This window comes from Lepisma saccharinum, chromosome 3, assembly GCF_977018435.1.
Source record: "Lepisma saccharinum chromosome 3, izLepSacc3.1, whole genome shotgun sequence".
Classification (NCBI taxonomy): Eukaryota; Metazoa; Arthropoda; class Insecta; order Zygentoma; family Lepismatidae; genus Lepisma; species Lepisma saccharinum.
The window spans coordinates 136,605,253-136,659,099 of NC_139231.1; the positions used below are offsets into that span (position 1 = coordinate 136,605,253).

At 38.0% G+C, this 53,847-nt stretch overlaps 2 protein-coding genes across 2 annotated transcripts; one reads left to right on the forward strand and one right to left on the reverse strand.

Annotated features, from left to right (window-relative positions):
• The first annotated feature begins 763 nt into the window (after positions 1–763).
• On the forward strand, positions 764–35,787 carry LOC145986022 (thioredoxin-2-like). The gene is made up of 4 exons (XM_083120194.1): positions 764–816; positions 2,143–2,247; positions 21,056–21,181; positions 35,643–35,787. The coding sequence occupies exons 1-4, from the start codon at positions 793–795 to the stop codon at positions 35,742–35,744; spliced, it is 357 nt and encodes a 118-aa protein (XP_082976320.1). The 5' UTR covers positions 764–792; the 3' UTR covers positions 35,745–35,787.
• A 6,022-nt stretch (positions 35,788–41,809) lies between these two features.
• On the reverse strand, positions 41,810–53,273 carry LOC145985687 (glycerophosphocholine cholinephosphodiesterase ENPP6-like). The gene is made up of 10 exons (XM_083119755.1): positions 53,175–53,273; positions 52,315–52,445; positions 51,318–51,454; positions 50,420–50,600; positions 49,037–49,181; positions 48,064–48,201; positions 46,761–46,928; positions 45,442–45,562; positions 43,979–44,110; positions 41,810–42,036 (listed from the first exon to the last, which is right to left on the reverse strand). The coding sequence occupies exons 1-10, from the start codon at positions 53,265–53,267 to the stop codon at positions 41,810–41,812; spliced, it is 1,473 nt and encodes a 490-aa protein (XP_082975881.1). The 5' UTR covers positions 53,268–53,273.
• Between the last annotated feature and the right edge of the window lie 574 nt (positions 53,274–53,847).

Genomic DNA, 53,847 nt, shown 5'->3' on the forward strand with positions numbered 1-53,847 from the left:
CGGATCCCACTCTAAACCTTAGGTCCAGTCCCGATTAGCCTTAATGTGCATAAAGTGGACTTAAAACATCAACTCAAACTCAAACATGCATTTTAGAAACAATATACAGCCCCCACACACAAAAGGCTATCGAACTAAACTTGACCAAATTTCTATTGCCAAGTTCAAACTTAGCCATCTAACCTACAAGTTTCTTATGAACATTTAATACATGTACAATATCAGCACTATACCATGAAAACTTGAGTGGAATACAGCCTGCTGTTGTCTCGGCTAGGTGAGGTTGATCAGTTGCAAAATGGAGCCCTTCTTTAATACACAAGGCTGCATACTTTTCCACAGGAAATTTTAGACGACTGGGCGAGGATGATTTTTAATTGTGTGTGTTCCATAGTTAAGAAATGGTATTCCATATGTTTTCAATTACTTTAAGGGGGATAGAAACATCCCTGGCAGGGATAAAAATAATTTTGTTATGCCGAGGATAAAATGTTTTGTGAGGGGGAAATCCAAGGCATGCGCCCCCTCGTTAATCCGCACACTGAGTATAAACGTATAAAAGCTACGTATTCCTTTAAAATTTTTGCTATTCATCTATGCTAGAATGGTGTTTTTATGTAAGCCAATGAAAGCAGAAGTCAATCTTTACTAAATAAATCTTAATGTTGCTGCTAATAGAACATGAAATTATGTATGCTGGGCATAAACAGCCACCTGTAAAGCTGTAAGTCCAATAAAATATTGTTGAGTTGTTGTTAACATGAAATTATCATCGTCCAATGATGCAGTAGGATGCAGTACATTATAGAAAGTGTGGTAAGTAAATTGTCATAAATTATTAATAGAAAACTTTTCAAATTGAATTCCTGTATTATTATGTTAAAAAATCAGTTGAGATTGGAGGACAATTAAACTATGATTTTCAAAAGTCTGCTATTGTAGAAGGCAGCCTTCATGTATATAGATGTAAACATAAACATATACTGTAATATATTAATATTAATAGCACAATCGTATTAAAATTAAAATATATTACAAGTAGACTTATTTTAGAATATTAATGTTCCTTCTCTTTTCATGAACTTATATCCTCTCCTTTAATATCAAAGAATCTAAATGTTAAAATATAGAAAACAATAATTATGCATAGTTTTATATGGATGCGAAACGAGCCGACTTCCGTGCCGGAGTGGTTAGCACATCGCACTAACAACACAAGGGGTCCCGGATTCGGATTATGGCCTTGTCATAGGTGCTCTTTGTGTGTGTGGCAGCATCAATTTCATCCCATCATCACTCATCCTCATCTTCGCGATCAGAAGTGTCACAAAGACGGAGTAAAATAAAGTAAATTAATATGTCAATAAATCAATATGAAACGTAGCCCCTTGCACTGAAAGGGACAGAAATTAAGATGTTCTGAATATAAAAATGTTTAAGAAAATATTTATACGTAAAGAGATAAATGAAGAGGTGAGGGGAAATGGTTACATAATACTGACATGCCTAACCTATATTCATCCCCTGGTATTATTAGAATAATTACATCACGAAGACTTGGGTTGCAGACCATGGATAGAAACGTTTAGAGGGTCCTTGATGGCAGGATGTTGAAGACTGGTGGAGGTGGAGATCTTAATTCACACACACACACACACCCCCACACACACACACACACACACACACACACACACACACACACACACGTGTATATATTTACATATTAATTATTATATGATATACATATATGTTATTGCATACAGAAGTAAATTACTATATATATATTAAATATATGAACAAAGGAATCCATTTGTTACTTGTAGCTATGTATTAATATATCAGATATCTATAAAGTGGCAAAGCTAATTCCATTACCAACTGGTAAAAAATGTCAAAAAATTGCAAAATAGTTGAGATTGTTTTACTATGTTTTCGTTTAATTTTGCTTTTTATTAATATAAATAAATTAGATATCATATTTGAAGTTAAAGCTAATTGTTTATCTTCGTTCTTACAATAAAGACTCCCCATCCTGGCGAGAGTGTTTGTTTGACTGTTTGGCGCTGGTTTTTATTTACTATCTAAGAGCCATGCACTGTAGTTAAAAAAAATGAAATATTTGTTGTATTTCTTTGTTTGAAGGCTGACATGGAGAGAAGGTTGAAAGAAGCGAGAGATAGACTTGTGGTCGTTGAGTTCTATGCTCCTGAGTGCAGTCCGTGCAAAATTATAGGACCAGAAGTGGTTGTAAGTGTGTTACTTTAAATAAAACGATTACTCCAAATTAATGGTTGCAACCGAAACGTTATATCTGAAACAGTACCATTCTGGAATTCTCCCCAAATGATCAATAATTATTATGTATGTAGCAGTGTGTGCGAAAATGGAGAAATTTGAAATCGAGGGGTCAATTGCAGCTCTGTGAAAACTAAACTAATCCCATCTTGAGTATCCTTTTGACCTGCTACTCTTAGATTCTGCTAGTCTTTACTTCCATGTTTGCCCCCTAAAATTGATTTCTGTCCAAGGATGGGGGCCAATGCCCCCTGTTGTTGCGCCACTGCACCCTCTTTCCCGTAGTTGCTTTGAATTCTCATTGGCTTGAAAATACTTCATTTAGAGAAACCCAAGTAAATGCATCCTCCAGGCATCTAGGCAATTCAATGTGCCTCCAACAACAATGCATGGAGTTCTGCACAAGCGGCTTCGGTTGTATCCGTATTAAGTGCAGATTGTGCAACAATTGAAGTCAGATGATAAGCCGCGTCGCAAAGAATTTGGTATGGAAACCCCGCTCGAATTTATTTCACCTTTTCCTCCGACACACGACGGCGAGCTCCACCAGATTGTTTTAGCACACTGCCGGTTGTTAGAAACTTACTAAACCGCAGCCTAATTGATTTAGCATCAGGTGCAACTCCTCCGTACACTCCAGGGGGTTCTCGTTCGGCGGCGCAGATCGTATGCGCAGTTGTCCGTGAATGCATGACGTCATCATCGAAACACTCGGCACAGAAAAGGCTGGTTCCTTATGCAAATATTGAGATATTTGACAACGAATATCTTCAAAAATATAGTAGCAGTGGAAAAGTTACAACTTTTACTGTTAAGATTCATCCTTTCTAATCGATTTATCACAAAGTTGATTCAAATGTGTAAAATGGTTTTCAAGAAATCGTGTTACGAAGGAACCCCTGTTTTGCTCTCTCCAGGCTTCCAATGTAAGGGAGTGTTAACTTAAGCGCGTTGAATTTATTTTTGCTCTATGTTTTGTTCTTGTCAACTGAAATCATGCCTAAATGCTATGGGATGCTGTGAAAACTATTATCAGAAAACTAACGGAATAAATCTAAAATATCACAGCTTGACTGAAAAAAAATGCGGGATTGCCCATTTTTGTGAAAAAGGCATTGTGCGAGATCTAAAAGCAGAACTTTTTAATATTGTATATAAATGTAATGGTGTAATAAACGTGACTGCTTCGCAGGCACGTTTCCAAGGAGGGGCTTAGGGGGCTCGAGCCCCCCAAAAGTTTTCGGTTTTCACTAGATAAAATGAGATTTTTTGTTTCTTGTGGTGTCAAATAAAATAATGTGACGTTAATTTAAGGAGTAATTATCGAGGCAAGACTGAGAATATTCCATAACCCTGTTATTGGTAACAGCTCGTATCCAAGGTGGGAATCAGGGGGCTCAAACCCCCCTTTAGAAAATTTTCAGTTTACGCTAGATTAAATTAGGTTTTTGGTTTCTTGAATAATACGTATGGTGATAATTTGAGAGATAATTATCTAGGCAAGACGGAGAATGTTCTATAAGCCTGTTATTGTTAATAGCGCGTATCCAAGGTAAAGATCAGGTGGCTCGAGGCCCCCTCCCCCGCTCCCCAAGGAAATTTTTCAGTTTACACTGATGAAATTAGGTTTTTGACTTCTTCAATAGTGACGATAATTTAAGGAGATAAATCATTATTGAGGCAAGACGGAGAATGTTCTATAACCCCGTTATTGTTTATACGGCGTATCCAAGGTGGGGATCATAACTCGTGCCCCCCCCCCACCAGGAATTTTTTCAGTTTACACTAGATAAAATTAGGTTGTTGTCTTCTTGAATAATGTGAGGATAATTTTAGGAGAGAAATACTTATCAAGGCTAGACGGAGAATGTTCTATAATCCTGCTGTTGATAATATTGCACGTAAACTTTTCTTACGCTTTCGGTGTTGTCGTAGCGAACTTGAACTCTATGTAGAGACCTGTCAGCATTTCCAAGCTGCACAACAAAGGTAGCGCCACACGTAGGGCGATTCGGATTCATTGTAATTTTTTAATCTCTGGAAAGCGCGAGAGGGAACGTTCTTGAACAAGAGAAGGAGTCGAACTACTGGCAATATTTACGAACCGTTTTATCTGCGGAACGTTCTAGAATATAATGAGGATATTAATACGCGGCTTCAATTTCACGGTTGATCTGTACAACAGAATAGGTTGAGACTTCAGAGGTAAGTGTGACAATTCATACAGTCGATTAGTGATCAGTCAGTGTCCATTGGTTGCTTTATAAGTTCTAGTGATTCGAAAATGAAATGGACTAAATACCGTAAAGTAACGAAGTCTACTACTAGTTCCAGTTCGGTCCCAAAGATAAAGACATTGACGACAGCTGAACTTCGAGTAGTGCTACGAGTAGTTCGGGTCGAAAGACGAAGAGATCGAAGGTCTCTCTCTCTAAAGTGAATATTTCGGCAGTATCTGGCTGGGCATTGGAGCTACACAGATCAACGAAAATCAAAGTTTTGAGTGATGATTTGGTTGTGCCAGGACCAAATTTTGAGTATGTAGTCCGATAATTTCATGGCATAAAAAAAATACTTTTGTTTAAGGCTACTGGGTTCGACACACACTCAACAGACAATTTTGAACACTTGCGAGTGCTTAGGCCTGAATATGAACAATTTGGTGGGTTTCGGCTTTTATAAGAGCTGCAAACATGGGAGGACAAGACACATTAGTGGTGTTCAGGCTCGAATGAGAGAGAAATATTCGTGAACTGTCTGCGTCCAGTTCCCAGCACACAGTTTGAATCTCGCGTTGTCGAGTGGATTGTGCATTCCGTGCATGTGTAACACCTTGGTAAAAATACTTCTGGTACATAGATGTTTTGATGCCTGATGAGAAGAAATGGACAAACACACATACTGAGATGGTTCCGACACACAATGTTAATGCATGGAAACAGAGGAGTTGAGTGGTAGAAAATGTCCCGATTTCACGTTCTGATTAAAATGACAGCCTTAAACAGTGGCGACGATTTAGGAGATAGTTGCTCCCCATTCTTTTGCCTCCACACTATCACACTATGTCCTCTTAATGCTTGTCTCCTTGTCCACCCCCCCCCCCACACATTTTGGAACCCAATTGCCACCACTGGCCTTAAACATACAATTGTGATACCCCTTATAAAAATGGTGATCAGCCTCCCCCCCGAAAGGAATCCCTGGATACGTGCCTGCTGCTTCCCGTAAAATATCACTGCACTCTCCACGTTTCTCTTCTGTCTTTTCTTTGGCGCCGTCAATAGCTTCAACACGTTGTTATATATATATATATATATATATATATATATATATATATATATATATATATATATATATATATATATATATATATATATATATATATATATATATATATATATTTGTCACATATTTGTTTTAATTAGTATTCTGCTCGTTCCGCCACCTGAACATAGCAGCTAGGGCTCAAAGGGCAGTGCAGTTACACCGGAAGAAGGCTCGGAAATGTCAGGCTTCAGAAGTTAACTCATCCAAATTAAATGTGCTCTCTCTAAATTTAAATCATAGTTCACAAATAATTTTATTAAATGTTTTAAAAGTATCTGTTTTATTTAATAGTGTATTAATTGGTGCATTCTTCTCCAGCATAGCAATAGGCAGTGCCCACACTACAGGGGGGAGGCAGTAACGCCCCCTATTCTCGTTCGACAATTTCTCTCTCTCTCTCTCTCTTATCGCTCCCAGTAAAACGACAAAAATAAGTAAATGAATGAATGCTCTTTTAGACAAAATATGCATTTTTGTGTCGTATGTAACGGAATAATAAACATGATTGCCCCGGGAAAATATGATTTACCCCTCCATCTTTACTATTGCGCCGTCACTAGCTACAACATATTTTGATTCCTATTGTTCCCACATATTTATTTTAATTTTAGTATTGTGAATCATATTCCACTGTGTTACCTCACGTAGCCACCCCCCCCCACACACACACACACACGCGCGCGTACGATGTCAGTTGTAAGTTTTAGACTAAGCTTGTCAAATGTCCACTTATATCTTTGTATTCTTGAGCTATTTTTAAAAAAAATATTTCGCCCCTTCTTCTGGACTATTTCATAGCAATGTTTTCCCACTGGAAGCCCCTTTGCAGATCGAGATCCGGGGCTATAGCCTTCCCCTACCACCGTCCCCTCCAAATACTCTCTTGGCCTCATGAAAGAAAAATATATGCATTTATACGAAATATTAATTTGACTTGGCAGTTCTTTTTTCGAACAGGAATAAGTTTTAAATTTTAATAACTTATAAATTTACACTACCAATTTTGAGTAAAGGTTTTGCGTAACCCTAAAAGTACATTTAGAGACTGCAAGGTCAACTCTCGACATTTCAGATATATTAATAATTTTAATCACAACATCTTGTATAATTATTTTTTACTTCAATAACCTCCTCGCAAATGTTTATCGCATATTAAAACATATATGCCATTTTCTGTTTATTTCCTTGTAATGCTGACCTCCGTGGCGAAGTGGTTAGCACAACGCTTTACGATGCCAAGGGCCCCCAGGTTCGAATCCCCGCCCGGGCATGGGTCTACTTTCCTTTCTTCAATTTCATCATATCATCACGCATCCTCATCTTTGCGATTAGGTGACAGATAAGCGAAGTAAAATAAACTAAGTCTATTAATCAATTATTTTTAAAACTCTTTCATTCTTCTTTAGCATGCAACGTTTTTGTTAAAATTATATTACAATTTGTAAAATGACGAAATTCTTAAGGAGAACACGCAACTTTCTTTGTACCGCATCGGTCAGAAAGTTTCAGGAATATGGACTTTCAAAATACATTTTTAAACATGTACTTTGCCCCCTTTTAAAAGTAGCGCGTTTTCAATTATGTTACTAATCATTAAAAGGATGCCTCCATACCATCTTGGAGGATGACAATTAATATTTCCCCTATCCTAAAAGTAATAATATACTTTCGCTCTCTGAATCTCCCATATAAATGCTAGGTGCCGCCTGCTTCAGCCGAGCTCACTGCTTCTCCGGTGACGTCACGCGTTCGTGCAAGATCGGCAATCTTCGGATGGCTTTACCTAATCTCTATGTACCTTGCGTACACTCGTCTGAAATTTCGTTGCGTTGCAATCACAGATTTTGTCTCAGCATACCACACCACTGCCTGCGCGCGTTGTTGAACAGTCGCCATTTCTATTTATGCGACCGTGGCGCTGCGTAGTGAGCAAACGGACAACTTCAAGTCATGAAAACAAAACTTGAAGATCTGGCCTTTCATTTGGTGTTACAGTTATTTCACAATTCATCGTACTTCGTTCACAGTAATTTATTGAAATTAGGGAGATTTGAACGGAACACCCGGTAGTTTAATAACTCCGATAAGATTCCTCTATCCTAAATTTCTAGGTGAAAATCTAATAATATAAGGGCATGGACGTCTGGAAGGGGGGGCAAGGATGGCCACATCTCCCCTTAGAAACCGAATGTCAACCTAAAAGTACATTTTCACAAGTATAATTTGATTTCAGTCATAATAATTAACATTAATTATTATAATGGGGATGCAGGCATCCGATAATTTCAAATTCAAGAAGTGTTTTTTAAGCGGGAAACACTATCCTCGTGGTAGTATGCCCCATGGAGAAATACTTTGCTTGTCCCTCAGTGGAAAAAATCTGCGGACGCCCATGGTTAGGGGGGGCATTGACCCCCCCCCCCTCTCGTGCGAACGCCTATGCCACCCATGCATGGTCACACTCCTGGATTTACGTATTTATTATCAGGAAATATCATGTTGCAAGTTCTTAGTTAATATCCGATTGCCACTTCTAGTTTACCCCTAAATTTACTGCAAGTAATAGTTATATGCTTCACAGATCTCATCAGTGACGTGGGATATCAATATTGCATATAGTATTTTATGTGTAATATCTTATAGACATTCACCTTAATCGATACTTCTATTGATTGATTGTTTTAGTATATTTTACTTCGCGTTTTGTGCCTCTTGGCTAATTTGCGAAGATGGGGATGAGTGATGAAATGATGAAATTGATGAATGGACATTCACAAACAACCAAGCCCGACCGGGATTCGAACCCGGGACCCTTGGCTTCGCAGCGCGATGTGTTAACTACTCGGCCACAGGGTCCGGCACGATACTTCTAGTCACGATATCGAGTCTGAGTTTCAGTTTTTGTTTTAAGTCCACTTTATGCACAGGTTGGCTAATCGGGACAGGTTAAAGTGGTATCCCAACCACTATGTGCCTCCACCGGGTATCTAACCCGGGACCACTTGATTACAAAGCGACGACGTTACCACTACGCCATCGGGGAGGTCCAGTCACAACATCATATCACCAGGCACGTAGCCACGGGGAGGGGGAGGGCTCGAAGGGGGCTGAAGGCTCCCCCAGAAATTCTATAAATATCTAACTTAAATATAGTGGTAATTCATTTTACTTTCTTAACAGAATAAAACATCTTGTATAATAAGTTGTAATGTACAGAGAAATTCATCCTCAGGCCTTTTACCCCCTTTTTTCGCCTATAGAAGAGGGCTTGTGATTAGGTATGAGCCTCCTCCCGCCGTTCCCCTCCGAAATAAAATTCTGGCTACGGGCTTGCACAGCACTATAGAAACACGTGGTAAAGTTTCCCTTTTAAGTTCACCTTATGCGCAAATAGCCTAATAAGGACTGGGCATACATACTCTTTACCTCCGGTGCTAGAGTCGTTTTCACGTTCAGAAGACACAACGGCGCTTATGGAGAAACCGCACAGTGTTGCCAATACAGCGCTAGCTCATGTCGCCGGGAATTGATGACCTTCCTTCACAATGAAGGTGTTACATATTTTGAATATATAATGATAATTATATGTAATTATTAATATTAATATTATACTGTGAACGTTACAGTTACCCTTTTTACTATGATCCATTGCGATCACTACACACGCGAGTGTAATGCACGAATATGACACTTCAGAAATCACTTAAAAAAGTAAAAATCACTGAGAGCTCACACAACTGAAAACACTTTTTCGGGAGAGGGAAAAAGTCTAAACAGACCAAAGTAGATCTCTCACTCAAGTAAGGGGAACCTGGCACATGGGTTAAATTCAAGTTGCAACCCAAACAAACAAATGAGTTATGGCCCACGTGAACTGATAAGACGTGAATGACTCAAGCAAGGCATGTCATATTTCTATCTTGAAGCCCCATATTTTGTCACGTGTTGGAAAGCCTTTCAAAGGTTAATATGGTGTCTATGAATTTATGTGTACGTTGGAAACTGAAAGGTGATCTTCATTTCAGTATTAATGTCGACAGTAATGTAAACGAAAACAACGTGTATTTGCGACAGCACTAATGTTGCTCACAACAGCAGCATTGGAAATAATTGTCAATTATTAAATTTAAGTAATTTCAATTCTATTATAACAAACTGCATGAAGTTCATATTTTTACTGAATGGAAATAAAATGACAACTCGAAAACTTGGTGGTGATAGCCGGAATGCTGCGGTGAGTCGGCTCAAGATGGCCAGACAACGTCTCCTTACTTCGCGCGCGGTTCGGGTTAAAAAGAAACTCCAAATGCATGGAGGTAATATTTCTGGGAACCTTTGAGTGGTTATTGTAACGTATTGGCTGCGTACAAAAAAAGGAACAATAAAGCCTTATGGGAAGCGTGAAGAAATAGGTCCGGGATCAATTAATGTACGCGCTATAAAGTAAGCAACAGCCAACAGTTACAAGTAACAAATTGTTGAGGTCATTGGACAGCGCTTTAACACCGCCACCTCAGTCTCAATAGAGAACCAATGACAAGGCTATGCCTAAGAATAAAGAAAATATAATTCTCGGTACTGGTCCCACCTTTAAATCAAGCAAAATAAGTAGTAGGCAATGGCATTCACAAAATATCGTGGAATATTTCACTCAGGTTTGACAATTTTCACAAATATCCTGCAATACAAAAATGCACACTAGCTACTCATAAGGAAACTACAAAGTCCATACTACCCGATGAAATTCTTAACTTCCTTTTTTACCAATACCAACTTCGCAGCTTCACTTTCTTATGAGGAAGGTTCGTTAACAAAACGTATGTAACAATATTCAGTTTTAAGACTTGAGTCAAGAATTTATTAGATTCAATTCTGAACAAGAAACAATCAATATCTCAATTCTCAACAATGCGAGAAAACATTTTATCATAAACAAATCCAATTTAATTGCATTTAGAAAATCTCTCAAGGCGAAACTTTAACAAACCCTTCTTACAACCTTTTCCTCCGTCATTTGACGTATCAAGAATATGCGCTACTATTTCGACGTTAACAACAACATAAATTACAATCTGGATTAAATTCCTTCCTTTGTACCCAATTATAAAATCTACTTGGACACCAAAACAAGCATTTTTCAATTAATTAACAAATGGCTTACTTAGGTCTGTTATCCTTTTGCCACAATAATCCACACAACTTTTCCCTTTTTTTACATTTGATGCTCCCATCAATCTAATTTAATGTTGTGCCACCCTAACATTGATTATTCCAACATTTAAAGGTTCGCGACGACGAACAGGAAATGTTATTCGTACGCCTCGCAAAATTTCAATCTTACACGAACGTTGCAAGTCTCATCATTTTTTATTCTTGTATCTCAAAATATCCAACTAGAAATGTCCCATTAATTCGCCCACACGCATTAATTGCAATTGAGAATAATTTAAACTTTCATCCTCCGTTCTTCCTTCGTTTACGTTTTTTAAGTTCTGACTCAATCGTAATAAACCAACGGGATTCAAATCCACTTTCGCGACTTGGACTTCGCAGAACTAAGAGAACGTATCGACACTGTACATACCTCCATTTATCACTTCCAAAAATGTTCCAACCTCCAGTTCACGCTGCAAAGGGGCGGTCAGTAAAACAGAACTCTGTCTTCCTTCGCTTTCTGGTATCTGGATATTGGGGTAACATCTGGTAACATCCATCAAATCGGTCCCTCGGATATGGCTCAGGATACGGGTGCACGTTGCGGGAAAAACTGACGAAATCTAACTGGCCCTCGTTAGACTTCTCACTCCAATCAAATGCAACTTCCTTGCAAGCGTATGAGATCCGTCCCAAAAGGTACTTCTATCTCGCGTTGACGTGTGGAACTTTATAGAGAGCAACAATAACGAAATGTGCAATCGCTATCAGAATAAAGTTAAAGTCTCGCCCGCGAGACGACTTGCACACTTAAACCAGCAACATGCTCTCTGCCCTTTTCCCCTCGTCATGCCAAGTCACGCTGACAACTTTCGCGTAGGTCTCCCAAGTCGGAAACTGAGTACTGCCCTTTTTTTTTTTTTGTCAGCTCGAGAAGCGAGCGCGGAGAGAGAGGTCAATGGAGACCTCTAGCGGGGGCTAATATAATCAAGAAAGAACAGCGAGACGCAAGGCGTACGAAGAATGAGGAATTGTGACGTTATTCCACGCGGAATTATTACGTAGTACTTTTTTTTACGCAAAGCGTAGGAAAAACGTCACAAACTCCCCCACGTAGCAGAAGAAAAATATATGCCAAGTATATAACAATTAGAATATGCAAAATTTAAGTAAAGGGCACAAAAATTATAGCAACAATCAATAACACCTGCTGGGAGCATCATATCTACAGCAATACAAGTAATAGTCTATATAAAAGAACCGTAAATATGTGACTAGAGAGAAACAGGCATCAATAAATATATATCCATAAACACACACAAACAATATGTGTAAGACTAGAATATGATAATATCTTGACTAGACATAAATTAGGAAACAAATTACACACACCAATTAATGTACATAGTAATATGATATCGTGATAACCATGAAAATGAAGCATGAAAAGATCGATTGCAATCGAGATGACTCCATGAGATAATATGTTAATATGACAAATTTAATTACCCACGGACAATGGGTATAAACATAATGTCGAAGAAAAAAAAGGGGGGGAACATTTATATGAATTCAAACACTAATGTGATCATAGTGACAGTAAGACACAGATACATAAGAGATGTCCAAATAACATTGTGTGGTGAAAGAATTCTGAAAAATAATATCAGAAACGACGCACTATCCAATGAACAGTTCTAAATAATAACTTTTTGGTTTCACTTATTTTTGGATGGATTTGATGCACAAAACGTTGATTTCCAGGGTGGCACACTCAACACACAAGTTCCCTCGGAAAACATGAAAATAAACAAAAAAAGAGAAGAATTAGAAGAGAAGAAGAAATGGAAGATAAAAAAAGGAATAGGAAAGGGGCGAGGAAACCTAAGGGAGGGGAATAAAAATTTAGAATTAGGAGCATCAATTACATATTGAATTATTTAAAGATTCAGTGAAACATCCAGCATATACATATATATATCAAAATAGCGCAAGAAATGATATACTGTAACACATTATTGTCAAAAAGGTGATGATTCAACTTGAAATGAAATGAGAGGCAAAAAGGCGCAAATATAATACACACACACAAAAAAAAAAATATATATATATATATATAACATTAAGCATGTGAATATAGTACTCATTGAAAAACTAGTACACATCAATTAAGTTTTACATAATAAATACCTCTTCAATAATTCTCATAATTGCAATACCAAAATACACAATGAAAAGTTCAAACCTGAGTCAATACCAACAAGAATCTGCATTATCTGCGAGGAACAGGAGCGTGAGATGCAGAACGAGTAGTAGGAGGGCGACGTCGACAGTGAGAATCAGAATGTCCTGATTGACGACAAAAATGGCAATAAAAGGATTGGAAAGAACGTGAAGAATGTTGTAAATTCTGAACTCGGGTGGCAGGGTACAAAAGTGAAGCCATGTGAGAGTCTGATAACTCCACTTCTGATGAAGCTTCCTCTCGGAGATAATATGGTTTAATATGGGAAATGTGGACCTTCCGGAGGAAAACTTCAGTTTCCGGATCCACCAAGAGAACCGTTACGGGGCCCAAAACCTTAAAAACCTTAGCAGGACCTGCCCAACGTTGCTGGAGTTTCGCAGTAACCTTGTGGAAGGCGTTACTCTGGGGAAAGGTTTTATAGAGGACTAAATCTCCCACCTTAAATGAGGAAGGTTGTCTGTTAGGATCATATCTATTACGTCGTTTCACCCATGCCTTCTGCAAATGACGGTAGGCTTGTGCCCAACATTTAGCACGATCTGCGGAAGGAGGACCAGCCAATTCCGAATCGGATTTAAATTCCCAAAAGAAGTTCATAGGGCCATCGATGTCTCTTCCAAACAAAATCTGCGCTGGGGTGGTTTGTATACTATCCTGTACCGCAGTATTGAATGCGAAGGCAATTGCATTCAAATGGACATCCCATTTAGTGTGATCGTCAGAATGATATGCAATCAGGGAGGCCTTGATATTACGAATAAAACGTTCTGCGAGTGAAGGATTAGGATAGTAGGCGCTGGTATAGATGTGTTTGATTCGAGACTCAAATAAAAAGGAATTGAAATAGCGAGATCGAAAATATGATGCATTGTCAGACACCAATTCACATGGCGCTCCGAACACCAGAAACAAAGACCGAAGTTTTTCTACTATGTGGTTGGATGTGGGACCCCGAAGAGGATAAAGGGAAACCCACTTAGAAAATGCATCAACAACCACCAATATATAAGTATGCCCTTTTGATGAACGTACCAAAGGACCAACAAGGTCAATGTACAGTCGCCGCCAAGGGTGTTTAATGATTTCTGATGACAAAAAACCAGGAGGTTTACGTATAGCCAATTTGGCTTTTTGACACGTATCACAAGATTTAATATATGTCTTGATATCCTGTTTACACGATGGCCACCAAAATATATTCATTATTTTCTTGGTAGATTTTTGAACACCCAAGTGGGAACCGCCCACGGGGGTATCATGATAGTAACGGCAAATAAGATGTTGTAGGGTATGAGGAACGACTACTAATGAAGATTTTGAACGTGGAGGTTGCCAGACAAGTAAGTCGTTATAAAGAGCATAATGTTTATAGGATTGACCCGTTTGTAGTTTCTGAATGATTGGAAATAAAACTGAGTCTTTGTGCTGAAGGTCAAGGATATCAGAATTACTAAAAGGGATAATTTGAAATTTGGGTGCAGCACAAGCAAGAGAAGTGATGGGTTGAGGAGAAACCTGGAATTCATCAGGGGAATGCATTCGTGATAAGCAATCCGCAACCGGATTCAAACGGGAAGCAATGTGCTCAACAGAGTAAGAAAAGCGTGACAAGTAAAGCAACCAACGACCAAACTTGCCGTATTGCTCAGGATGACGTAATAGCCATGAAAGTGCTTGGTTGTCTGTCTGAAGAATGAAATGCTTCTCGGTTAAATATGTTTCAAACTTTTTGAACCCGTAAACAATGGCACAGCATTCAGCCTCATATATAGATTGGCGACGTTCTAGGTCTGTCCGTTTTCGAGAGGCGAAAGCAATAGGACGTAAAGACCCATCTGGCATACGTTGGTTCAGGGTAGCGCCAAGAGCCAATCCCGAAGCATCGCATTGCAGAACAAATTCCCGTGAAAAATCGGGCAAGGCTAAAACCGTATGTTTGAGAAAAACCTTTTTGAGATTATCAAATTGTTGTTGATCTTCGTCAGACCACGTGAAGGGAAGACCCTTTTTCTTTTTATCAGTTAGGAAGGAGGTAAGGTCGGAATAGGATGGAATAAAACGCGAATAATATCCCAATAGTCCCAAAACACGTTGAACAGCTTTAACATTTCTAGGGGCGGGCATATCTTGAATGGCAGAAATACGGTCGGGGTCTAGAACAAGTTGCCCCTCACGTAAAATATATCCTAAGTATTTAACTTCGGTTTGCATCCATTTAGATTTTACGGGGTTTACAGTAAGTCCAGCGTCACGAAAGGCTTGCAAAACCAATTTGAGATGAATCAAATGAGTCTTTTCATCTGGGCTAAAGATCAAAACATCGTCAGCATATGTCACAAGAAATTTGAATTTAAAGGGTCCCAAAATTTTGTCCAACGCACGAGTCAGTAATTGTGTGCCAAGATTAATACCAAAAGGAACCCTGGTATACCGGTATTGACCGAATGAGGTGACAAAGGCCGTTAAGTCCTTGCTAGGTTCATCTAGCCTTAGTTGATGGAAACTTTGGCAAAGATCTAAGCAAGAAAATACTTTAGCAGCTTGTAAGTGTTGGAAAATCAAATCTATGCGGCTTTGTGGGAAATTGTCATAAGCAATAAGACGATTAAGATGCTTGTAACTGCAGACAAGGCGATGACCGCCGTCCTTCTTATCAACAAGGAAACACGGGGATGCGTAAGGAGAGGCGCATTCCTCTATGATATCCTGGTCCAACAACACCTGGATTTGTTGGCGTAAAATGTTTGTTTGGGTAGGGTTTAACTGAAATGGTTTAGAGCGAAAAGGAACATTCGTGATTAAGGGAATTGAAACGGGTTCCAGTGTACAAGTACCCACACGTTCTGTCACCACATCATTATATTCCCGTAATAAACTGGTAATATTGGTCGACGAGTTATTAGGTGGAGAGCAATCAACTTTGTCAACTAGACGTACCTGATCTTGTTTTCGAACCGGAGGTGTAGAAGGGGCGAACGGAATGGAGTCCGTAGAATAAGGAAATGAAACCACTAAATGATCAAAGGAAATAGTACCCTTTGAATGGGAAAAGAAATCAGAGCCTAGAATGACGGGAAACGGTAAAGTTTCGGAAATCCAAAAAGTCCACTTCCAGGACAAGCCCTGTAATTTCAACGTCAAAATCACACGTGAATTAAGGTGGATAGACTGATTATTAACAGAGTGCAACGTACGTACATCATCTTGAAGAGTAGGTGGTATGGGCCGTAAGGTAGCTAAAAATCCCCTCGCAATTAATGACACCGAGCTGCCAGAGTCGACTAAAAGACGACTCGGTGTAGAATTTAAGGTGGCATGTATGATAGGCATAACCTTGTCGATAATTGTCAAAGGGTGTTCTATATGGGGTGTAGTTGTAACTTCTGACGACAAATGTCGTTCTCTGTCAACAGGAAGAGGTTCAATGTGCGATAAATTAGAATTTTGCTGTGAAACAACCTTAAAGGGTAAATCTTCAGAGATCTCTACATTAGGCAAAGAAGAGGAAGAGGAAGAAGGGACAGGTAAGATTGGGAATGATTGAGGAAGACGAGAATCAATAGAATATAACGTACATTCTTCCTGTTGTTGTTCAATGCGACGTAACTCCAAGGGCCATATCTCCCTAGATAAACAAATAAAATTAGCGATAGAAGTCGGTCGATCAAAGCCCATTAAATGCAAACGTGTGCTCTCTTGTAAATTCAGTAACGTAAATTCCAATAGACCAGATTCAGACCAGTTGGTGGGTAACACATGATAAGCCTCGTAAATGTCATTCAAATAAGTGGAGAGGAATTCCCCACTTCGCTGAGGACGAAGAAGTTTATCTAATAACCCTTGCATCGTGGAATAAGGGACGAAGCGATACCATATGACACGTATAAACATAGGCCAGGGGAATTTCTCGTGAAGAGAATCATACCAAGTATCCCGAAGGAGTCCTTGCGTGGATGTAAATGCCATCAGCAGTAAAGATTCCAAATCAATGAGGTTTAGTTTGAAAATTTTATGGAGGTTCAACAAAAAATAAAACAACTTGTCAGGATCTGAACCGTCCGTCGGTTGTAATACCCGTAAAAAATCAACAACGGTTGTGTATCTAATGTAATTTGTAATATATGAATAATCGGGAGGCAACAAAAGTTCTCTGGGTGTGTGTAAGTTTGGGGTCTGTAAAAAAGGTGAAGGTTGTATATTAACCGGGGGGAAGGGAAAAGAGGTCGACCCAACCCGAGGCAAATGGCCTTGAAAGGGAAGCGACATTATATTTGTTCCTCGATGAGGAAATCCAAAAGGTGTCAAAAAATATAGCCAAAACAAAAAGGGGACTAACAATATCCAAAATACAAGGTAAGTGCAATAATGCAACATCAAGATATACTGTAAAATATTGAAAATCAATAAACGAAAGTTCTTATGTATGAATCTGTACAAAAAAAAATTTCAAAAGAACGTCTCAAAAAAAAGGGGGGGGTAAATCTATCGTCCGGAAAAAAAAGAAGGGGGGGGCTCCAAAATTAACAAAAAAAAATTGTTAAGCACCAAAAATGTATGGCAACAAGGGAATTTAGGGCACAAGAAAAAGGTATAAACAGAATGTTGGTATCACCAATACTACCAAAAATAGTAGTGTGAGAAAGGGAAAAAAATTTTTGTGATATGTCTTTTATATAAATTAATAAACCTTGCTCTGATACCAGGAACTTTGTAACGTATTGGCTGCGTACAAAAAAAGGAACAATAAAGCCTTATGGGAAGCGTGAAGAAATAGGTCCGGGATCAATTAATGTACGCGCTATAAAGTAAGCAACAGCCAACAGTTACAAGTAACAAATTGTTGAGGTCATTGGACAGCGCTTTAACACCGCCACCTCAGTCTCAATAGAGAACCAATGACAAGGCTATGCCTAAGAATAAAGAAAATATAATTCTCGGTACTGGTCCCACCTTTAAATCAAGCAAAATAAGTAGTAGGCAATGGCATTCACAAAATATCGTGGAATATTTCACTCAGGTTTGACAATTTTCACAAATATCCTGCAATACAAAAATGCACACTAGCTACTCATAAGGAAACTACAAAGTCCATACTACCCGATGAAATTCTTAACTTCCTTTTTTACCAATACCAACTTCGCAGCTTCACTTTCTTATGAGGAAGGTTCGTTAACAAAACGTATGTAACAATATTCAGTTTTAAGACTTGAGTCAAGAATTTATTAGATTCAATTCTGAACAAGAAACAATCAATATCTCAATTCTCAACAATGCGAGAAAACATTTTATCATAAACAAATCCAATTTAATTGCATTTAGAAAATCTCTCAAGGCGAAACTTTAACAAACCCTTCTTACAACCTTTTCCTCCGTCATTTGACGTATCAAGAATATGCGCTACTATTTCGACGTTAACAACAACATAAATTACAATCTGGATTAAATTCCTTCCTTTGTACCCAATTATAAAATCTACTTGGACACCAAAACAAGCATTTTTCAATTAATTAACAAATGGCTTACTTAGGTCTGTTATCCTTTTGCCACAATAATCCACACAACTTTTCCCTTTTTTTACATTTGATGCTCCCATCAATCTAATTTAATGTTGTGCCACCCTAACATTGATTATTCCAACATTTAAAGGTTCGCGACGACGAACAGGAAATGTTATTCGTACGCCTCGCAAAATTTCAATCTTACACGAACGTTGCAAGTCTCATCATTTTTTATTCTTGTATCTCAAAATATCCAACTAGAAATGTCCCATTAATTCGCCCACACGCATTAATTGCAATTGAGAATAATTTAAACTTTCATCCTCCGTTCTTCCTTCGTTTACGTTTTTTAAGTTCTGACTCAATCGTAATAAACCAACGGGATTCAAATCCACTTTCGCGACTTGGACTTCGCAGAACTAAGAGAACGTATCGACACTGTACATACCTCCATTTATCACTTCCAAAAATGTTCCAACCTCCAGTTCACGCTGCAAAGGGGCGGTCAGTAAAACAGAACTCTGTCTTCCTTCGCTTTCTGGTATCTGGATATTGGGGTAACATCTGGTAACATCCATCAAATCGGTCCCTCGGATATGGCTCAGGATACGGGTGCACGTTGCGGGAAAAACTGACGAAATCTAACTGGCCCTCGTTAGACTTCTCACTCCAATCAAATGCAACTTCCTTGCAAGCGTATGAGATCCGTCCCAAAAGGTACTTCTATCTCGCGTTGACGTGTGGAACTTTATAGAGAGCAACAATAACGAAATGTGCAATCGATATCAGAATAAAGTTAAAGTCTCGCCCGCGAGACGACTTGCACACTTAAACCAGCAACATGCTCTCTGCCCTTTTCCCCTCGTCATGCCAAGTCACGCTGACAACTTTCGCGTAGGTCTCCCAAGTCGGAAACTGAGTACTGCCCTTTTTTTTTTTTTGTCAGCTCGAGAAGCGAGCGCGGAGGGAGAGGTCAATGGAGACCTCTAGCGGGGGCTAATATAATCAAGAAAGAACAGCGAGACGCAAGGCGTACGAAGATTGAGGAATTGTGACGTTATTCCACGCGGAATTATTACGTAGTACTTTTTTTTACGCAAAGCGTAGGAAAAACGTCACATTATAAAAAATAATTTCATTATTTTCTCCACAACTTTGTCGCTGGAAGTTTTTACTTGGAATTACAGAACAAAAAATGGCCAGCGACGACATTTTCTACTACACGAATATAAAAAATCTCCACATACTTTATTTGAATATTTTTTAATGCGAATATGCTTTAAAGTATTGATAAATTCTGAGTACCACCATCACCTATGACAATTAAAAAACAGTGTCAATTTTTTTTAATAATGAATGCTTCAATTTTACGGCATGTTTCAACGTTAGGAATGAAAACAATGTAAAAATTGTGTTTTCACGGAAAATTTGCGTTTTTAATTTATCTAAAATTATGTAAGCAAGTTACCAGTTTTTTGTGTTCACCATCGTATTCTCTACAAAATTTCCTGCAAAACTGCAGGTACCGATTTTACTTAAGCTAAATTTATAAATCCAGAAATTTCACAACAGCGCGCTCGTATTTTCCATAAGAAAAGCATTGCCCATAAGAGCCCATTGTGTCTTCTGAACGTGAAAACGACTCTAGTCTTTGCGCAAGTAGTGCAGTGTTGCCACATGAAGGGAAATTTCCCAGGGAAATTCAGACTGAAGTTTTAGCCAAAAGGGAAAAAAAAGGGAAAAAGGGAATTTCGATTAAAAATATCACAATTTCAGGGAAATTTTAAGACTTCTGACTACATCATTAAAGTTTATGTCAAATTCAAGTTTCACATTCACATTTTTATATTTTTCTGATCCTTCTTATTTCTGCTCCCTAGAATATAAGTCTGTATCTATTTATATTTCTCTTAAGTTTATTGTACGTCACTTTTCTGTATCTTCGGATAATATAACGATGAGAATTAACAACTGACCATGATTTAAACCTTGGACATCTGGCCAGAAAGCGATGAAGCTTACATGTATGTGAAAAATTTGTGTAACATTTTTTATTCGTACAATCATGGACCAACGGAAATTTTACTACTACTATCACTGCTAATAATAATTATTATTATTATATTTGTTTAGGTGAAAAAATTGTCAAAAAAGGGAAATTTTGCCCCTTGGGAAGGGAAATTGTGCTCTCAGATTGTGGCAACACTGAAGTAGTGACGCGAGACGGCTCCGCCAATGAACATGTGAAAGGGAACGGGACTGCGTGGAGGGGGAACGACTGTAGTTGACCAGCTTTCGCCGCAGCGTGTACTGCTTCACTCTATCCCCCCCCCCCCTTTTCGTCTGCCGCCATGCACGGCCTTGCTCCGCATATTCCGGGGACAGAGTATATTCTAAAGTGAGATTCGAATCGATATTTATCTTCGGAAATCGGTCCTGTGACGCTTTCCAAGGGTGAAGTTTATGCTATAGCAATATATTCAAGAAGAATGCAATACTAAATCCACATTTTTCTATTCTTTCTCCTTGTCAGAAAATTTCGGAAATGAACGACGATGTCATTTTTCTGAAGGTGGACATAGATGAATTTGAGGATATAGCTGACAATTTTGAAGTTATGGCAGTGCCTTTTTATATTTTCATGAGGCAGGGTAAAAAGGTATTTCCTTGTTTCCTAGACTTCTGTTTTCTAAACAGACATTTTTTGGCGTAGCAATAGGATTGAGGCGACGCCGATGCCGATGTATTGGTATCGACCGATAACAGTAGAATCAGTATCGGAAGATATCGTTTGGAATTTATTTACCGACACCAGCCGATACTTTCCCAACGTTTTGGTCTTTCACGGGGTCCGCAAAGATGCCGTGCGACACTCTTGGGGAGTTTTGGAAATTATTCAAAATTCTAACTTTCATTTTATTTTGCACCGGTTTTGAGTCAAAAACTGTATTTTGTGATTACATAAAACATTAATATTCTGGTGTAATTCTTGAATATGTTAATGCAAAATTCTTGGTAAATGTATGCATGTAAGCAGAGTAGAAAACTTACGCACTAATATTGATAAAAAAATTTAACAATTTTTAATTGTTACAATTTTCAAATATCGGTATCGGTGGGAATCGGTAAGAGTATCGCTATCGGAATCGGTTCAAAGTGATATCGGCTCAGCTCAAGGGCGGCCGCAGGATTTTTTCTCAGGGGGGCGGAGTCACAGAAACTTTAATTATTATTATTATTATTATTTTTAGTATTATTGCTATTATTACTAGTAGTTGTATTTACAATATTATAAACTCAACTTATAAGTGTAGAAAGGAAGAGGCTATTTGATTGAACAATCCGATTTGCTTACACTTGAAACAAAGCCAAGAGGGGCCTATACCCCAATTTTTCAGGTGTGATATGCTCTGATTTTTAAGAAATTCTGAATTTCTAGTGTAGAAAAGACGAGGGCTCAACAGATAGATTTGCCCATACTTAAGATAATGGCAAGAGGGGCCTATACCCCAATTCTTCAGGTGTGGAGGTTCGGGTTTAAGTCCTCATAAAATGTGAAGCCTCCCCTGATGGCAAAATGATAATATTGTTGTCTTGTAAACAAGGGGCTCTGGGTTCGAGTCCTGATAAAATATTTAAGATTGAAATACATGTGGCAAAATAATATCTCTACAAGTGAGATTTTGAGAATAATTACTGCTAGTTGATAGCCCCCAGATCTGAAAACCTCCTCCCTCCTCTGCTCAGACAGATTCGGCCATGTGTGTAAAAGCTATATCTGTGTGATTGTTGTTTATAAACTTGCCAAAAATATGGCTTTTTTTGTATGAAAACATGCAATTCTGAATACAATTCTGGTTTTGTCTTGTTCTGTTAATATAAACACAAGTGAGACTTACAGAATATTTATTGCACAGTTCAAAATCCAATTTTGAATTGTATTTAGTTGATATAGAGATGAGGTTTTAAACCTGGTGAAGTGTGTTGTACATCAGCATAATAGAGCAAAACTATCACCAAAACCTAGTTACTGCTGTTGTTTGGGTATAAAAGCACCAGCTCAGCCACTAACTGCTGAACCCAACTGATATTTTTTATTAAGCATAGAATTTTGATTTGAACCCCAAGAAATTTTATATAATAAACAACAACAACAAAAATGCCAAAACAAAAATATTGCAATCAGTGTAATAAAAATATATCTAGTTCTAATTGGGCTAGGCATTGCCGTATTTGTGACCGTAAGAAATGCAGAAAAACCACAAACATGTGTCCAAGATGCCATAAAATATTAAGCAAGGCATATTACAAATGGCATAAGTGTAATTCTTATGCACAGTCATCAATATTGCCCCCACAACCATCCACATCTGGTCTGAAAAGAAAGCATGAAGCACCTGTTAATGCTGGACCTGCAAAGCAGCCACGCTATGCACCACCTATCCATAGCAGTTTTAATGGCCAATTAAGAGATTATCGGTTTGTATCAGAGCCAAGATGTGGCATTAACAATTTTTTGAACAGTAAAAAACCTGATGTGCAGGCAATTCTTAATGCACAAAATGGGTCTTATAAGCTCTCCTTCAAATTGTTTACACAATATAAGAAACCAAATGGCACAAAATTTACACAGCCCCACATAACAGAAACTGTACCTGTATATTCAAATGCAAATTCAGACACAATAATAAGCAGTTTAATAGATCAATTGAATATTAAACACTCTGAATTTGCAGCAAAAGAGTCTGGATGGAGCCTATGCGGCTCTCCACACAAGTTATATGTTAATATTTCTGAATTCAGCCCATTACAAGGATCTACATATCTGCCATTACCTGATAATATTAAAAACAGAAGAGCTGTGGTTAATATTGAAAATACCGACCAGAAATGCTTTTTGTGGTGTATTTTAGCTGCTTTGTTTCCAGTTTTAAGAAATCCTGAGAGAATAACTTATTATAAACAACATGAACACAAATTTGATGATGCAATGAAGAGTTTAGAATATCCAATGTCTGTTCAGAATATTGATAAATTTGAAAAAAAGGCCAGGCATATCAATGGCAAACAATTATCTATTAATGTATTTATTTGTTCCACTGGTCGTGATAATTGCTTGATAGAACCTCTCAGAATCAGTACAATTGATGATGATTCTGCTATTCCGATTGATCTGCTCTTAATTGAAGGGGATGGCACATATCATTACACTCTGATACATAATCTTGAAGCTTTAGTGAGAACACAACTAGACAAATCTAATACAATATTTAAGTTGTGCAGAAGATGCTTAACTGTATTTGATGGTCAAAAAATGGTGAATAGGGTTCGGGAAGTAAATGCAGAAATTGCAAAAAACAAGTTAATTGAGCATCTGAAATATTGTGGCAACCATAAACCTGTTCATATGGTGATGCCAATGCCAAGTGAAAATTGCAAATTCAAAAAGTTTGAAGCCTTGTTGGAACACCCAGCATATATTGTCTGTGATTTTGAATCAAATCTCAAACCTCTTGCATTCTGCAATCCAGATCCTGAAGAATCTTCAATTACACCATACCAGCTACATGAACCTTCCAGCTTTTATTATGTGGTTGTACAGGATGGTGTAGCTAGTAAAAAAGATTCATACATGGGGCCAGATGCCATCAAAATATTTGCACATAGAATAGAAAATGAGTGCCGTGACATAGCATCTAACATTTTATTAAAATCAAAACCCATGTTGCCTTTAACAGAGAAACAGATTGAAGATTTCAACAATGCAGAAAAATGCCCGGTATGTGATTCTGAATTTTCAGATACAAATATCAAGGTAAAACACCATTCTCATACAGATGGTAAATTCTTAATGGCCCTATGTAATAGCTGTAATATTAAGATCAAGAGACCAAAATTTGTCCCCATATTTTGCCATGGAGCATCCAATTATGATTTTCATCATCTGATCAGGTACGAGGGGTTTGACAAGCAGAATTTAAATATTTTAGCTGAAAATGATGAAAAATATATTGCTATTAGCAAAATAATTAAAGTTAATGGTGTTCCTATTCACATAAGATTTCTTGATTCTTACAGAATTTTATCTGCTAGCCTGGCTACACTGGCCACTCAATTATCTGATGATCAATTCAAAATCACACGTGCCTTGTTTCCAAATCAGGATCTGAAATTAATTAGGCGGAAGGGTGTATATCCATATGATTATGTTACAGATTTTTCTAAATTTGATGAGTGTTCCCTGCCACCACAAGAAGAGTTTTACAGCAAAATCAGAGGATCTGGAATCACTGATGAAGATTATCACCATGCCCAATTGATGTGGAACAATTTAAAATGCAAGACATTTGGTGATTATCACATGGCATATTTAAAACTTGATGTGACCCTCTTAGCTGATATATTGCAGGCATTCAGAAAATCTTCCATGCAAAATTATAAACTGGACCCAGTGTATTTTTACAGTGCCCCGGGCCTAGCATGGGCTGCAATGTTTTTAAACACCAAAAAGCCATTGGATCTGATCCAAGATCAAAATATGTATCTGTTTATGGAGCAAGGTATAAGAGGAGGGATGGTGCAATGTTCTCAGAGATATGCCAGAGCAAATAACAAATATATGCCTGATTATGATCCAGAATTGCCATCAAATTATATAGTGTATGTAGATGCAAACAGCCTCTATGGTCATGCCATGATGCAAAAACTGCCATATGCAGGGCTTGAATGGGTCGAAGATTTCAATATTGAGGATCTTCAGGGTTTTGATGATAGTGACTGTGGCCTAATCTTAGAGGTTGATCTGATATTTCCAGATCATTTACGCAACAAATTTTCTGATCTGCCCCCAATTCCCGAGGTTCAGTGCTCACCTGGCTCTAAACAGAAGAAGCTCATGATGACACTGGAGCCAAAACAGGGTTATGTCACATATTACAAAAACCTCCAGTTCCTGATGAAACATGGTGTCCAAGTGACCAAAGTTGGAAAAGTTTTGAGGTTCAGGCACTCAGAATGGTTGAAACCATATATTAATACAAACACGGAGCTTCGAACATCTGCAAAGAGCCAATTTGATAAATCTTTGTTTAAATTGATGGTCAATTCTGTATATGGCAAAACAATTGAAAATGTCAGAAAACATACCGATGTTAAAATAATTACTGACCCCAGCCTGAGCAAAAAATTGGTTGCAAAGCCTAATTTCAATTATAGAAGAATTTATGATGAAAATATGGCACTTTTCAACATGAAAAAAACAAAGATTAAGTTTGATAAACCTATTTATGTAGGGGCTGCAATATTGGAATTGTCCAAATTACATATGTTAAAGCTCTATTATGATGTGTTGAAACCTTTTTATGGTGATAATATAAAATTGATGTACATGGACACGGATAGTTTTATTCTTGATATTAAAACAGAAGATGTTTATAAAGATATGACCCAGCCTGAATTGTTTAAATACTTTGATACCAGTGAATTGCCAGGCCATCTGAATATTCAACCCCACAACAAAAAGGTGCCTGGCAAGTTAAAAGATGAGACACTTGGTGATGTTATTGTGGCATTTGCTGGGTTAAGTGCCAAGATGTACAGTTTTAAAACATGTAGTGGTTTTGCTGCTAAAAAGGCCAAGGGTATTGGCAAAGTAGCTGTGGAAAAAGAGCTTGAATTTGAAGATTATAAAAATTGCCTCAAATCATGTAGCACCACCAGAACATCAGAATCCAGAATTCAGAGTGTGGATCACTTATTGACTTCAAATGTTGTAAGAAAAGTGGCTCTGGACCCACATGATGATAAGAGATGCATTTTATCATGTGGCATACATACTCTACCATGGGGGCATTGTGATTTGAAAAGTGGGAATCAATGCCCAATTACAGAGCATGATTTGAAATAAATAAACATGCCTATGAACTTATTTGGGTTCAAAAAACGGGCTGTTATGGAGCTGCCAACACCACAACCCTCTCCTGATATGGTGTCTAAACTGAGTGGCTTGTTAATTATTCATCTGAACAGCATATTTACAGATGTTGATGATGAAACAGGCAAAATATTGTACATATTTAACAATAATTTAAATCATTACCAATTACCTGTAGGTGGGCAATTGCAATTTATTACAACCCCTGAGGGTGATGTTAAAATTTCAGTAGGGAAAAATATTTATAGAATTAAGCACTCAAACATGGTTTCTGGCACTGTTTATACTGTTTCTGCTGGTGACTGCTTATATATTGAGGTCCCTGGATCTTATGATAAGCTTATACCCTTTTTTATAGAATTAAGAATCAGATACTCTATAATAAATAACTACTAAACAAAATGCCTAATGATATTTTTGGCCATACAAGACATGAAGATCACAGTGATGAGATTCTGATGCTTGATGTCAGAGTCAAGAAATTAAGAAGTGATTTACAAGCTTTACAAACCACACTCAATGCCAGTCTTCAATTAGAAATTACAAATTTGCAATCACAATGCATGGACCCTCTTCTTAAAATTGATTCTGAACTCAAATTATTGCTTCAGAAATATACTGATTTGGCCACATTAGATAATTTTCAAAGTTTGGAAGAAGCTGTTGCAGCTCTTCAAGCCAAATTTAAGACCCAGGCCACCAATTCTGAGCAATTGAAACAACAATTGGAAGAGCAAATAAATAATGTCCAGGCACAGCTCCAAACAATTGTCAAAAGCATAAAATCACAAGAAGATTTTGATCTTGTGATTTCCACTCTAAAGGAACAGATTCAGTCACTCCAAATACCTAATCTGGACCCTCTGAACAATGCCATAGCCGAGGTTAAAGAAAAAATTGAGACACTTGAAAATTTTATGAACAATTTGCCATCTTCTGATGCTTTGAATGCAATAACTCGGAGTGTTGCAAATATTAAGCTGCAACTTGAAACATATGAAGATTTTGGAAAAATTCAAAGTTCCATAACCCATCTTGAAGGTACAATAGCAGCAGTGCAAAGTGATTTGGCAAATGTACTTGAATCCCGATTGCCTGGGATTGTAGATACCCTTGTTAGTGTCCAGCAACAAATCACAAAGCTTGAAAACCTCAACACTGAATCTGAACTGTCTCATTTTCATCACTTGATAGATGATATCCAAACAAAACTTGAAATTTTACAACAATCCACACCCTCTCAGGCAGATATAGCCCTGCTCCAAAATGCTATGCAAAATGTGGCTGATGCTTCTGAATTACACAATGTAAAATTGGCACTTGAATTTTTGCAAAATACAGTATCAAATCTGCCCACATCACAGGAACTTAAAAATATTAAGAGGGCAGTGAATAGGATATTGAAATCAGAAGATATCAAGAATATCCAAGCAGAGATCAAACATCTCACCCAGACAGTGGCCACTCTACCAACCAATCAACATATTAATGAACTGCATGCCCTGTTTGAGGATATCAGAAGACAGGTCCATGATCTTACAGCTCAAAATTCAAAATTGGCAGTTGTTGAAAATTTGCAACAAATTGTAGCTAATATCAAGCAACAGCTAGGGACCATGGAATCCAATCAAGCAAATGCTCTGTCTGTTTTTGCCACCCAGCTTCAAGAAATTGTGCAACAATACAAGAAACTTGTTGTGGACATAAAAATAAAGCCAGGCCATGATGATGTTGTTAGAACTATCAATGAGCACCTTGAATCTGTAACAAGCAGATTGCTCACAGCAGAAAAGGAAATAACAGGCATAATCGAGAATCCAAAACATTCAGTAATTCTTGAATTGTACAGCATCCCCAACAAAGAATATGATTCTCCATTTACACCAGGTGGCAAAATATATATGCTGTCCCCTGCACAATTTTATTACCAGTTTTTTGTTGGGGGCACATTGAGACCAATCAAGATCAAATATTGGCTACAGCCACAGGCACACCACTACCCTACCTTATCAATAACAAATGCTGATAACAAAGTAAAAATCACCCGTGTAGAATTGGAGGATTTTACAGACCCCAATACATTAGAAACAGCCTATGTTGAAGATGATGGCTCTTTGGAATTTAAAATACATATTGGAGACAAATTATATTTAGAAAATCCTGCAGTATCAGCTGCTGAACACCCCATAGTTGCAATATTCTTGTTTACATATTATGTCTAGACAAATTATTGTTGATGAATTACACAGACAGGCCCGACATAATTTTAAGAGACTCCCAGTAGTCACAAAGGGCATAGATGATTTATGGCAGAGCGACTTGATTGAAATGGCAAGTGGGCAGTTGAAAAACTTAGACAAAATCAACAAGGGCTACAAGTATCTACTCACTATCATAGATACATTTTCAAAATTTGCCTGGGCTGTGCCACTCAAATCCAAGACTGGAAAATGTGTTACAGAAGCTTTTAGAACAATCATCAATCAGAGTGGAAGATCCCCGCGCTATTTGCAAACAGATAATGGCAAAGAATTTTATAATTCAGTGTTTCAACAATTTATTAAAAGCCAGGCAATAAAACATTATTCGAGTTACAGTGATCTCAAAGCCTCAATTGTAGAGAGATTCAACAGAACCTTAAAAAATCTTATGTATAAACAATTTACACTGCAGGGTAATTATAAATGGATTAATATTCTTCCAGAACTTCTACAAAAATATAACAATTCTGTCCATTCCACAATCAACATGAAACCCTCTGAAGTAACTTCATCTGATGAGCAAAAATTGATCAGCACTGTTTATTATCCTAGATATCAGCCAACAACAAGAAAGGCCAAATACAAGATTGGTGATCAAGTAAGAATCAGCAAATATAAGCACTTATTCAAGAGAGGCTTTACAAGAAACTGGAGCACTGAATTATTTACAGTGGTTCAGGTTAAACCCGGGACCCTTAACACATATATAATAAAGGATCACCGAGGAGAAATTCTCAAAGGCAGGTTTTATGAACAAGAGCTCAGCAAAACTAAACAGCCTGACACATATCTCATAGAAAAAATTATCCGCAGAAAAGGCAACAAGTTACTTGTCAAATGGCTAGGACTCCCAGAACACAGCTGGATCGATGCAAACAAAATAATAATATGAGCACCTGGGATGTTATAAAGAGGCTGCCAGAACCTGAACAACAGAATAAGAGAAATGGCAAATTGTTACCTGATAATATTAGGTGTCTTATTGTTGGGCCATCTGCTTGTGGTAAAACTACACTAATGGTTGATAATTTTTTATTGGCACCCAACTGGTTAGACTGGAAAAACAGGCACTTGTATATTTTTTCTAAGAGCTTGGAACAATTAAAATATCAGCAGCTAATGAAGCTATATGATAGATTGGATATTGCCACTTTTGAACCAGATGTTAAGCCACTTCATGACTGTCTCGATAATTCTGTTGTTGTGTTTGATGATATTATATTGGATAATCAAAACAAGGTTAGAAATTTCTTTACACAGGGCCGGCACAAAAACATTGATTGCTTCTACCTGGCACAGACTTTTTCAAAAATACCCAAGCAACTGATCCGGGACAACAGCAATTTTATATGTGTGTTTCATCAGGATCATACCAACCTCAAACACATACATGATGAATATGTAGGTGGGGACCTGAGCTACAATGATTTTTCTAAGTTTTGCAGCAGGTGCTGGAACCAGGACAGTTATGGGTTTGTCACAATTGATATGACAAGAACACCCAACAGTGGCAAATACAGAAATAAAATCAACAATTTTCTAGACATTGAAACATAAATAAATAACCATGAAAAGGCCAATTATTGATGATCTTAAGTTAAGAGATTATCTTGTAAAAAGATTTAAGGGATGGAAATCAGAGAACCGAGGAATTTATGAAAAACACAAACAAACAGAACAGCCTGTAATTGATGCTATTAATAATTTAGGTAAGAATATCAAAACTGTTACAGAGCAAAATCAAAATTTGATCACAGAGCTTGTACCTGTAGCTGCAAGAAACATATTAGATTATCCATTCACCCCACTTTCAAGTATTCATACACCTAGTCCTATTGCTCCTAGAAGAATTGAAGCTACTCAGGATCCTATTGAATTGGGTCTTCTTGCTCAAAAATATTTAACCACACCTAAAGACAATAAAGATGAGGTGTTTGGCTTATATGCTGACACAGAGCTTGATGGCAGCATCATACATAGAATTGGCAATTTCAGAGTAACATTTATGGGAGATGATATAATTGTATATTCAGAATCTCGTCTTGGAGAAAAAGGTGCTTTTGTTAAGTACTCCGGAACACCTGGATTGTGGGAATTGATGACTAGGAAAAGGCCTGGCAGCTATACAGATCAGGATTATGAGGATTACAAAGAAATATTAATAAAATCAGATGCTCTATACCAGAACAATGATCCCACACAAAAAAGAGTCAAGTCGAGCAGTGGGGCAAAATACAATAATTTAATCAAGCCCATATGGTCTCAAATCAAGACTGGCAGTGGAATCAAACAATACAACACCCTGCCTAAAGAATTTGTGTGGGTTGATGATGTCAGGAAACTTGTAGATAGGTTATTGGTGATAGCTGGGGAGGAAAATGCTGGGAACCACAATTTTTACAATGAAAAGGTTGGAATTATGGACATGATAAGCACCAAATTGTCTAATTTTATAGTGAATGACACTAAGGGGATTGGATATCTTATAAAAATTATTAATACTCTACCACCTAAATTTTGGAATATTTCTGAGGGTCGGGGCCTTGTTAATGACATTATAAACAAACTGCCATTTGAATTACATATTCCAGGCTATCAGTATTGTGGTCCAGGCACAAAATTGGACCATAGATTAAACAGAGGTGATCCTGGTGTTAATCCCTTAGATGCTGCTTGTAGAGACCATGACATAGCATATAACACACATTCTGATCTTGACAAGAGACATGTTGCAGACAAGAAATTAGAAGAGGCTGCATTTGGTAGATTTGTAAGCAAAGATGCTTCTTTGAGTGAAAAAATAGCAGCATTGGGAACCACCATAGCTATGAGCACCAAACAAAAATTGGGGTGGGGGTTGTGAATATGTATATAATAAACCTACAATGAAGGCCAAGGGTGTTATGTATCAAATACCTTATGCAGGTCTCAAATCTCTTAAAACTATTGACAGTCTTTTAACTAAAAAGCAGCGCAAGAAAAAAAATTCTTGTATTGCCAAGGGCCATGGTATGAAATTGTTGCTTAGTACCCCTCAATTAAAAAAATTACAGCAATCAAGAAAAAAATCACATGTAGGGGGATTTATATTTACCATCCCTGCCATCTTAGCTGCTCTCGGGGCTGTTGGGAGCTTGGCTGGGGGATCAGCCGCCATAGCAAAAACAGTAATAGATGCCAAGAAAAATAGGGCAGAATTAGATGAGCAGAGGCGCCATAACCTGGCTATTGAGAAACAAGGCAAAGGTGTTAAAAAAGCCATGAATAAGTTTAAAAAAAACAAGAGCCGCTTACAAACCAAGATATTGAAGCTTTAATCAAGCCACTGGGCATCAAACATTTTAGAGGTGTGTACATGTCTGATTCTTTACCAGAACAACCACTCAACAAAGAGTGTGGCATTGTTAATTTGGATGAGTACAAAAATCAGGGCACTCACTGGATCTGCTATCTTAAATATTTAAAAGATGAGGCATTTGTGTTTGATTCATTTGGAGGTGTTCCACCTGAAAATTTAATAAAATATCTAAATTCAGCTAATCTTTATTACAATAATGCCCGTGTTCAAAATTTCAAAGATGTTAATTGCGGACATTTGTGTTTATCTGTTCTTAGATATATGTCTCAAATAAATAAACCATCAATTGAAGATTTTCAAAAAGCCTTGTGGTATTTAAAACATCATGGGGGTATTCCATCTCACCAGCCAAAATTCAATATTGAAACTCAAATTACATGATGACATAGTGTATCCCAAAACAATAGCTCTCAGAGCATTTTATGGCATGTACTTAATCCCTAATATTACACACCACAACAACAAAATTGCAGTAGGGGATGAAAAAATTGTCATCACTCCAGGGCAATATAATCTGTCCACTCTAAATGCTCAATTACCCAGAGGTATAGTATTAACTCAAAATTCTGTCACTCACAGAGTAGAAATTGTATCTGCCACAGAAACAGTGGATCTGGGTACCATAGGAGAGCTGTTAGGCTTTGAGAACAACACAAAACTTGAACCAGGCATCAAACACACTGCTATGAATATACCTAAATTCTTGGCCATAGAGACTCTGAATATTCACTGTAATGTGGCTGAGGGTATGATCACCAAATCAAATGGCATAGGCACTCACAAACAAACTGGCATCATTGCAACATTCAAACCTAATTCTGAATTTATGGAGCCGATCATCTACAATCCATCACCAACATTATATTTTCCTGTGTGTCATAACAGAATAGATTATATTGAATTGATGGTCACTAATGAAAAAGAAGAATTAGTTGATTTTGCTGGAGCCACAACAACTGCAATCATAGAGATTAATATTTAAATAAAAATACATACAAGAAGAAAATGGAAAATATTGAGAGTTATGAGCTACAATCATTCCCCCCAAACAGGAGGACATTTGCAAATTTAAATCAACCCAACACAGAGATTGAGGTTGATCTTGATGTAGGGGATGGATTTATACACCCCCACAGAGCAGATCTATACATCAAATTTGATGTTGTAAAGCTCGATGGAACAAATTATCCGGCAAATTCAAATATAAGACTTGTAGACAATTTTGTGCCTCATCTGTTCTCTGAAATTGAGATCAGAAAGCATGGCGTTGTTATAAACAGAGTGGATTATCCCGGCATTACCTCCACAGCTTTGGCCACATTAAAATTATCCAAAACCGAGGCTTCATACTACAAAATCGGTGGATTTGAGGCTGGTGATAAGATATTATCTAAAAACCACACAGTGCTGTTCCCTATGCGCCTATTGCCAGGATTCTTCTCAGATTACAAAGAAATTATGTGGAAGGGTGGGTTAAGAATTACATTTAGAAGAGCTGCAAATGATAATAATGCCTTGATGAGGTACAGTGCAATAAACTCTACAGGGGAAGCTCTGCCTAATACCCTACCTGATGAGGGCAAATGCATTATTCAGACTATGGAGTTAAGAATCCCTGTTGTTGAATACGAGGCCAGTTATGCTCTTAAATACAAAGCAGATATAATAAAAAATCCACAGATTCCTCTGCAATTTTATACATATCAATGTGTACAGAAGCCCGCATCTGGTACATATTATGAGTTTGATGCTACAAATTCATTCTCCAGCATACAATACGACATGCCTGATTTTGTAGTGGTACTGTTTCAAACTGGGAGACACAACAATCAGGAAAAAAATTCAAGTAAATTTGATAACTGCAACATCAAGAACATTTATCTTAAAAATGGCAGAAATGAGGTATTTCCTAGAGAAAATTATAACTTAGACATGTCCAAGGATGATTTCCTCAAATTATATGAGGCATTTTCGGCTTTCAAAAGGGTCACTACAGGCAATACTGACATGTATTACACACCAGATGAATTCAAAACACAGAGACCCATGTTTGTAATCAATGCTTCAAAAAGGAAACAAGTTGTGGTGAATGACAGAACAAATATTAAAATTATCTGTGAATTTCATGAGGCATTACCTGATGACACCATATGTAGTGTTATTCTCATAGGTGAAAAATCATATGTTTATGATGTAAGAAATGAGAGGGTCACAGAGCAATTCTAGAAGATATTTGCTCTATTATCCTGTTGTACAACACACAAACCTCAACTGTTTATCAGCTAGCAGTTAATATCTTATGTGTGGGCAGTTGTATATATTTCAATCTTATACAGAACTCAAACCCAAAGCCCCTGATTACAATGCCACAATATTAACACGTCTCCAAATAGAATATGCCCACATTTTACTGGGTTCTGAAGACCTTGATACAGACAAAATTGGATTTTGTTTCTGTCATAATATTTTCCAAGTCTTTGCCTAGGCTTATATTATCAGAATAGAATTGCTTTCAGCATGAAGAGGGGCAGTTCATTGCCACTGTGTGAAAATATGTATTTTTTATCTCAATAATCTTTGTTACACTTTTACATGTTGCAGACATGTTACACTTTTTCCCTGTCGCACAGAAAGATTAATGGCCCCTTCAGTGAATCGCACAGAAAAATCATTAATGCTCCCCATCTAGCCGTGTAGATTTTATCTCTTGCGTGCCGGCAAGGCATGGAGGCAATTAATTATGCCTACCCGCTCTTCTTCTATTGTATTGAGCGAGTGGTTATAAAACATGAGAAAATAAGAAAATTGAGAAATTCAGTTTTTGTACAATATATTGTTGTAAAACATTTTTTACCAGGGTTTCAGATCTGGGGGCTATCAACTAGCAGTAATTATTCTCAAAATCTCACTTGTAGAGATATTATTTTGCCACATGTATTTCAATCTTAAATATTTTATCAGGACTCGAACCCAGAGCCCCTTGTTTACAAGACAACAATATTATCATTTTGCCATCAGGGGAGGCTTCACATTTTATGAGGACTTAAACCCGAACCTCCACACCTGAAGAATTGGGGTATAGGCCCCTCTTGCCATTATCTTAAGTATGGGCAAATCTATCTGTTGAGCCCTCGTCTTTTCTACACTAGAAATTCAGAATTTCTTAAAAATCAGAGCATATCACACCTGAAAAATTGGGGTATAGGCCCCTCTTGGCTTTGTTTCAAGTGTAAGCAAATCGGATTGTTCAATCAAATAGCCTCTTCCTTTCTACACTTATAAGTTGAGTTTATAATATTGTAAATACAACTACTATTACTGCTATTATTGTTTTTATTTTTGTTGTTATAATTATAATAATAATAATATTTTTTTAAAATTACATACATTTGTAATTTCCATATTCTGTATATCTATATACAATTTGCATAACTATACTTAATATTAGTTCATGTAGGACAAAAAGCGGCTTTAGTTATATCCTGTATACTCCTTCGAACTACATTTAATTGCTACCTCTAAATATTTTTACAAAAAAACATGTGTGTTTATTTATTTCTTTTTTAAGGTAGCTGGATTTTGTGGATCGAGCGCGGAGGATTTTATGAAGAAGCTTCAGGAGGTCAAGAAAGGTATTCAAGTGGCCACGTCAACTGCTTCCGCTAAATAGATGAAGATGATTTTGTTTTCACAATTATACTTGGAATTTAAGACTGCGGGAACCAAAATAAAAGGTTTAGTAACGAATTATTCAATTTAATTTCAACCTAGATACTAAGTTAACACTAAGTTGTAAATTTTCCATTGAATCAGTTGTTGTAATGTTTATTTTGAATGCAGAAGCGATTCAGAATCAGTATTGCATTCTAAAATGACAGGCATATGGAGTCGCCTTGCACTGGTAATCGGTCCTTGTACTCTCTCATCACAAACTGTAAACTGGTAAGCAGTGGCGTGACCAAAGGAGGTTGGAGAGGGATATAAACCCCTCCCCTTTGACCCAGTATTCCTAAAAAAGAGATCGTCAAAGGTAGGAAAAGATGGCAATATGAGGGCTAACTACAAAAAATTATGTATGTAATCCTTCCCTTTTGAAAATCCTGGGCACGCCACTGCTGGTAAGGTATAAGTAAATACAATACAAACAAAATTATATAGAATTTGTGTCGTTTCAATCTCTAGATTGAAAGTTTCATCTCATATTTTTCACATTCTTCATACGAAACTTGTAGATAGTCGCTTCAGTTGTACAAAAAAATAATAATATATATATAATAATAACCCCATATGTATGTCACATAAGTATGTTATGTTCTGTGAAATAGTCGCATAATTAGCTGAGCGTATTGTTCCGCAACACTCCACCCTTACCGGGCCGCTTCTGGTAGGAAAAACCCAAATAAACAACTAAATAGGCTCGTTAGTCCTGGGTTCCCATCCCGTTCCTCACCAGAGCGCTCGGAACCAAAGAATCAATCACAGGCAAGAACTTACTGAAATTAATGTTGCAGGGTGATTTCTGAAAACTCGCAGAAATGGGCTTTATACATTTATTTACAATTTAACAAAACAAGGCTCGGATTCTTCCAATAATTCTCTAAGTTACATTATTTACATTCCTCTAACGTGAGTCCCACGGCAGAACTGCCAAGTGGAAAGCTGAGCATCGGCAGAACTGCCTCGGGATGCTTTTTCTCAAGGGAGGCCACTGGAGCCCGAAGATCGCTCTCCCTTCTGCTATCCAGTTCAAAAACACACTCTCCTGTCCTCTGACACAGGCCATATTTATACTTCCTCCCGCGTCGCATGGGGGAGGGCTGAAAGTTCAAACCTTATTGGCTCTTATAAGCTACACAGAACCATGGAAGAAACCCAAGCATACAGAATCATACACAATCACAAAAAAGAAACAAAAAAAAAATACTGTTTGTAACAGTATTATACTCCCCTCACCGAAAAAAAAAAGGGTTACCCCAGGTAAGTCTGTAAGTCCAATGTCCTGGTGAGGTTTGCCTGAAAGAAAGAAAAACACGAACACCGTCCACTTCACTTCACTTCACTGACTTTACACTTTCCGGAATAAGTCTCTCCGAATGTTCCTCACTGCATCCTGTGATCTCTGGAACCGGTGACATCCTAATTCATCGTCGTGAAGTCCATTTCCAGGTGTGGGCTGTTTGACATCCATGGCAAGGACGTCCTCTTCCAGGCGGCTTCCTTCTTGTGAGGTTCTGGGATCGAACCTCTTCCCATCTACTCCTAGGGTAGGAGTAATATCCAGCACGTGGATTCGCGCTACTTCTCTGTTTAATTACTACAGAAAGTGCAAACACTCGCGAGTAAATATGTGCCTCCGAATAAAAATAAACTTTTAACTAATGGAGATTTCACTTAGAACTGTCCCTTTAAATAAACTCTTTTCTTAGGGATGCGGCAAAGGAGAAAAGACTGGTTTGTTATGGTCTACCCAGCTGTTTCCCCCGAAACTCCATGGGGTGTCTCTGGGTCAGCTGACCGTTCTTCCCGGCGCCTTTCGTTTCCACCAGAAACCGTACGTCACGCTTCGGGCATCTTTTCACCTGGTTGTTTACTGCTAATGCGATCAAATCCAAAGTTTCTGACCATTTTCTGTGTTCCCTGCAAAACTTGGCTATCGCACTCTTTACTGTCTTAGTTGCTGCTTCTGCGAGATCTGCTTGTGGACTGTATGGAGTAATGTAAACGGGTTTGCAGTTGATAGTCTTGAGTACTTGACGAAACAAGCGGCTACGAAACACACTTTGATTGTCACTGGTAAACATCGATGGAAAACCGTAAAGATGACAATATTTCAGTAATGCATTGGAAATGGTCCTAGCCGTCAGTGTTGTCAAAGGTGACAAAAATATGTGTCTCGTGAAAGAATCTTCAATGAGAAATACGTAGCGATAACGCCCCCTAGAACTGGTCGGAAATGGTCCAAACAAATCTCCGTACAATTTCGCCCCTGGACGTGGCTGATTGCGACTTCTCATGAATCCCATCTTTTTACAAGAATCTGGATTGTATCTCAAACAGGTGAGGCATGATCTGCAGTAATCTCTAACATCAGAGTAAACATTTTTCCACGTAAACTGTTCCAAAATCTTGAACAGTGTCTTAGCTGCTCCTGGATGTGCGGCGTGAACTTCGTCATGGGATATTCGCAGCACTTCCGGTTTCAACGAATCCGGTGTCGAAATCTTTTGCTGCTGTCCAAACACGGGAAACATCCCCGTCCCTTCTTCTATGTTTCTGTAGAGAATCCCATCTTCATCCAGGTAAGAAGTGCTCAGATGAAAATCGAAAACTTTCCTGTTCAATTTCTCATCCAATTGAACTTCCTTTCCCTTAAGGCACGCAATTAACAAAGACAAATATGGGTCCTTCTGTTGCTCTCTTGCCCATAATCGCTTATCTTCCAAGTCTATATTGCCGGTTGTTATTTCATTTACTTCCAACTTCTTTGCATTAGGTTCTATTGCTGATTGAGTGCAATTGTTGATTTCGCCCCGAGGCACAGGTGTTACATCACCAAGGAGTTAAACAGAATCGGTGTCAGGGTTGTCTCTCAAAAGACGCTTGAAGAAAACAGAGCAATACAATTCTTCATCTTCGCTGTTCCGTCCATCATCCTCCGAAGTAGCTAGTGCCATTACATCTTCCTTAATGTCCACTAAGGTTACTTTCTCTTGTTCCGTTTCCCGCGCAGCCGAAGTACCGGGACTCGAACCAGAGTCCTCTCTTACCAGGCAAGTAGGCTTCTTTCTCTTCCTTTTTTCCTGGAACTTTCTGAATTTCTCATTCACATCCTTCAGGACGCTAATCGGAATATGATTTTTTTCCTTTCCTCGCCGATAACCCTTTCTTTTCCCTGACTTTTTCGGTTCTGGGAGTTTGCAACACTTCTTTGTCGCGGTTCTCTTCTACGTGAATGACAGTGGAAGACAGGAGGTTACTAGTTTTCTTCTCTTTCTTCCCAATTGTATCAAAGGGAATAATATCGTCCCTTTCATTCAGAAAAGCCCAACCGTTCAACGCGGGTGCAATTAAAATCTTCGCCCTGGCCATAAAACTTCTACCGGCGATCAGGTCATTCTGGGGATTCTCCAAAACAAAGAATTTCTCTCGGACCCGTTGACCATAGAAAGTTACATTGAAAAAGACGTGTCCCACAGTTGTTGTTTTCCCTTCAGCTAACTGCACATTCAGTTTGCTATGACGTAATTTCGCCCCCTTTCCTTCCAATTTCCGAAATAAAGACAAACTCATGCAGGATATATTAGCCCCGGTATCCATATACATAGGGATCTGAATTCCATTTATTTCTCCAAAAACGAAAGGTTCCTGAATTTTACTATTTGACATCTTTACTGTCGAACTACAGGCGCGTCTCACTGCCACGCCCTGTCCATGACGTTCTTTTGACTCTGAAACATTATCTTTCCTTGCAGCTTTGTGGAAACTCGTCAGATGTGCAGTTGATTGACAAACGTAACACTTGCGTTCTTTGCCAGACATTCTTGGGTGGTCAGTAGTCGCTTTTTTCTCCCTCGAAACAGCAGGGGGTTCCTTCCCTAACCTAGAATATTTCCCAGGGTCGAGCACACGTAGCAGATCCTTCCCCGCGGCGCTACTCGGCCCTCTAACGGCTACCATTCCCTCGGACTGAGGAGGTGTGGCGCCTCTCAAGGCAAAGTTAATGATTTCTTGTTCTGTTTCATACTGACGAAACGTAGCGTTTTCCAACATCTCTCCCTGTAGCTTCAAAGCATACTCGTGAAGCTCTTTCATGCTGTTGAAATTCTGACATCTTAATCTCTCACGATACACAGGGTTACATTTACGCCGAATAAAATTAACCTTCTCTTCGACTGAAGCGGTGGATTTTGCCCTCTCGAACCATCTATCTATCTTGCGAATATAGACTGCCAATGACTCGCTCTTTAGCTGAAAGCGAGAATCCAAGAATCGCTCTAATTCCCGTTCGTGATCCAAACCATGAAAATTCTTGAGCAACAAATCCCTGAATTGCACATATCCTTCAAACGGGCTTGCAAAATGAAAGAATTCCTTCGCCTCTCCTTTCAACGCTAACGGAAGATGATAAAGCAATAATTCCTCTTCATTTATGCCCAAAAGATCCCTGTATGCATCCAGTTCATCCAAAAAACTATAAACTTCCATCCCTTTTGTTTCCCCATTAAAAGTCGGTAACTGTACTCTAATGTCGTCTGGAAGAATCCTCGGCCTGTTTGTTACCCTTGCATTATTTTCTGTACCCATTGTTGGCGTCGAAATAGTTTCCCCATAGTCGCATAATTAGCTGAGCGTATTGTTCCGCAACACTCCACCCTTACCGGGCCGCTTCTGGTAGGAAAAACCCAAATAAACAACTAAATAGGCTCGTTAGTCCTGGGTTCCCATCCCGTTCCTCACCAGAGCGCTCGGAACCAAAGAATCAATCACAGGCAAGAACTTACTGAAATTAATGTTGCAGGGTGATTTCTGAAAACTCGCAGAAATGGGCTTTATACATTTATTTACAATTTAACAAAACAAGGCTCGGATTCTTCCAATAATTCTCTAAGTTACATTATTTACATTCCTCTAACGTGAGTCCCACGGCAGAACTGCCAAGTGGAAAGCTGAGCATCGGCAGAACTGCCTCGGGATGCTTTTTTCTCAAGGGAGGCCACTGGAGCCCGAAGATCGCTCTCCCTTCTGCTATCCAGTTCAAAAACACACTCTCCTGTCCTCTGACACAGGCCATATTTATACTTCCTCCCGCGTCGCATGGGGGAGGGCTGAAAGTTCAAACCTTATTGGCTCTTATAAGCTACACAGAACCATGGAAGAAACCCAAGCATACAGAATCATACACAATCACAAAAAAGAAACAAAAAAAAAAAAAAAATACTGTTTGTAACAGTATTGATTGGTCGGCTCTAGGGGTGTGCGGGATCCCGAAAAGTCGGGACCGGGATCGGGAAAAAAAATTCCCGTCCCCATCCCGACTTTTCGGGATCCCGAACAGTCGGGGAAATACCGTATTGTCATTTTGAAAGTGTCTGGAACTTATCGCGAATTGTTTGTTTTTATTCCAGAAATGCAAAAACAATTACTTAAGTTGAAAATGACGTGTAGAATTCGAGATTTTCTGAGCTTCGGGAAATTTCGAACATTTCCCGTCCCGAAAATTTCCCGACTTTGTCGGGAAATGGCGAATTTTTCCTTCCCGAAAGTCGAGATTAAAAGAACTTCCCGTCACGATCCCGTCCCGACCAAAAACGTTCTGTCCCGCACACCCCTAGTCGGCTCACAACCTTGCAATCAAAAGTTTAAAAGACAATTTGATCTTGATGCTCTGTTAGTCTACTTGGGATTGAACCTGGAGATTAAAGTGAGATCCGAACAACTTAACAATGTGCGCTACTGGGGATCGAATCTATGACCCCTTGATAGCAAGGCAAAAGCGTTAGCACTGCTCCATCGGGGAGGACCATCAAAAGTTACAGGTTTGAGTCTTTGCCTGTCCTTTTATCAATATATTCTTATCACCTCTTACCCTCATTGTCTCGTTTAAACTAAAATAACATTAAAAGGAAGTTAAATAACAAAATTCTACTGTTGGATCGAGTATCTAAAGTGACAGTAAACTCGATCAACATAGCATTTTCACTACACTGTGCTTTTATTGGATTAATTTTACAAATGTCAATCATCTTCATCATCTTTGTCTTCATCATCATCGTCATTTTCTTCAGAACTTTCCGTTTCATTGTCAGCCACTTCTGAAGAGATACGAAGCAGTCCTACGAACATGTCTTCTACACGAACACAGCTTCCATTGTTGGGCATAGGTTTTATGCCAAGAAGTAACGGAAATATTTGATAGTCGTCAATTATTCGAATCGGAGGATGTGAATGTCCTTTCTTAAAATCTGTAAATAAACATGGATATTTGTTGTAACAAAGTTAGACTTTTCTTATGGTAAAAGGATTACGGCCCGTTTCGCCTCATCCCATTTCACCTTATTGCGTTTTCACTTCCCCCAATACAATTTGAAATGATTTATGTGACACAAACTTTCTAAGGCGAAACGGGGCATCCCATTTCGCCTTACACACAAAACATTTCCCACCAGGGAATATTATCGACATGAAGGGTCATTATTATTACCTAACCTAACCTAACCTAACCTACAATTTGTTCGTAAAAATAATCGTCCGTACACGTACCTGTACACCTTTGGAACAGGTGTCAGTGACTCCTCTAGCACACGTTTCTTCATCTTATCCAGAAGTGTTCTACCTGCGATCGTTCCTGGAGTAGAATCGTGTTCGTGTGTTCCACATGTAGATAGTACTTCTTCCCCCGACAGGACAATGGGATCCAAGGTAGGCAACATCACAAGCTCTGCGCTCCCATTATGAATTACCCTTCAAGTCGATAATATTCTCAGGTGGGAAATTTTTTGTGTGTAAGGCGAAATGGGATGGCCCGTTTCGCCTTAGAAAGTTCGTGCCACATAAATCATTTGAAATTGTATTGGGAGAGGTGAAAACGCAATGAGGCGAAATGGGATAAGCCGAAACGGGAGGACACTGGTAAAAGTAATTAAAACCTGACCATACACTATAAGAAGTTGCCGTTGTACAGGGTTGAAAGAAGATGGTGTTTTTTTTTTTTGTTTTTTCTTTAAGAAACAAATTAAACATTCATATTTTAACTATGTTTATATGTTTCAAACAGTGTTTTAAGTACATGTTTAAAACAAAACAGATATCAAGAAAATCTATTTTCTAGCGAAAATGGTTGTTAAAGAATAGTTACTGCCATGAGATGAAGATTATCCATATTTACAAGATTAAGTTTGTCTCTTAGGAATATTCAGTTAGGAAGAGCGAAACGTTTTTAAAAAGTTTTGTTGTGTAGTGTACATGTTCTTTTTTAGGAGAAAGGTTTATTTACGATTAAAAATGGTAAGTTCGGGTATTTTTTCAAGGGGTATCACATAAAATTTAGAGACCAGTTACAATTAGGACGACACCCACGCCAAGACCAGGAGGATGCCGGTGAATCTCAACATACCACTGAGGTTTCACACACGTCTTCGAATTGGAACCGTACTTACTTGGTCCAATTCCAAATAATATGGCTCTCATATCTCTGTTACAATACATCATATTGTTTTAAGTTCGCTTTACGCACAGATAGGGCAGTCGGAACTTATTCTGCAGTTGAAGGAGGGAATGAGAATTGCCCCGTCGACAGTCAAATGCGAAACTGTTTCATTCAAAGTGCATAGCGTCATCCTCTATTAGGGCCCCTTGTGTTGTTCTACGCATTTTTTCATTATTTCAAACGTCATTTAATTTAGATTACTAATCAGATAAACATAAATAGTAGCCATATGTATCTCTTGCGTTCATCAGTTCATCTATTATTATTATTATTGTTATTATTATTTTACTTTACATTTCCTGTAAATGTTACGTACAAATTGCTTTAATTCATGTTTTCATCCCAGCTACGTAATAATTGATTGAAAATTTTAGCGAGATTTAACATTTAAAATCGATGCAGTGCATTTTGAATTATATAAATGGTTATGTATGGTCGGAACGTTACAAGCTTTGCAATTTTTGTGAGAATGCTTGTCTTTGTAAGTTTGTCTCTTTAAGTCGCCTTTCTGCCACTTTTGGCTAATCACAACGACGAGGGTGTGATGGTTAGGTGAAACTGCCGAAAGGACGCTCACACAGAACACTCACGACCAGACCAGGATTCGAACCCGTCCACCGAGTCCATGTGAGGATGGCGGTGAATCTCAACATACCACTGAGATTTCACACACGTCTTCGAATTGGAACCGTACTTACTTGGTCCAATTCCAAAAAATATGGCTCTCATATCGCTGTTACTCGACATCCAACCATGGTTCCCCTTCAAAGGAGGGTACTTGTCGGTACTAGGGATTTGCAAGGGAGGTCTAAAGGCTGCTATATGATAGCCTGGAAGAGAAGAAAGTGATATATACATTACTATAGAAGTAATAATTGCTTGATTGAGTGATTTGCTTTAATTTACTTCGCTTTTTGTGCCACTTTTGGCCAAGTTGCGAAGATGGGGATGAGTGATGACATGATGAAATTAATGAATGGACACTCACAAACATCCATGCTCAGGCCGGGATTCGAACCCGGGACCCCTGGCGCCGTAGGGCGATGTGCTAACCACTCCGCCACGGGGGCCGGCAAAAGTAATAATAATAAGACAATCTACGTTAAGATCGTTTCGCTAAATATAAAAATTCACTTGTTTTGTATTTCCCTAAATGTTGAATAGAATGCGTAACTCTAGTGAAACAAGTCAGTTCATAATATTTATGTGAGTTTTTGCGTCGCACAGAGAGAAAATGTGATATTTCACGTTTTTATTTTTTTCCTTTAGTTTATGCTTGTTGGCTGTGTAAGGATATCTGAAAAAATCTCTGTTATTTTATATTAGATTATTGTAGAAATAAATATTGGTGTTTATTCCTATTTATTGCATTTTTGTTCCAACCATTTGTAAAGCATACATACGAGTACATGCATTATTTTACTTCTTATGTTTTTGGCTGCGCAATACTAGCTACTCCATAGTTCCAGAGGGGTTTTGCGCACCCCTTGCTTTCAGGTCCGAACCCCCGTGAGCACCCTCAATAAAAATAATATAATAAATTAAGCATGAAAGTTTATTGTAATGCACATTTATAATAAAGCTTCCCATTTCCGGTGGCGATAAAGATGTCGAAAGTGTAACATGGTGTAAGTTTAGTCGCAATTAGCAGTCAATATTTTGGTTATACACTATTATGGCACATATAATACGAGGTTGGATAGATATTAACAATACAATTTTATTGTGTGTGAGCCATACATCTACTGCACAGTTATCAAAGATGCAAAAACAATATTATAAACGTAAGTGTAATTTTTCACTACAAAAGATTGTACTACTTGTAATAATAATGATAATAATATGAGTCACTATGTATGAAGATAAATAAATATACAAACGACGGTGTTTTATCGATTATATAAATGAACGTACCCCTCATAGTAAGTTAGGCCTACACCCCATACGCGCCCCTGGATTCCATTTTGGCTAACGTCGAAGCCTTGTAATCAAGGGGTCCTGGTTCGATACCTGTTGGAGGCACGAACCCACTTTATGCTGCAAGTCCAGTCCCGATTAGCCTATCTGTGCACAAAATGGACTTAAAACCGAAACTCTGGCACCGTATAGTATGTAAGAGTATGTGGCATAGAATTGTGACATATTGGCGTGGTTAACATACCGTCTTCGGCCACGACCAAAAGATCAGGGGTCAGGTCACCGCCTCTGAAGTGAAAATTGTAAGGAACACCATCTCTTGGGTACACAACCAATCCCTCTACATCCAATAAGGCTTTGTGCATCTACAATTAATAATAATAATGACGGTAGAAACAAGCATCAAAGTATAATTTATTGAGAATTTGATAAGTAGTTAAATTGGATTAATTTCATGGAAAACTTATGATCACGAGTTAAAATAATAAAAATACTAATTTGACTCTCAAATACAATCTCTCTTTTGAAAGTCCAGCAATACTGTTTGTAAAATGTAAAAGATAAATGCTCTTATTAAAAACTTTGCATTTGAAAAACACTGTTGAACAGTTTTCGTCTCATTCATAAGCTATCCAAGAGCACAGATCAACTCAACTAACCAGTACCACAATGTGGTAGACTGACTCTTCGGTTGTTTCAATTCACACGGTTAAGTCTTAAAATTAATCTTGTAATTTAATCCAATAAAACATGTATCACTATTGACTTATCGTTTATGTAAATGCTTGATAAGTATAGTAGTGTAACAGATGGATCCACAAACCACCATTACAACGAGTCATTTAGGTAATCTTTGCTTCATTAAACGCCAGAGCTCTTTGACATTGGTAGATACCAACTGGAAACCCTTTTCACCATACAGATGTCACGGTATAACAGTGTTTCTGCGAATCAGAGGGATGAGCAAACAGATAAGTCCAGACCATTGGCTAAAGAGGAGTGCCTAAACCATAAAAGCTGAACTATTGCACAAATGATAAACACAACGTGTTCAAGGATCTCTAGAAAGAGAGATGTGGTGAATCATGTGGTAACTAAATAAGGATAATTGCCCAAGAACCAAACATGGGATACTCTGATAACCCAACACGGGCAAACATGAGAAAGTGGACTTAGACATAAAGAGCCACTGGGATTGAATGACTTTGGGAAGGTCAGAGACAGGATGACACTTTGCTATAAGAACCTCCCAATGTAGGAAACAGCATGCCTGTCCAGAAAAATAGCTGCCCGTCACAGGACTGCGCTGGCTGTGTCTCAGAGCTTAGGTAAAGCACTTCATACTTGCTAAGATGATCTTACATAATCTCTAACTTCTAACAGTTACTCCTAGGATCGTTTAGCTAATTTAGAACTTAAAATATTATTTGTCTATGTATTCAATGTATGAAAATATGAACCAAGTGTCTCTATGCTTGAGAATCTTGGCGATTTGAACTACGCAACTCATGTAATGTCTCTCAACCCCCAGATAATTACAGGGGGACATCACAGTATTATTACCTTCTTTGCTTGCTCAGGTGACTTGGCATGAATGCCCGCTATACCACCGAATCCTACGACCTTCTCAATGTCATTGACATCTAATACTTCCGAGAGATCAAGATCAATCACTGACGACTCTGGTCCCACGCTGCTCAATCCATGATCGGATAGTATGATAACGTTTACCTTTAGAGAGTATCAAAAGAGAGAGTTCAATTACTCCATAAACAGTAGAAAAATAATTTTGTTCCATCTTGGTTAGACTTAGCTACTAGCAGTAACAGTGATTGGGTGCCAAAACTGGAGGGGCAAGAACAGTTTAGTTTCCGTTGGTAGATGAGGCTTAGCATTAAGAGGGCATAGTGCGGAGACAAAAAGTAGGGGGCATTGCTTACTAGTCATTATAATCTTAAAACTAAAACCAGCTCGTATGTAACATTTAAGATGATCTGCTGATTTCCCTGCTGTAGTTATTACTTACAAGAGCGTTTGAATTTCTGGAAGTAACATATTACTCATGCAAATAATAAAAATTCAAATATATTTTACGTGGGCAGAATTGATTTATCTTTGATATTAAAAACAATATATAATGTATTTATTTTATATTTATTTTTCAAAAATACAAATTTTGGTTTTGGTCATAATTTGGAATGCTTTTACTGATTAGAACTTAGAAGTTTTTTCACATATACTTCTTCTATTTAAAATTTAGTTCTCGTAATCCTAATACAGTATGCGTCAAAATATACAGTACTGAAATGAAAAGATGAACAAAAGTAGAAGACATGTTACAATATAGTGACTGGTCTATATACAACCCAAATAACAATCGTGCTTTTGGGTTGCATAACTATCAGGAAACCTACGGTTAGGTTAGGTTAGGTTAGGGCATGTGGAGTGGACGATTGTCATTTGGGTTGCATATAGACCAGTCACCTTTTTCAAACTCGGTTCACCTTCACGACCGCTTCCGTCTGAGCGGAAATAATGCTCAACTATGAATACTTTTCCCTCCGTCGAGAGACCCATTTCCAACAACCTTCTTTTTCTCTGAAGACATTAGAAATATATCAAATTTTTTGCAAGGATCAAGGAAGATTGAAGATACCAATCATTGCAGTTAAACTGAAACGCTTTGAATTGTATTTACCTTTGTCAGCGAAAGCATAAACATAGATAGATTTATTTCGTCCATGAATAACTTGTTTGTATTTACATGCTGTGATATTGGATATGTCAGTTTGTGTTTACAATATAATAATACACTAATAGCATAACTAAGGTTACCCTAAAAAAGAATTCTTAGAGTAAACTGTACCTTTTTCTGTAGACCTGCTCTCGTTAAATTTTGCAGAAGTTCCATCAAAATTTTGTTTAAGTGATCCAATGCAATTTCCATTTCCTCTGAATCGGGTCCCTGGAAGTGGCCAACTGTGTCTATGTAGTCCCAGTAGCTCTGCAGAGATAAAGGATCTACAAAAAATTACACACACTGACACACACGACGCAATATACATAAAGCTATAAATTTAGGCATCTGAATGTTATTTTATACATCACTACTGTTCCTTCTCTGGTTAGTGTTTTTGGATAAGGACCAATCAAATGTGAATTATAATTAACTTTTATGAGAATTGTTCATAACATAATTGTATTTGCCTATTATGAATGATAATGAACACCTGTGTTTATAATTGCACATTCATATCAAATGTGCTGTATTTGAGAGAAAAATTGCTCAGTATAAAGTGTGCATATAAAAGAAAGACCCTTCCATGTAGACTACATAAAACATTCAGATATTAATCTGAATTAATGTTTTTTCTATAAAATTAAGTATCAACACAATCGATTCTGCGCAATGTCAGAACTCAAAATCCACTCAAATATATGTAAGGTCCATAAAGTAAAAATCACAGTAGTATATGTACTGGACCAATAATTGCAGCATATTCTTCAATGATGTAATGTAATTATATACATTTTGCGAAGATTACTTCAACTTCCTAACGTAAAAACCTTTTGTGTGCATCTTTATTCATTTGTAGGTTATCAAGTGTTAAATATCTCCTAGAATTCTTCCCTCTATATTTTTGTAATACCTGTTCCGTAAATTATAAACAAATAAAGACACATGCATACATACCTAGGTACATGCATACTATGTGCGTATGTTGTATGGTGTGTGTGTGTGGGGGGGGGGTTGTAGAGTGTCGCCGTTCTGCTCCAAAATATAACTCGAAACCGTGAAACTTAACATCTAGAATCAGATATAACAAGAATCTACTTACAACAACGAAATCTGATCCATTTTCAAGTTGCTTAATGTTTGAATACAAACTTTCCCTGTACGCTTTGGATTGTACGTTCGTATTGAGATAATTCTTTTGCTTGCAGAATTCTGGTACTTCCCCATTGGTTTCGTGTACTGTACATCTGTTAAAACGAAAGTTGACTAAGTGTCTAATGATGATGATGATTATAATAATAATATATTGTTTATATATAGGGTCTGTAGTAAAGAAAACTATGAAAATAATCACTAAAAATATACTTTTATTCATCAAACCAGGCTTGAGAATCTTGTAGAGGTCAGAGAGGGCTTCTTGCGGTACGATATTCCCGTCTGCACTTTTCAGTTCGAGGCCAGTAAGGTTCTCAGCAGGAGTGGGGGAACCGCTTGCGTTGAGAGGTGGAAAATACTGCTCCCCTCCCCGTTTCACGGAACCAGCTCCTGTTCTGCCATCATTACAATGCCACACTGCTCTGTTCCGCACGAATCAGGAGAGGTTTCCCACGGCCCGAACGCGACCGACGAAGCCTCCTGTCCCGCTCACTCACTCCTTTCCACTGCTGTACCGCTGCAATCCACAAGCGCATGCACTGTGTGGAGCAGGCGATGAAAACAAGTTCTCTTGGGTAAGTGAAGACTCGATAGGGCTCGAGCAAGGAACGCGTGAGAGGGAAAGGGATTGCATGGAGAAGAAAACGCGAACGAGCTACCAGCCGTACCACTGAGCACTGCACGTCGTTTCCTTGCAATCAAGGGGTTCCGGGTTCGATACCCGGTGGAGGCACATTGCACAGTGGTTCGGATTCCACTTTAAACTGTAGGTCCAGTCCCGATTAGCCTATGTGTGCATAAAGTGGACTAAAACATCAATTCAAATAAAAAAAATTCAAATCACTGCGCACTGCTTCGCTCCGCCCACAATGGTTATCTCGTTTTCTACCGTTATGCGCAGCGTCGTTCCACAGATTGCTGTAAAGTGGGGATGAATCTCAAGAAAACCCAGTTTAACCTGCGTAACGTTCATTAGAACAATTTGATCACTAAAACATAATTTCGAGTCACGTACATAAATCTTGTCAATGGTGCGGAAGATTCCAGAAATTACATGTGGAGGGGCGGGAGGGGATGGCCCTAGGTTTGCTTATGCTTTCTTATAGCCCTATACTTTGTTATATCTTTTTGCATTTGGCGTTCTTCTCTATTCAAAAACGAGGGTGAGGGGGAAGTATGACCCCCCTAATATCTCATCTGGACACGTTACTGAATCTAGATGACTAAAGTTGTAAATACAACTAAAAGAAAAGGTTTCCTGTGCAAAGAAAACACCAAACAAGTTTATACTAATTATTTAATTAGTTGGTTTATTTCTATGAGCTCCTACCTTGATAAGTTCATCATAGCCACACTTAAACCTTCTCTAGATGCTGTTGTCCAAATGGGTTCAATGTTGTACCAGAAAATGGATTCTATCGCCATTTGGAAATTGCTTAGGTCGTAGCCCATTTTGGTCGTCTTGTTGTAAACATAATTGTCCAATATGCCGTGAGATTCTGGATAAACGCCTGAAATAAATGTGAATTGGTAATTGTATTCATTATGCCTGTTATACAGCATGCGGGGTAAAGGGTGGGGGAGAGTAAACATTTTCAGATTTCTACATTACGATCTCACAACAGAAGTCGATTATTTAATTTTGAAAAATATATATTTGCTTGTGATCATGTTTTTGGGAAAGATTTTACATGACAATAGTACAAATACAAAATGAAAATTTTAAAGTCAGCAAGTAATGATAACTATAATATTTTTTATTCCAGTACATTTGCGGGGCTAAAGCCCAATTGCACTCCAAAAATACACACACACTTGCATAGAAGTCCTGGTGGAGCCTGAATTTTCCTCAGAAATTTCTACGTAAAATTTTACTTTTTGGGAAAATTAAAAAATTGAAAACATTAGTACTTTACATAAATCTTGTCGACCAAGTTTTAAAGCATCCAATAAATTGTTCTTTAAACATGACATTGAACACAGTTTAAATATATATTTTATCGAATCTCAAATAATATGCTGCTTTATTTTTATTACACAAATCAGCTGATGCGGATAAAGACAAACAACAAATAAATGCACATAAAATAACACACTGTCGAATTCAGAGAATTTAATACATTCCATAAACGCAATTTATTGTGTGCTAACGTTTTTAATCGTAACTATTCTTTGTGACACATTTATCAGATCGATGAATATTGGAAAATTATTATTTTCAAAATTACCTGTTATAATCGACAGCCAAGAGGGGAACGACGTGGAAGGAAACAGTGGTTCTACATATTTCACTTTCACTCCGTTCTCTTCGATAATATTGAAAGCCGACGTGTTTTCCATCTGATCGAAATAATCCCAACGGAAACTGAAGAAAAAGGAACAGCAGAAAATAGTGAATTAATTATTCATTGTAGAACGAAAAAAATTAGAGGTTTTGGATAACTTTATTTTATAAACCTAAAAGCAAAATAAACAAACCTCTACCTTACACACCTTAATGGTCAGTAATGGGCTTGTTACGACACTCGTATGGTGTAACTAATAAATATTACATGCTGGTTTATTAAAACGTAAATATTCCTTTCTCATAACTACCAACGTAAATTTGGTTGTTTTTGAGCACCTTTTCCCGTGGTAACTTTGTTATCCATGGCATATGAAACTGAATTTTATAACAGGTGCCCCTCATAGTCTTCACGCTGTAAATATCAAATTTTACCAGGTTTCCCATTCGAAATACCGCGGCTCAAAGTTTGAAGGAAAAAAATTAAAGACGAGCATTTCCAACGAGCTATAACTTAAAGAGAAAAAAACCATTTACAGAGCTCAAATATTTTCTGCTTAAAATTTGGATGTATATCTTCCATCTAAAAATAATTATAGCTCTGATATTACGTTCCTTCTCTGCTAAAATAAACCCTAAACTTTGAGTTTTGTAGAAAAGTGAATATTAGTTTTGGAGCAAATTTCACGTACAGGGCATAAAATGAAGCTTGAAATGTACTGAAAACAATGTTTCTATGAATTTTCTTAGCCGAGTTACCTAATTTATCACAACTGTCTGCAAAGGCCAGAAACAAAAATAGCCGCCATTTTTAAACAAAACCAAATAAAAAAAATGCCTGTTTTGAGCTACCGTTACATAGGGTACAACAAAAAAATATTTTTTTATGGTCAAGCAGCATTAGGAGTATTTTTACAACACACAAGAAGTTGAATACATACCCGTCTATCATTAGGAGGAGAAGAGGATAGTGTGTTTTTCTCGGGAGGTAACAGTACTTTCCCTTCGGTAGCGAATCAGTGTAGTGTCCAATGAAAGCGACAATGCCGAAGTACCACCACATTCTCAGAAGCTGCAGAATAGACATGAAAGGATGAATGCAATAGAATCCTTTGTGCGTAATTTTTAAAGACTATTGAAACTATAAACGATTAAGTTGTTGTCAATATTCGATTAGTTATTCTTTGAGCACCAGATGACATCCAAGAGTTCCCCTCTAGACTTACACATTTACTATGTCCACGCACACATACAGACACACACAGTTTGAGTTTTAAGTCCACTTTATGTACAGATAGGCTAATCGGGACTGGACCTTCAGTTTAAAGTGGGACGAGAACCATTATGCGCCTCCAATGAGTATCGAACATGGATTCGCCTTGTAATCAATACCCGATGGAGGCACATAGTGGTTCGGATCCCACTTTAAACTGTAGGTCCAGACCCGATTAGCCTTACTGTGCATAAAGTGGACTTAAAACACCAAATCAATCAATCTACAGGCGTAGATTGTTAACCACAGTGTTTGTAGCTACAATTTCCCGTGTTCGAATCTCGGCATGGACATAGGTGTTCCTTGCGAGTGTCCCTTCATCAACATTATCATTACTTCACTGATACACATCTTCGTGATTAGCCAGAAGTGCAGAAAAGCGAAGTAAAATAAACAAAATCAATCAATCAATCAAAGCTATACAGTTTCCACCAGAGTGTAGTGTAACTGATCTGCCAATTTTACACTGCTTTTGAACGAGCAAACACAACCTAAGGCTTCCCATATATTTCGCCACTGTTCACTTACGTTCGCGAGAGATCGCATCTGAATGGTGAGCTGCAATGGAATGGTATTAAGAACATCTTCCCCCTTGTCACCAACTAGAGATCTCTTCCACATCTTAGAACGAGAACCTTCCTTTGCGTGAAACAATAACAATAAAACTGCTCCTGTTTTTATCACACACATAAAATTTTATATGTACAGTGTATGCACCATGTGTTCAGATGAAATCACCGCCTACAAATCGTCTGTTTGTATGGGATGACTAATTTTTTGCATAAGGCTGGCCGGCATTAAACCTGATAATAGCATTAGCATTTTTTCTATAATTTCCATTGTAGATGACCGTAAGTTGACACGATACAAAGAAGTTAAATTGAACTGTGTAATATGTTACACATCATACCAGAGGTCGAAGGAGGCCGAAACACACCTGCTTTAATAAATATTATTATTATTACTAGACGACGTTCATACTTTCGGTGTTCCCTGCCGTATCACGGCATGCTACGACCCTAGGAGTCCCGGGTTCAAATCCCGGCCCGAGCACGCGGTGTCGTGTCGTTTGCGCCGAGTTGCACCGAGGTTTCTTATCGGTTCATTTCCGCCGTGACATATGTCAAGACCATCCTTGGCTGGTTTTCCCACAATCCAGAGTGTCATCACCGCCGCGCGCACGTGTGTTTATGGGAACATG

What these genes read in the sequence shown, in the direction of transcription:
- LOC145985687 (XM_083119755.1), bottom strand. Translation starts at nt 53,267, where the DNA reads ATGTGGAAGAGATCTCTAGTTGGTGACAAGGGGGAAGATGTTCTTAAT. An exon ending in TTGGCTGTCGATTATAACAG is followed by an intron (nt 50,601 to 51,317) that starts GTAATTTTGAAA and finishes CATTTATTTCAG; the next exon opens with GCGTTTATCCAGAATCTCAC. An exon ending in TTTGGTCGTGGCCGAAGACG is followed by an intron (nt 44,111 to 45,441) that starts GTATGTTAACCA and finishes CTTCTCTTCCAG; the next exon opens with GCTATCATATAGCAGCCTTT.
- LOC145986022 (XM_083120194.1), top strand. Translation starts at nt 793, where the DNA reads ATGCAGTACATTATAGAAAGTGTG. An exon ending in TTATAGGACCAGAAGTGGTT is followed by an intron (nt 2,248 to 21,055) that starts GTAAGTGTGTTA and finishes TCTCCTTGTCAG; the next exon opens with AAAATTTCGGAAATGAACGA. An exon ending in TCATGAGGCAGGGTAAAAAG is followed by an intron (nt 21,182 to 35,642) that starts GTATTTCCTTGT and finishes TTCTTTTTTAAG; the next exon opens with GTAGCTGGATTTTGTGGATC.